General features: G+C 43.9%; 6 long non-coding RNA genes across 9 annotated transcripts; 3 read left to right on the plus strand and 3 right to left on the minus strand.

Moving 5' to 3' along the window:
* Positions 1-4,422: 4,422 nt before the first annotated feature.
* On the minus strand, positions 4,423-8,496 carry LOC308465123. Its single transcript, XR_013980252.1, has 2 exons — positions 8,304-8,496; positions 4,423-5,589 (listed from the first exon to the last, which is right to left on the minus strand). It is a non-coding gene; the product is annotated as an uncharacterized lncRNA (long non-coding RNA).
* Positions 8,497-21,479: 12,983 nt separating this feature from the next.
* On the plus strand, positions 21,480-23,565 carry LOC308465122. Its single transcript, XR_013980251.1, has 2 exons — positions 21,480-21,695; positions 22,785-23,565. It is a non-coding gene; the product is annotated as an uncharacterized lncRNA (long non-coding RNA).
* Positions 23,566-29,139: 5,574 nt separating this feature from the next.
* LOC308465156 lies at positions 29,140-57,312 on the plus strand. Of its 4 annotated transcripts, none has more exons than XR_013980292.1 (3): positions 29,140-29,286; positions 41,980-42,156; positions 56,353-57,312. It is a non-coding gene; the product is annotated as an uncharacterized lncRNA (long non-coding RNA). The 4 variants fall into 4 exon arrangements; XR_013980293.1 differs by having other exon boundaries at positions 29,147-29,168; XR_013980294.1 differs by lacking the exons at positions 29,140-29,286; positions 41,980-42,156 and adding an exon at positions 54,379-54,517.
* On the minus strand, positions 36,573-39,963 carry LOC308465121. Its single transcript, XR_013980250.1, has 2 exons — positions 39,340-39,963; positions 36,573-37,182 (listed from the first exon to the last, which is right to left on the minus strand). It is a non-coding gene; the product is annotated as an uncharacterized lncRNA (long non-coding RNA).
* Positions 45,282-47,414, minus strand: LOC308465154. Its single transcript, XR_013980289.1, has 2 exons — positions 47,352-47,414; positions 45,282-46,389 (listed from the first exon to the last, which is right to left on the minus strand). It is a non-coding gene; the product is annotated as an uncharacterized lncRNA (long non-coding RNA).
* On the plus strand, positions 49,451-51,541 carry LOC308465148. Its single transcript, XR_013980282.1, has 2 exons — positions 49,451-49,495; positions 50,458-51,541. It is a non-coding gene; the product is annotated as an uncharacterized lncRNA (long non-coding RNA).
* Positions 57,313-72,089: the final 14,777 nt, after the last annotated feature.

Genomic DNA, 72,089 nt, shown 5'->3' on the forward strand with positions numbered 1-72,089 from the left:
TTGCAGCACTCAGCTCGCTTTATTGGCCGAGGGAGCCAGCGTACAGCTTCCTGGTCATGTGGCCAGCATGACTAAGCCGCTTCTGGCGAACCAGAACAGCGCACATAAATGCTGTTTACCTTCCCACCGGAGTGGTACCTATTTATCTACTTGCACTTTGACATGCTTTCGAACTGCTAGGTTGGCAGGAGCAGGGACCGAGCAACGGGAGCTCACCACGTCACGGGGATTCGAACCACCGACCTTCCAATCGGCAAGCCCTAAGCTCTGTGGTTTAGACCACAGCTCCACCCGCATCCCTTATATACCCGCATAGGAACCGTTTATAGTTCTCCACCTGTATATCAGATTGGAGAAGACTGATAGGGCAGTAAACAATCACAATTGCTTTAAAAAAAGTTTTTGCCTGGTGCCTAAAGATATACAGTGGTACCTCCAGTTACAGACGCTTCAGGTTACAAACTCCGCTAACCCAGAAATAGTACCTCAGGTTAAGAACTTTGCTTCAGGATGAGAACAGAAATTGTGCGGTGGCAGCGGGAGGCCCCATTAGCTGAAGTGGTACCTCAGCTTAAGAATAGTTTCAGGTTAAGAATGGACCTCCAGAACAAATTAAGTTCTTAACCCGAGGTTCCACTGTATAATGATGGCACCAGGCGAGTCTCCCTGGAGAGAGCATTCTGCAAATGGGGATGTATCTATGTAGTCTCATCTATTTGTTTAATGAATCTATATGCTGCTGTTCACAAGTTTAGTGAATGCAGCCAGCTCACAACACATGAGGCAAAACAGAAAATGGCACCTGCCATTGTTGCTGCCACCACCTCCACCGGAGGTGACTGGAGGTGACCAAGGGAAGTCTTGGAGCACTGAAGGTGGGGGGAGAGAAGGAAGGCAAGTGGGTGTGACTTGGAGAGCCTCCCAGAAGCCAACTAGAGAGCCTTGAAGGGCCGCATTCAGCTCCTGAGCCCGAGGCTCCCCATCCCTGCCCTAGGGATTTTCAAACACAAATGGATCCAGGGAAGCAGGGCTTGAGGTGTTCTTCTTCTGACACAAAGAACGTCGATTCATATCTGGGTCTGGAGAGCACTGCTGTGCTCGGTTTCTGCTTGCAGGCTTTCTAGAAGAGAGATCTCTGGTTGGCCACTCTGAGAACAGAAGGCTGGACTAGACAGGCCTTTGGCCTGATCCTGCAGCTAGGCTCTTTTTACTGGACCTCCAGGTCTAGAGGCAGTCTGTCTAGGTTCCTAGACACTTTGGGGCATTTGGTCATGGAGAACAGGAAGTTGATCTAAGTGGGCCTTTGGCTTGACCCAACAGACAGGCTCTTATGATCTCAACTTATTTCCATACTCTCAACAGCCATGCATTCTGCTGCTGTATCTACAAGCTGCAACCACATGGTGGCACTCTTAAGAAGCAATATTAACCACTTTCAACATGCTCTGGGATGCCGATGATGACCTTTGTCTTAGCTATGAGGAGCTTGGGATCACTTCAACAAATATTAATCTCCACCAGTGACTCAGTTCACGGCCCTCCCTTGCCCCAGCCCTAGAAGCAGGCACACCTCACAAGGACACATAAGGCACTCAAGAGATGCAATATGAAGAAGAAGAAGAAGAGTTTGGATTTGATATCCCGCCTTTCACTCCCTTTAAGGAGTCTCAAAGTGGCTAACATTCTCCTTTCCCTTCCTCCCCCACAACAAACACTCTGTGAGGTGAGTGGGGCTGAGAGACTTCAAGGAAGTGTGACTGGCCCAAGGTCACCCAGCAGCTGCATGTGGAGGAGCGGAGACGCGAACCCGGTTCTCCAGATTAGGAGACTACCGCTCTTAACCACTACACCACACTGGCTACACCACACTGATTAATATATTTTGAAACAAATGGACAAAAATGTTTTGAAACTGAAAGTCGGCTTTTTACAACATTGTTCCATTTATTTTCGGAAATCAAACAGGACAGACCATGCATCTGTTGTGTTGGTGTCATTGACCAATGGCAGGCAAGCAAAAGGATGGGTGTTCGCTGAGGGACGGGACCAACTGATCTAGCAGGCTTCACTTGGGTCCGCTCCTCAAGCATATAGAGGCCCTCCTCCTTCCGTCATGTGCAGTTTCTCATTGGATGTCCCACTGACTCTCCCCTTTTAGCCTAGTGTTATATTTCATGAATGAGCTTGTTACAAAGTTGGTCGTTGTATTCTGAGCCAGGCAGGAATTTTCCCTCAGACTAATTGGCCCTGTCTAGGGGTTTTGCCTACCTCATAGCAATTGTCACAGCTTGGCCAGTTTAGGCATTAGGTTGGCCTTAGTCTTGGTGGAGGGGAGGTTGTAAGCCTCTGCCTGCCCCTCCAAGGACAGGTATATCCTTTTAAAGGGATCTGGGAGGAATCCCTGGTTGTCCAGACAACCAGGTGGGGGCTATGGCCATAGCAAGGCAGCAATCAAGCCTATTTGAAGTAGGTCAAATGTCCTCCATGACTCTGGTCTAAACCCTACTTCCAGCAGGTGGGCTGGTTGTTAATGGTTGTTATACCCAATGCCTATGCCAAACCTCTCACATCTGTAATCAATAAAAGTTGTGGCCTTATTTGACCCAAAATGCAATATGTCTTGCCAGGTTATTATGCTCAAAGTCAGGGTCATCAGACACTGACTTTACCTATTTCAAGAGAAACAGGTAAATGCAGTAATGCTTCTGAATACCAGCTGCTGAAAACCACAGGAGGGGAGAATGCTCTTGTGCTCAGATCCTGGACTAGATGGGCCATTGTCCTGAACCAGCAGCCTCTTCTTATATTCTTATTCCACCTAGCAAATGTGCAGGTGGGTGAAAGTTATGCCACTGGAAGCTGGCAAAAGCCCCCAAATAGGGTATTCTGGGGGCAGGAGGAGGCTCAGACTGATCTTCCCTAGGATCTACTCTTGGGCAAAAGCTTCCTGCATTGCAGAGGGTTGGACTAGATGATCCTTGTGGTTCCTTCCAGCGCTAAGATTCCATGATTCTATAACAGCGGTACCTTGGTTCCCGAATGGCTTAGTTGTCGAACAGTTCAGCTCCCGAACACCACAAACCCAGAAGTTTGGTTTGTAAACGTTTTTCAGAAGCTGAACATCCGACGAGGCTTCCGACTGAAGCTCCTGCAGCCAATCGGAAGCTGCGCCTTGGTTTTTGAACGGTTTTGGGAGTCAAACGGACTCCCAGAATGGATTAAGTTTGAGAACCAAGGCACCACTGTATTCTTAACCACCCTGCACAGTGCCACCTACTGGCCCTTGTGCTCAAACAACTTACATCACACCCACTCTTTCAAAAAACGGAAGGATGACAGCGCAACAGAGGCCAAATTCACACCATACATTTAAACTATTAAAAAAACAACAACCCCAAAACACAACTCACTTTAAACAGCCATGACTTCCCCCAGATAATTCTGGGAGCTGTAGGGTGTGGAATTTGTTAGAAAACCCCCAGTATTCCTCTCAAAGGATTACGATTCCCAGAGTTCTCTGTGAAAATGGATTGATTGGTAAACTAATTTGGGAATGATGTCTGTTACAAATATATGGGGGATATATATATATATATATTTACCTACTTATTTTAAAATCCTGTTCAAAAGGCTAATGCAGTCATGTGCTCCTTGTGAGCTCCCTAAAGGTAGCTGATTGGACACGGTGAAAAACCAGGATGCTGGGCTGGGTGAGTTCTTGGTCTGATAAGGAAAGCAGAGGTGATATTATGCTGCCCTGGACTCCTTTGGAAGGAAGGTTGAGATATAAAATGAATGAACAGAATTATCTTAGGTAGCAGGGTTGGAAAAAGCAGGTCTGCAGTGTGATTCATGAAGCTTTACCAGAGAGAATAGCTGTTTATAGACTAGAGAAGATCAGGTTTCTCTCTCCTATGGTTAAGACAAATTTGTACTCCGGATTTTGGGAGTACAACATCAGCAATATGCTGATGACACACAACTCTACTTCTCCTTTACATCCGCAGGTGTGGCTGTGGACGTGCTGGACCGATGTCTTGCCTTGGTAATGTACTGGATGAAATGAATGGACCTAAGTGAGACACAGCAATTGGTTTCAATGGGTGTGCTCTGAGGATGACTGACATTGGATTACAACCAAATTGGAATGGCTAACTTAAGTCCATTGGTTTCAATTGTTCTACTCGGTGTAGGATGGAGTGGGATACAACTCACTGGATCCCAACTTAGTCATGCTTAGAAGAGACCCATTGCAATCAACCAGACTGAAATTAGTCATGATTTCTTTAATTTTCAGTGGGTCTGCTCTAGGAATGGCTAAGTCCTGATTCAGGCATAAATGTAATAATTGGGAATGCCACCCTTCTTGTTGCTAGATTTTTAGAAAAAGAAAAACCTTACTGATTAAAACACAAATAGACATTGTGTGCTGCAGCATAGCATAGGTTTTAATGTGTGTAACAAGTCAAGAGATAACATTTAGAATATCAGTAGTCAGTTTCAAGTATAGTAGATATGTGGATACTTTGCCTTCCATGAATGACTTTTAGAATTGACCCATTGAACAATTAGGGGAAGGGGGGAATGCTCTCAAGGGCAGAATCAATTCCCCATCCCCAAATAGTGTCCAGTGTCTCAACGTTGACTTTATTTTGGTTTTATAGAGTGACTCTTCCTTGTTGATGAGGTCTTCTCTTCCATCCATGCCATTTCATTCAGTGAAGAACTATGTGATCATGTGACACAGATGAAGTCAGGTGTTCCAGCTTCCATCACATGTCGGGTTGCATTCATGGGATGTATATCAGCATCGCCTCCCACTACTTGACAGCTCTTGGTGAGACATGTTGACCATTCCCATAGAAAGGGATCATGCTTGACCCTGAGCAAAACAAATGCTCCATCGTTCTGAAGGCCGATTCACACATGCAAGTTATCCCCTGTTCCCAGAATTTAAACATGCATGAATAAACGTTCCGTTTTGTGCAAATAATATCCCAGGCTCATTATATAGGAGAAATGCTATTCAGATTGGAAAGCCCTTTAACTATAGATGTATGCAATTAAAACGAAGCTTAGAGCGAGAAGGGGGAAATTTTGATGCAGGCCTCATTCGCAGAGGTGCTGAGTTCTTGTGGTCCATGGTTGGGGCTACGAGTGCTCAGCACTCCTGGGATACAGGAATTTGTAGAAGCTTAGGCAAGGCGATCTCACGCCATTGGTAGGGGTTCCTTGTTTTCCTTCATAGCAATGGTATTCCGTCTGAGTTTAATAATTGCTGCAGTAGCTGTATCTTCTTTCTAGGTATGATGGCCTGGAATAAAAATCCATCAGGCTTGAATTGCTTGCAAAGGCCGGGGCAGGGAACTCTGCAAAGCTGAGGCTTTTGTGTCCTCTACTGCCCTGACCAGAGCGAGCACAGGGGTTGCATTGGGTGATGCAAAAGGGCTGGTCAGGGCAGTAGAGGGCCGGTCCTGGGATGGTTAAGCAGAATGCTGGTGGCTGTATCCTGACAGTTGAGGGAGGGCAGCTAGCATAGCACCGAGGGTTAAATGACCCTTGACCCTTCATGGTTGGATGATGATGAATCTGAAACAACACAACAGGGAGAGAGATCATGAACAAAAGCTTTATAATCAACTGAGTCAGCACTTACTTTTGGGAACTAGATAGGCAGCTTCCAGGAAGAAGATTGTTATGGGGTGGGGGGTTATAGCTCTTAACTATACAGTGGTACCTCAGGTTACATACGCTTCAGGTTACATAGGCTTCAGGTTGCAGACTCCGCTTACCCAGAAATAGTACCTTGGGTTAAAAACTTTGCTTCAGGATGAGAACAGAAATCATGCTCCGGCGGCACGGTGGCAGCAGGAGGCCCCATTAGCTAAAGTGGTGCTTCAGGTTAAGAACAGTTTCAGGTTAAGAACGGACCTCCGGAACGAATTAAGTACTTAACCTGAGGTACCACTGTACAAACATAAAAAGTACCAGTCCAGAGTTTGTGTGTGTTTAATCAAAGGGAAGGATAAGAGCTCAAGACAGAGCAAAGTCACATCACACAGAGAGAATCTCAGGTTCAATTTCAGACCGGGCTGGGAAAGGCTTCCTATATTCTATTTAAATCAGCCTTTATTGATCAGTGGTGGAGTATCTGCTTTGCAAACAGAAGGTCCCTTCTCCAATAAAAATAGGGACATCCTATTCAACAACAACAACAACAATTTATACACTGCCTATATGACCAGGTTGGACTGTTTTCAGAAAGGAACTGTCAATGGTTTTCAATATACCAGTTCCACATCAAAAACAACAAAAGCATAAGGACATAGCTATATCAGGTCACTGGTCCATCTAGCCCAGCATCCTGTTCCTATAGTGGCCAACCGGATGCAAGCAGGACCCCAAAACAAGAGCACTTTCTCCAGAAACTGGTATTCAGAAGCATGACTGCCCCTTACTATGCAGAGGATAGCCATCATGGCTAGCAGCCACATGTTCCCCAACCTTCACCTAGAAAGGTCTCTTTCTCCGTGTGCAACCCATCTCCCCATGTGCTTAATCATAGTGCAGTAAGTATCCAAATATGCCAACATTCTGCACAATCCCATTTGTATGTGAAGGGTAGTAGAGTAACATCTTCTACTGTGACAATCCTATTATTACAGATAAAGTGAGGGTAATAAGCCATGAAGGAGGAATTGTTCTCCACTGAAACTATGTTTAGCTATTTAGGCATAGTTAAAGCAGTAAATGAGCAGAATCATCTTCAGTTCCCTCTCCTGTTTTCTGAAATACATTTAATTAGTATTTAGGGGGAAAGAGAATTTAACCTGCAACTTGGTGACTGCCTGCAGAGCATTTGGCACAGTAACGGGGAATGTAAATCTGCACTTGAATTTGTAAGCTTTAATAACAACTGTTCTCTAACAAAGGTGTCAAAAGCAGTATATAAGTCAACTAAGGGTTTATAGAAATGTGTCCAGCGCTGGATTTAGGGCAGTTTGGGCAGTCTGCCCCCCCTCCAACAGGGTGCTGAGTCAAGGGGGCAAATAATAATAATAATAATAATAATAATAATAATAATAATGCCACCTATATTTATATGGATACCTACTGAGAAGATCCATTAGAAAGCAACTGTGCCAAAAGGAATTATAAGAAATATTTAGGGAGTGGGTTGCCAAATTTTGTGCTCGCTCAAGGTGCCATATTACTAAAGTCTGCTCCTGATGTGCCCTTTCAGCCCTAATGTCTTCATAAAATAAAACAGGTTGGGATAAAAGAATTATAGGTGAGGACTGACCTAAAGCATGGTGGGTTGGTCAAAAACATGGTAGATCTTCTAGTTGTGGGAAACGTTGAGTGTGACTGAACCCAAATTAGGAACGATACCTCTTTTCTGATTTATCTTATGTAAATAAATAGGTTATAATTGTAAAGGTTTTGGTGTGGTGGTGAGAGAAAAGATGGTGGATGAACTGCCTCATTCATTGCCCTTCTAAGGTAAAGGTAAAGGTAAAGGACCCCTGGACAGTTAAGTCCAGTCAAAGGTGACTATGGGGTTGCGGCGCTTATCTCGCTTTCAGGCTGAGGGAGCCAGTGTTTGTCCACAGACAACTTTCCGGGTCATGTGGCCAGCATGACTAAACCACTTCTGGCTCAATTGAACACTGTGACGGAAACTAGAGCGCACGGAAACGCCATTTACCTTCCCGCCGCAGTGGTACCTATTTATCTACTTGCACTTTGACATGCTTTTGAACTGCTAGGTTGGCAGGAGCTGGGACCGAGCAACGGGAGCTCACCCCGTCATGGGGATTTGAACCACCGACGTTCCAATCGACAAGCCCAAGAGGCTCAGTGGTTTAGGCCACAGCGCTCACCCGTGTCCTTCTAGATTGACCTTCTAGATTCACACCAGCCAGGTGGGAATGATTTTCAGACCATTTCACTCTTGTTACCAATCAAAGGGGAATCAAGTATGTCAGCTACAGGGACATAAGAACTTGTCTTATACTAAGTCAGACCCATTGGTTCATCTAGTCTGGTGTTGTCTACAATGACTGGCTGTGCCTCTTCAGAGCTTCAAGCAGGGAACATTCCCAGTCCTACCTGGAGATGCTAGGGATTAAACCTGTGACCTTCCGCAAGCAAAGCAGGTACTCTCCCACAAAGACCTTCCCTAGTTTAGAGCCTTGCATCTTTTGCCCACCACAGTGATATAATTAGCCGACATATCATCCACTCCCAACGTCCACCATTCCCAAACCCCATGCACGCTGAGATTTCCACTCAGAGCTTACCTGATGTCTCGGAGGATCAGAAATCGCAAGAAGTGGTTTGAAGATCCCTCAAGCTCTGCCTTTTTATACGGTTTCTTGGGTGGCCTCGAGAAGTTGAGACATTTTTGTGTGTGCTGTTACTTCACGCTGGAAAAAGAAATAATTACATCCTTGACGGTGATTACCAAAATGTTGTGAATAATAATCTTGCAGATAGTGTTTATGAGTTTATCCTGGATTCAGCAACCCTATGTTTTAATATGTTACACCCTAAATGCCTGGTTTTATTTCAAAACAGCACTGGCCTGTTTCTTGGGGTGTTCTCACCGGATCCGCTGGAAAAGTGGGAGATGGCAACCCCTTGGAAACATAGGAATCAATAGATCTAGGTATTCTCAACCAGAAACCACAGGGAGAATGCCAGCTGTTAAGAGTTGCCAACCATGATGATTTCATGTAGCATTTCAGATGTCCTGATAATAATTGTCCCTCATGCTGTGCTTTTGTTATTTCATTCTCTGTTTGTTCTTTTGTGGAGTGGCCTTAACTTTGTATTATTTTGACAGCCTGATTTCTGTATACTTTTGACAGCATGTGGGAGCACAAGGATTAACCTTAATTTTTGTCATCCTCTCTAGAACTGTTTTAATACTTTAATCCTGGGATATATACCTTGGGCACTCCCAAAACGTCAGGTGTTTGGGATCCATAGTGGCCAAAAAGTATTGAAATGAAAATTCCATGTTTTTGCCTTGGTGGGTTTTCTGAGATTGTAATGTATGAGAGGTTTGGCTCAAGGGTGGTAGTGGGAATATTTCAAATTGTATCCCACTAATTCCAACTCAGAGTAGACCTACTGAAATTAAACCACCTATGTTAGTCATGTCTGCTGACTTCAATGGGTCTGCTCTGTGTAGGACTAGCATGGGACATAAGCCTTCTTCTATGATTGGTGAGACCTCTTTGATATCTTCACGTGTAAGGTTTTCACTGTTTGAACTAGGGGGTATAATTTTATTTACTTGTTGCATTTATACCCCACCTTTTCCTCCAAGGAGTTCAAGGTGGTATACATAGTTCCTCCTTCTTTATTTAATTCCCAAACAACCTGTGAGGCAGGTTAAGGACCCAAAGTCACCTGGTCAGTTTCATAGCCAGGTGGGGATTTGAAACCTAATCTCCCAGGCCCTAGAGCAACACTTTAACCACTACACCACACTGAACTTCACACTAGGTAGCTGTGCCAGAAATCAAGACCTCCTAGTGAACTAGTAGCCTTTCCCTATAATGTGAGAGGCGTTCCCAGGAGAAAGAAGGCCACTAAACTCTAGTGAGCTGGTCTCTCTATCTTTAAATACATTATCTTCTGTATTAATAAAACAATATAGACCAAAAAAAATAAGGTCAAAGGTAAACAAAGATGCTTTGGAGAACATGTTCTTGGTTACGTGTCTAAATGTGGCATGTCATCCAGGAAATCTGAGATCTATCGCAAGTGCCGCCAACCCTACAGACAATCTTGGGTGCTAACCTCACAGAGAGGTGTCTCTTGGGGGTTCTGTCTCCCTCAGAAACACCCAAGGGACTAGGTCTCACCGGCTTAAGTGACATGAGGGTGGATTCCACTGGGACTTAAGGATAAAAACGTTGGTGGCAAGAGCAGTTTGACAATGTGACCAATGGACTAGAGGGGTGCGGGCTCTTCTGTGAAATGGCAGGCTGTGTAGAAGAAGAAGAAGAGTTTGGATTTGATATCCCACTTTATCACTACCCGAAGGAGTCTCAAAGCGGCTAACATTCTCCTTTCCCTTCCTCCCCCACAGCAAACACTCTGTGAGGTGAGTGGGGCTGAGAGAATTCAAAGAAGTGTGACTAGCCCAAGGTCACCCAGCAGCTGCATGTGGAGGAGAGGAAACGCAAACCCGGTTCACCAGATTACAAGTCTACCACTCTTAACCACTACACCACACTGTACTTTGCCGTGCCTCACTGCCTATGCACATTTATATCAAAACCCATTAGAGGGACAATTAATCCAGTGCTCTGTAGCTGGAGATTTAACTCCTGTGATGGGATGGGCCACATTCCCTCTTGGTTACCCTTTTGGGGGCCACAGACCAATGGTGGATGGGGCCAAAGGCAATGAATGTAAAATTTACCTTTGTACAGAAGGCTAGTTTCTGCACATGCTCACCCCACCCCCACCCATCCTCCACCCAGACAAGCCACAGGCATAGTCAGAACTCAATGGCACATTCCAGCCCAGCAAGGGCTCTCAATGATAATAACAATAATAACAATTTATTATTTATAACCTGCCCATCTGACCATGTTTCCCCAGCCACTCTGAGTGGCTCCCAACAGAATATTAAAAACACGATAAAACATCAAACATTAAAAACTTCTCTAAACAGGGCTGCCTTCAGATGTCTTCTAAAAGTCAGATAGTTGCTTATTTCTTTGACATCTGATGGGAGGGCGTTCAAAAGGGTGGGCATCACTACTGAGAAGGCCCTCTGCCTGGTTCCCTGTAACCTCGCTTCTCGCAGGGAGGGAACCGCCAGAAGGCCCTTGGTGCTGGACCTCCGTGTCCTGGCTGAACAATGGGGGTGGAGATGCTCCTTCAGGTATACTGGGGCGAGGCCATTTAGGGCTTTCAAGGTCAGCATCAACACTTGCTTGCACTCAGAATTGCACTCGGAAACGTGCTGGGAGCCAATGTAAGTTTTTCAGGACCGGTGTTATATGAGCTCGGTGGCCACTCAATGAGAGTGTGAGGGCTGTGGCCTAGATAAAGGCACAAGAGCCACACAGGAAGGCTTAGAGGGCCTGGTCACTGGGACTTGAGTTTCCCCATCAGTGTTCTTGAGACTCTAGGGAGTTAAGGGCACAAACATTCTCAAGACAGGGACCAGAAAATAGAGACCATCTCATACCCTCCAAGTGCCCTGATTTTCCAGGGACAGTCCCGGGAGGAGGATAAGCTGGTGATTTTGCCAGCGGTGGCGGCAGCTGTGAGGGAGCATCCCATTGCCTCTCTATGGCTGCTGCCGCTGCCGGCCTACTCCCTTGGGCAACTTGGAGCAGCTGCTGGAGAACAGCCAAGGATGAGGAGAGGCTGCCACCACAAAGTGGAGGTTGTTTGTGTTGTGTCCCATTGGTATAGTGCCTTCTTCTGATGGGGGGGGGGACCAAAGATAGTGGGCTGAGGAGGGTTGGGGGGAGTGAAAAATGTCCCTATTTTCATCTGAGGAATGTTGGAGGGTTTGCCATTCTAGGAAAACAAGGGAAGTTTGAGCACAGAAGATTCTATGAGACATTTCTACATACAACATTTGAAGAACTACATTGTATATGAGCATACCCTCCATCTTTTCTCCGATGAAAATAGGGACGTCCCATTCCATAATAATAATTTTACTATTTATATGCCACACATCTTACTGGGTTACCCCAGGACTCTGGGCAGCTTCCAATATCCATATAAACACAGTGCTTTTATTCTGGGGGGGTGCAGAGGTACGCTTACCCCTAAACATTTGTGAATCTTTGTACTTTTGTCTGGAAAAATAATCTCTCAAAGTACCTGCTGATGGCATTTTACCATTGTACTGTGGAGAGTGTATTAACTTATGGTCTCTGTGTGTGGTTTGGAAGCTGCACAGTCAGGGAAAAAACAATGCTGTCCAGGGTTGTAAAGACTGCGGAGAGAATAATTGGGTGCACTCTTCCCACCTTAGATCAAATCTACGCTTCCAGGTGCCATAAGAAAGCTGCAGAGATAGTGCAGGATAGTGCGCACCCCGGAAATGATCTCTTTCAGCTTCTGCCTTCTGGAAGAAGGTACAGGGTTATAAAGACTAGGACTAGCCGCCTGAGAAACAGTTTCTTTTCAAATGCGATTTTGATTTTAAATGCAGTGTAAGGTAGTCTCTATGGGAGTATATTGTATTTAATTATGGGGTATCAGAGTTTTTAGGATGACAACCAGGCTGGGATAGCAGGGATAGCAGGCATGTTGGTTTCTGAATGTCTGATGTAGATTTTCAATTTCATTGTTCTGTATGGGACAATGACAATAAAGATTATTGTATTGATGTATTGTATCGTATCGATTTACTGTATTTATTTTTCCTGATTTGAACTATAAAATGATGATTTTCTTGCGGCAAAATGAGAGTATCCCTTAAACATTTTTTTTTAGAAAAAAGCACTGTATACACCTAATAAAACATCAAACATTAAAAAACTTCCCTATACAGGATTGCCTTCAGACAGCTCAGGGGCTGGATAACTCCATACCCTCTAACATTTCTCTGATGAAAATAGGGACCTCCTAAGGAAAAGCGGAACATTCCAGGATCAAATCAGAAACCAGGATGGCTTCTCTAAATCAGGGACATTCCTGGAAAATAGGGGCACTTGGAGGGTCTGTGTGAGGCCACCATCCATGGGCCACCTCCAATTTTTTTCTGGCTGTTGGTGGTGACTGCCTACAGAAAATAGTGGATAAAGGCAGGGGTGGGTAACTTTTTACCTTTCAAAGGTTCATCTGTCAGAGGTGACATACTGGTGGTGGATGGGCCAGTGGTGGGGCCAGAAGTGAGCAGAAATCTTCTCTCTCCCCCTCCCTCTCCCCCTCCTCCCTCCCGCTTTCTTCCATCCCATTTCAGCCCCTCGTTCTTCCAACCCTGACTCTCACCCTCTATCTTTCCACTACTCTCTTATTCTCTTTCATTCTACTACCTTTTGCCCTTTCTTTCTCTTTCACCCACTGCTTACTCTCTGTGTCTTTCTGCCCCTCCCTTTCTGCCCCTCTTTCTGCCACCCCCTCTCTCCTTCTCAGCTGCTCCCCTCCCCCTTTCTCAGCCACCCTTTCCCCTTCATTCCCCCCTCTTTGCCAAATACATGAAATTATGCCAGGGGCCTCTGTAGCCCCCTAATTGGGCCTGTGTTGATGCCCTACTTATGGAACAGCCTCCCTGTGGATGCATGTTTATTTGTTTACTGAATTGCGGTTTATCTTCCCTCATAAAGATTCCCCTTTGATAGAGGTTGCAAGTCTGGAGATGCAAATAACATTCAAGTGTCAAGGAAGAACAATAACAACTGTAAACCACAAAGAAAAACAGTAACAGGTTGTTAAATTAAAGCATAGCTAAAGCAGGACTAGCAACAACCCTCCGGCTCATGAATGACAAACCACAAGAAATGATAGTCTGCAAAATAACTGAAGGATGTGTTACTCCAACTGAGGTCCGTTCATTTTCGTGGGTCTAACTCTGACTATGTTGGGTACAACCTAGACTGATAGGAGCCATCTCCTAGGGTCCAAAGTCCCTTCTGCCCCCATTAAAATATTTGAGTAGGGCTGGTCTCCCCAAATTTGATGGACATTGCCATTCAAATGGTGTGCATAGACCACGTCTTGTGATTGATTACGCAGACTGGGGCTTACCTGCCCCCTCCAATATTTTATTCAAGTTGGCACTTCTGCCCAGATTCAAAGTAAAAGCCAGGGCAAAAGAGAAAGCTGTTGGCAACTTGTCTTTGGCCTGTGAAGTTGCCAAGTCATTACCATTTTACATTCTTCACTTTTCATGTGAACATGTTCTGTTTAGTTCTTCTGGCAGTGGCTTCCTTTGGCTAAGACTAATTCTACCAGTTTTGTGTGGGTCTCTTTTTCAAGACATGGATTCATTTTTATTTTTCATGTTAGGTCACAGCTCAGTGATAGAGAATCTACTTCAAATGCAAAAGGTCCCATGTCCATTCCATGGAATCTCCAGATAAGAATGGGCATTTTCAACCTGAGACTCAGATGCTGTGTCGACAATGCACTAGTAGGGCTGTAGCTCAGTAGTGGAGCATCTGTCTTGCATGTAGAATATCCCAGGTTCGATTCTTGGAATCTTTATGTTGGTCTTGGAAATATATATGTCTGAAACACTCAAAGAGTCACTGCTGGTCAGGACAGGCAATGGCGAATGAGATGAACTCACGGTCTGATACCACCTTGAAGACCTTTCAGCAGACAACTGAAAAAGTAGCATTGCCCTCACCCCAATTTCACTTCCCCATTTACATCTGGCAAAGTCAAGGGGTCTCTTTGATCGTTTGATGTCTTGGAGTGTAGGAGCAAAAATTGGCTGAACTTGCTGGAAAGAATGATGGTGCTACCCACAGGCCACATTCTAGGAACGGTAGTTTGTTAAGGGAGCAAAGAGTTGTCAGGTTAAGGCACTTGGCAAATTTTGGCTCGGGGGGGGGGGGGGAGATCTTCCTAACAACTCTCAGCACTCTAAGCAAATTGCAGTTCACCTCATTCTTTTGGGGAAGCCGTAACTGTTTACATATAATATAATAATAATAATTTATTATTTGTACGCCGCCCATCTGGCTGGGTTTCTCCAGCCACTCCGGGTGGCTTCCAACAAAGATTAAAAATACATTAAAATGTCACACATAAAAAACTTCCCTGAACAGGGCTGCCTTCAGATGTTTTCTAAATGTCAGGTAGTTGTTTATCTCTTTGACATCTGATGGGAGGGTGTTCCACAGGGTGGGCGCCACTACCAAAAAGGCCCTCTGCCTGGTTCCCTGTAGCTTTGTTTCTCGCAGTGAGGGAACTGCCAGAAGGCCCTCAGCACTGGACCTCAGTGTCCGGGCAGAATGATGGGGGTGGAGACGCTCCTTCAAGTATACTGGGCCAAGGCTGTGCTGTCCTTGTGCTTTGAATATGTGGTATGACTGTGACCACAGAGGCTGGTGGCTCTTGTAGTAGCATTGCTGAAAGGAATATGCTTTTGTCTTGGGGGGGGGGGGCAAAGGGAGAGGCTGGTTGGAAGTCCCAAGAAGGTGTATCAGTGCAGAACAGGTGGTGGTAAAAGAAAGATGAACCAAGGGGTAGCAGAGGTGGAGACACATTTTGTTCTCCCCACAAAAAAATACATTGATGCCAAAAGTTCCTCACATATATGTTTGCCTTGGCTCCAGCTACAACACAGAAGTACAGAGCTTTCTACCCAAATATAATATTACATAGGCAGGAGATGTTTCCACTCCTTCAAAGTGGGGTGTTTGTGTGCCCCAGTGACCACTGGTTTCCCCTTTCTTGGTTACACTTCCTGCAGCGGAGGCTGCTTTGTTAGGCAACTCAGTCTGCCCTAAATCTGTGCCCCCCACTTGCCTTCAGAACAGAGGAAGAGCCTTTCAGATCTTGCTAAAGGCCCATCTAGTCTAGCTTCCTGTTCTCTCAGCCACTCAGGTGCCTATGGAAAACCATCAAGCAAGACTCAAGGACAAGAGCAACTCCCCTTAATGTGGTTTCCAGCAACTGGCCTGCAGAAGCATAACTGTCTCCAACCATGTAGGGAGAGCATAGACATCATGCCTAGTAGCCATCAATTGCCTTCTTCTCCTTTGATAGCCTTGATACTGACAACCAGTATCAGAGTGTTAGTTTCATCTCCCTTGGTCTCAATATTGCCCTTTATGCAACTCAGCAGTGGGGAAAAGGATGGGGACAAAACCAGAATGAGTTGGGCACTGGCTGTCATTGGCTCTGACTCTACCTATTGCTAGGCTCTTTGACCATCCACTCCCAATGTCTGCCAGCCTTCAATGACTCCCTGTCTGGCATCTAGGGATAGGGGAGACATCTGGGCCATTTAACATCTTAATACAGACATACTTCATTTGCATGTCCCAAAATGATATTCAAATCTACCAAAATGAGCAGGAAGACGCCATCTAAATTGTGAGTTTTACATAGACAAGCCTTTATTTCAATAGTTGGGAAACCATTGAGACATCTAGCAGAGGCAGATGCTTCCCATAATATATTGGCTCAGATTTCTTGGTTGCAATTATTGATTAGGGATGGGTAAATGTATAACACATTGAAGCTTCTGATGAACATGGAAGATATGCTGAAAACAACCTTCTCCAGGCAATTAGCCTCCTGAAAGCATCCCAAGAACACAGGATTTGTGTGGTAATCCACTGATGACAAGGCTCCTTTCACAGCTGTACAATCTAAATGGGATTTCACCATTTTCCCCTGGGAATTTAGGGGTGGTTCCTGATACAAGGAAACTACCAAGACTCACTGAAATGATTTCCACTGCTTCCAGAGCCAACCCAAGACCAGTAGGTTCCTCTGGAAAAGGACAAGATAATATATTCCATTTGATGTACGGAGGCCAAGTGGACTGGCAGTGTATCTACTGTACTTATCCTCAAGCTTTTATATCCTATTTTCCTTATATTATCTCCCTTATCCTGAGTCAAACCCTGCTACTCAGACTTCCCTAGTAGCTCAGGAATAGTTTTATTTTATTTTTTCTGAAGCCCATATGACAGTTCATCAAGATTTTATTATGAATTTCTGCTCATATACATAATTTTGCATGCAATGTTGCCTAAAATACGCATTTTCTGCAAAGCAATTTCTTCTGATATAATGAAAATTTTGTATGTTATCATCATAAATTTTTGCAAATTTATGCACAATTTAGCACAGGGTATGTAATCCCCCCCCCCCATATTCCTTGGTTGGAGGACCTCATTGCAAAATTCAAAGAGATGCAAATTTCTTAGGTTGGCTGTGTTTCAGTTCAAGTAATCTTTCAAAAAATGCAAGACACTTATGTAGTTTTTCCTTTAAATGTCAATGGAATCAAATTTCTCCCCAATTTATAGCCAGCTCAGCTCTACCCATTAACAGCTTCTTACTGTCAACCAGTGCCTGCTGTCTGAGGCAGCTTCTTCCCCATGCCTTACAGTAGGGATGGTCCTGTTTGTTCCCTCGTATCACTCTTTCCTTCGTTCCACCCCTCCTGACTCCCAATTAAACTAAATTCACGCCATACATCTAAAGCACTATGATACTACTTTAAACAGTTATGGCTCCGCCCTCAAAGAATTATGGGAGCTGTAGTTTGTTAAGGGTTGCGGAGAGTAGTTAGGAGACCCCATACTACCCTCGCAGAGCTACAATTTCCAGAGCTCCCTAGGAAGAAGGATTTAATGTTAAACTGTTCTTTTCTGCATTATTCCTGCATGCTTTTGTCTGACTGAATTTAGCTCCAGTACCGTGGTACCTTGGTTTAAGAATAGCTTAGTTTGTGAACAACTTGGATTAAGAACACTGCAAACCCAGAAGTAGGTGTTTTGGTTTGTGAACTTTACCTTGGAAGCAGAACATGTTGAGTGTGTTCCATTTGTAAATTGAGTCCCCCGCTGCTATGGGAAAGCACGCCTTGGTTTAAGAATGCTTTGGTTTAAGAACGGACTTCCGGAATTGATTAAGTTCGTAAACCAAAGTACCACTGTACTTACATAGCTCCACCTGACTCAGAGTACATAGAGAAACAGAGCTACGTGTCGTCAGCATACTGACACCATCAAGCTCCAAAAAGTATAATGGCTTTGCCCTGTGGCTTCATATAAAGAACATAGGGATAAAGAACTGTGCTTTGGATCCCATAATTTCATTTCCGTGGGGTGGAGAAAATGTCCCCCAGTTCCACCTTCCAGAACTAACCTTGGAGTTAGGAGCAGAACTACAATAGCACTGTGCCCCAAACAACCCACACGGCTGTCCGAGTAAGATACCATGGCTGGTGGTACTCAAAACCAACAAGAGATCAAGATAATTTAAGCTAAGGGTTGCCATACATCCTCCTTTTCCAGGACACATCCTCTTTTTCATGGATATGTAAAATGAGAGTCATCACAGAGATCCATAGTTAAAAGTAGAAGTTGGCAAACGTGTCCCCTCTCACTTTCTCTTTCTCTCACACATAAGAACACAAGAAGAGGCCATCTGGATCAGGCCAGTGGTCCATCTAATCCAGAATCCTGTTTTCACAGTGAGCAACCAGATGCCCCAATGGGAAGCCCACAAGAAGGATTCAAGCACAAGAACCCTCTCCCCTCCTGTGGTTTGCAGCAGCTGGATATTCAGAAGCATTGCTTCCTCCAGCTGTGGAGGCAAAGCATAGCTTTGATAGCCACTGATAGCCTTCGCCTCCACACACACGTACCTCTTGCACAGTAGATCATAATTAAAGGCAACCAAAATGGTTTCAGTCGCCTGAAATCCTGGCTAATACCAGACTGAAAGGGATCAAGATAATCTATTTCCTCCAAGAACACCAAATAGCCTGCTGCAATGATCTTTGGTTTTACCCTCAACTGCTTGGCAATTGCTGTTACTTCTGGTAATCATTTTCCAAATTGGACTTCTCTTCCTACAAACATTCCAGTTAACACTGGCAGATGGCAAGCACGCTGCAATTTGGGCCCGAATAATTACACCTTCCCTTCTATATCTTTCCAGGTAATTATTACCTGGTGTCCCAGGGCACCCAGCAATTATGAGATGTATCAATTCGTAGTGTCAACACCATCTGTAATAGCGAGTATTACCTGTGGTTTGAGCAACATATTTCCTGTACTTAACTTACGAATCACACTTTCAGTGTGGTCCAAGTGGGCAGAGCTCAGTCACAAAGGTGTGGACCATTCTGGGACTCAGTTGCCTGTGGAGGCATGTACTTGCCTGGTAGCTTTGAGCAAATCAACGCACTTCCAACCACAGCTCATTATCTTCAGAACTGGGAGTCACAAGATGGTTGTCTGGAATGTTGCATGTAAACAAAGCCGGAATAAGGTTTGCAACTGTCCTCACATTTAGAAGATGAGACTTCTGGCAAGATATCTCAGAGCTTCCTTTACCCTCCACCGTCCCCACCAGGGTTGTGTTTGTGGGATGTGTGTGTGTGTGTGTTTGTATGTGTGTGTGTGTGTGTGTGTGTGAAGCTGGTCAGCTCCTTCAGTTGCTATTCTTTTTCGCAATGCTTATTTTATTAAAATACAAAATAGAGCATAGAACAAAACCATCACAGAAAGCAGGTATGAAAGATCAAAGCAAAGAGAGCCCAGAGACATCAGCAATACATTCCTGACTTTAGATATAATAGAAACTATAGTTAGTCTATAAACAATTTAAGAAACACCATTGACAATGAGAGTTAGTGTGGTGTAGTGGTTAGAGTTCTGGACTAGAATCTGAGAGACCAGGGTTCAAATCCCCACTCGGACATGAAGCTCACTGGGTTGTGACCTTAGGCCAATCACTCAATCTCAACCTAAACTATTTCACAGGGCTATTGTGAGGATAAAATGGGGAGAACTATGTATGCCAACTTGAACTCTTTGGGGAAAATATGGGATATAAATGTGAAAGATGGATAGACAGATATTCCTTGTTTTCTGGGGTGATGGGAGGAGTTGTATTTCCAACAAACTTTAGCTACACATACTCCTTTTTTATTACCCACAGCCATTTATAGATGGAAGGAAAGTGGTTATGTTCTGAATTATTGATGCAAATAATAGTAATTTCAAACAAATAAATTTGTTCTTGGTTTTTTGAGGTTCTCAGTTTATATTTTGATTTTTTCTGGTAGGGCTGATTCCTATACCTTTGGGTACCCTGAAGAAATATCTGCCCTGGCTAGATCCCTTGAAAATTGGGCTATTGTGACTTTGGCCACATTTAGCACATGAATAACGAACTCCTTACAGTGTAATCTTTTACCATTCTCTTCCAAAATGTTTAGGAGAGCCAGCTGTGGGGTGGGTAGTGTGCTACAATTTGTAATTGCATTTATCTCTTAAAACACAGAAAGCCAGGACTTTTGTATTTTTCCACAATCCCAGGGATGTCTATAATCACATACTTACTTGCATCCCCTACAACACTATGGTGAAAGTAAAATTTGTAATTAACATAGTTTTAATAGTTTTAATTCCCTCCTCATCTTGTAGAGGAGACAAGGGGAGTTCCAAACAAGAGTTGAAAACAAACTATAAACATTAATCCATCAATACTACCTGACAGGAAGTATTAAAATTCAAGTCCATGATGTTCAGAGCAGCTATTGAGTTTTGCATGTGGCTTGGACATGTCTTGGTGTTTCAACTTTGCTTGCATAAACAATAAAACAGCACCAATCTGCCCCATATTGTTATATTTTTTTCCTACTTGCCAAACCATCTTAAATCAGTTAACTATTGTAGAACACATTAGCAACAGCTAGCAAATCAGCAACAACTAGCTGAGAAGCTGCAAAATCACATCTTCCCGTCAGTTGTTATTCTGAGAATATAGGAGATTCCTTAAGACTCTCAAGAAAATTTGTTGTAGACCAAGGGTGGAAGCCCTGCTTCGAGAAGTTGTGGAACTCCAACTCCCGTCAACCACAGCCAGCGTGGATAACTGTCAGGTTTGGTGATGACAACTGTAGTCTAATAACATCTGGAGGACCACAGGTTCCCTATTCCTGAATTAGAAGAAGACTGTGCTTTGATGGAGGTGGTATAGGCAGCAAGGTTTAGTTCAAGCACTGGTTTAGTACCAACATAGGGAAGCTGTGGTACTCTGGCTGTGGTTGCACTACAACCCCCACCAGGCCCAGCTTGCATGGCCACTGGTCAGGGGTGGAGTAAGCAATGGGCAGCCATCACGACTTGGAACCATTGATAGCCTCCATGAATTTGTCTATTGCTCTGTTAAAGTCTTCCAAGGTTCGTTGCCATCACTATATATTAATGAGTGAATTCCATAGTTTAACTATGCACTGCATGAAGAAATCATTCTTTTCGTCTGACCTGGATCTTCTAATATTCGGCTTCATTGGATAGCCCCATTGTAGTTGTAGTATTATGAGAGAGGGTCCACTTTGTCCACACCAACATAATCTCACAGACCTCTATCATGTTCTCTCCCCTTACTTGTCTATTCTCTAAAGAGTAGCAAGCTTTTCAAATGTTGCAACCTTTGCCGATATTGCTCCAGCTCCTTGATCATTTGGGTTGCCTTATTCTGCACCTTTTCCAGATCCCCATCTTCTCAGGGGTCTTCTATGAAGGGAGAATTGAGTGGCCAAATTAGTGGCTTCAAGGCATTGACAGTGACTCTATCCTGATGACCACCAACACCGGCTGTGTCTCGTAACCAGTTGTTGATGGTGATGTACAATTTTCCGGGAAGCAGCTTCATGAAGACGAAATGCTGAGTCATGGCACTTTGTCCATGCAAGGCTGAAATATTCGTCATGCAGCCACTGGTATTGTAAAAGACTTTGATACGGAGTTCAAGAGAAATGTATGATGAAAGTGAGGTGATAATTCATGAATATTAGATTATAAAGGAAAGGGTGTCAGCTCTTTGAAGCAATCGGGGATTTTCCCTGTGGCAATTTATCAGCTCACCATCATACCCCCTGAGAAAAAAAGGAAGTCTTAAATATGCTTCCTGCTACCACCAAGCAGTATAAAAAGCCTTTGCTCTAGGCTTCTTCCAAACACTTATCTTAATTTCTGCACTTCTCAGAGAAATAGGTAAGTCCACTTGGATTCTGGAACTGTGGCCATTTCTTCTTCTTCTTCTAAGTGTGCCACAGTTCTGCAGGGGTCTGTCAGTAGCTGCTGATTGTTGAGGATAAGTAGGCTCAGGGATTTGCTGCATTGTGGGAGGTTTTCAAGCAAATCGGCCTGTGTTGCTTCTTCTTCTTTGCATGATGGAATATTGTAGTGGGTTGGGGTAGTGCAACCGGCAAAAGCTCTCTGGGGCTTACAATATAGGTGAGGAACATGCAGTCTTCCAGATGTCATTGGACTCCAACTCTCCAATAAATGGGAGCAGCAGTCCAGCACCTTCTAGAGTGCCGCAGGTTCCTCACCACTGATTTACCAGCATAGATGAGAATGTTTCTTGAATATTGTTATTAGGGTAGAAAGTCCAATGGTAGGTTGCTTCCTTTTCAGTAGAATTCAAAACCTTTGTGGTAGAGGTATGGTTGCCAGTTGTTGCCACAGGTTCCTCACCACTGATTTACATGCTTAGATGAGATACTTGATTGAGGTTTATCATTGGTCCAAATGGAAGGTAGCTTCCTTTTTGCTAGAACTCACAAGCTTTGCAGTAGCAATAGCAGTGGTGGAGGCAGTTGTTGCCTTCTACACAGCTCTACCATGAAGCTGTGAGTCCCACCAAGAGGAAACTACCAGGCCCTTGGAGTATCTATCCTAAAATGTGTCAGGCTGAAGTATTTCTCATTCTTTCTATGAGAGGTCCTTTAAACTGATACCACCACTATTTAGACCTGGGACCTTCTGCACTTTCTCATTTGGTTAAGGGAATTGCTTATATTGAGTCAGAAGACTGGCTCATCTAAATTGTAGAGTTGGAGGAGGCCATATAGATTTACAAGAACAATTTTCTACTCAATGAGGAAAATCCAGAGCTTGATAATCCAGAATATATTACTGCCCAGCTATGAGTCCCACAAAGAGGAAGTTACCAAGCAACCAGATTATCTTTTCCATGGTGTGCAAGTAGATGGCCTTTTGGTTTGATCCAACAGAGCCCTTAACCTGTGTCTGTCTCAGACTTCTGGGAATTCTGCATAACACTGACTCTTCTTTTAGATCTACCTCTAAACCTCAAAGATGTCTTATGGCCGTCGTTCTGGTATGTGGCAGGATCCTTGCTATGCCCAGTGCCCTCCTTCAACAGTGACCATCCGACCACCACCTTTTGTCCTGACCATCCCAGGGCCAGCTCTCTGTTGCCCTGACCAGCCTTTCTGCATTGAGCAGTACAACCCATGTGCTAGATACACTCACGGAAGACCTTCTCTGTATGGCAGTGGTGGCTCCAACGTGTCCGACTTCTACTCTCAGCCCCAGCTACCATGCAACTATGGTAGCTGCCAATTCTAAATCAAGACCAAAGAAGGATGTGCATGGAAGAACAATGGGGCAAACAAAAATAAGGAAGAGCTGGACCGGTTCTTACCACTGCCTTCTGAGAGATTGAACACCCAGCATCAGAACTGGCACAAGCAACAACCTGTGGCATCTGAATTGGGAATTATGGAATTGGGAGAAAGAGCCAGAGAGAGATTGCAATATGAACGCCACACTGGGGCCCTTCCCTAAATTCCCCAGTGTAATGTCCTAAGATCTCTCTCCTCCCAAAAAGAAAAAGGAAATGCAACCCTGATTGTGAATGCTCCCATTTCTGAACATGCATTGTATACCCTTTTGGTTTGTGATCTTCTTCCATCCTGTTCTACGACCCTTCTTTTTCTTGCGGGAAGAAAGTATTATGGAACATGGTGTCTTTCAGTCTGTATTCTGTTTGCCCTTTTCACTGAACTATTTGCATCTCTTTGCTCTCATATTAAAATTTCAATTGCATCGCAAAGCATTTGCCTCCCCTTTTTCTTCTGTGGTTGAACTGAAATGTGGTAATGCGTACGGTTCCCTTGTTGCCTCCTGTCCAAGAATTGAGCTGACCTAGACCATCTTAGCTTCAGCACAGTTGCAGCAGCATCCAGCTCCAAATAATACCTTGGGGCCCTCATTCTACATCAGAAGTGTCTTCCAGAGAACCATTAGAAACCCTTAAATAAGTGGAGTTGAACAGTGGCAAGAGAGAGAAAGATAAAAACTTTATTCGCATTAGCCATAGCAACAATAAAACATTACAGTATACGCAGTGCAGTGGAACAGTGGAGTTGAACGGATAACATTAATGGAGACTGCTTTGTTTCACAGAATTGATGCTGTCCTTCAACAACCATTTCCAGCACAGTTTTATTTTGCTAATTGAAGTACTTAAATAGATACAAATTGCACGTTTGTATGAGAGATCACAAGGTGGTATACAACCTAAAAACACAGTATTACTTCCAAATTACAGTACAGTGGTACCTCGGGTTACAGATGCTTCAGGTTACAGACGCTTCAGGTTACAGACTCTGCTAACCCAGAAATAGTACCTCGGGTTAAGAACTTTGCTTCAGGATGAGAACAGAAATCGTGCAGCGGGAGGCGCCACTAGCTAAAGTGGTACCTCGGGTTAAGAACAGTTTCAGGTTTAGAACGGACCTCCGGAACGAATTACCGTATTTTTTGCTCTATAAGACGTACCAGACCACAAAACACACCTAGTTTTTGGAGGAGGAAAACAAGGGAAAAAATATTCTGACTCTCAGAAGCCAGAACAGCAAGAGGGATCGCTGCACAGTGAAAGCAGCAATCCCTCTTGCTGTTCTGGCTTCTGTGATAGCTGTGCAGCCTGCATTCGCTCCATAAGACGCGCACACATTTCCCCTTACTTTTTAGAAGGGAAAAAGTGAGTCTTATAGAGCAAAAAATACGGTAAATTCTTAACCCGAGGTGCCACTGTAAAAAGGTTAAGTAATAATATCCGCATCAGTAGAAGTTAGTTGGGAAGTAATCCCAGAGACTTTGAAAGCCCTGTCAGAATGATTCCTGCTGAGTCTCCACTGGCAAGGAGTTCCATGGGGGAAACACGGTACACTGAAAGCTTGCCCCCTAGCAGAAGCTGGCTGAACACCAAGGTCATGTGAGACCACCCAAAATCCCCCATCAGAAGACCTCAGCAACTGAGGCAGAGCACAAGGAACCATGTGATCTTTAAGGCTTTCTAAATTAACACAATAACCTGGAGCAAGGCCCAGGTAATCTGAGCAGGTCTCTTGAACTGGAGTAGCATACTCTTTTGCCAGTAGCCTCCTCCTGCGACCAGTTTGTCTTCTGCATTCTGCACTAGTTGCAGCTTCTGCATCAGAAACAAGTGTTAAGGTATATATATAAAGTGTTACAGTAATCAAGTCTTGAGCTTATGAATCCGTGAACTGCTGTGCTCAGGCTGTCTTGGTCCGGCAATCAGATTCTAATAGCAAATTCATTAAATAAATGCCACCCCACCTATGCACATGAAAGGGCTATGAGCAGGCTCAGGGAAGAAAACACAACGTGTCTAGAAGAACAAAACAAATTCAGCTGGGTAGATCAAAACAGCCCATTGAGGGTTGAGCATGTGCAGGGGGCACAAAACACAGTATTTGGGGTGTGGGAATGGAAAACTGGGAGGGGTGTTTAGGAGAATGGAATGGAGTAGCTTATAAGAGGGCATGGTTGGCTGGAACTCTGAGCAACATCTACTCAATCACAACCAAGGAGGCATTAGTGAACATACATTTTTGGAGTCAGCCTACCTTTGATGAAAGTGAACAAAGAAGCAAATGAGAAATTTTATTTATTAAAACATTCCTTCTGAGCATCCAATTTCAGGGTATCCATGAGGCCCGCATCATATCATCATGTGGCTTAAGGCCCTCGTATTTACGGGACCGCCTCTCCTGGTATGCCCTGCAGAAGACCTTAAGGTCCATGAATAATCATAGTTTAGAGGTCCCGGGCCCTAAGGAAGTCAGATGATCCTCCACCGGGGCCAGGGCCTTCTCAGTGATGGCTTCAACATGGTGGAATACTCTGTCTCATGAGACCAGGGCCCTGCAGGATTTAACTTCCTTCCACAGGGCCTGTAAGACAGAGCTATTCTGCCTGGCTTTCAATTTGAACTTAGCCTGATATAATAATAATAATAATAATAATAATAATAATAATAATAATAATAATTTATTATTTATACCCTGCCCATCTGGCTGGGTTTCCCCACCCCAGTGACTCTGGGTGGCTTCCAATAAAACACTAAAATACAATAACCTATTAAACATTAAAAGCTTCCCTAAACAGGGCTGCCTTCAGATGTCTTCTAAAAGTTTGGTAGTTATTTTTCTCTTTGACCTCTGGTGGGAGTGCGTTCCACAGGGCGGGTACCACTACCAAGAAGGCCCTCTGTCTGGTTCCCTGTAACTTGGCTTCTCGCAGCGAGGGAACCACCAGAAGGCCCTTGGTGCTGGACCTCAGTGTCCAGGCAGAACGATGGAGGTGGAGACGCTCCTTCAGGTTTACTGGATCTTTTATTCCCCTTCCTTCCCTCCCTCTCCACTTTTTATGAAGATTGCCCACTCTGGGACCCACAGCTAATTCTCCCCTGGTCTCCTCGCTGGCCCAAATAGGGCTAATTTAGCCAGCTAGCCCTGGTGATCATCTAATGTTTATTGGATGGATTTCCCCCCTAAATTGATTTTTGAATTATGAATTTATTGTTATTCATGTTTTATACTGTATTTTATACTGTTTTTTGTTGCATCAATTGAGTGTTTTAAATTTGTTGTTAGCCGCCCTGAGCCCGGTTTTCTGAACCTGGAAGGGCGGGGTATAAATAAAAAATTATTATTATTTATTATATCACCCTTGAGACTGTGTGGCCCTCAGAAGAAAAATAGGGTTGCCCACCCCTGCTGTATCATCTTCTGTTCTGATGGCTTACTGTACCCCACCAGAACATTGTTTGGATCAGTGGAAACAACCTTGTGTGGCAAGACTGTATCCATCAGTCCTTGTTCTTGCACAGCTTAAACACAAGAAACCAGAGACACATTGATCGTTTTGATGATTCCTTTGATTTCAATTGACGAAACCTCAGGAATTGAGAGATTGCATCTCATACAAGAATGTGGCTTTAGCTTGTTATGAGGAAAAGGACCTGTAGGGTGTAGCTTGCATATGCTATTGTTCTGAGGTTTGTGAGCAACTCATGCTCATAAACAGAGCGCTCAATTACTTACTGTAATTAGAAGTTCTTTCCACATGGAAAACATTCAGCTGGGAGGCAGAGCCCTGTCTGAAGATGTATCATGCAAAGTCAGATGCCAGCATCTGAAGTCATTCTACATAGCTCTTCTTGTTTTAACAAAACTTTAACATTGCTGGTATGTAGTGCTCATGACTGGGAAATGAAATCTGAAAACGTGACTTTTAGGATCATAGTATTTTAGGGTTGAGAAGGACCATCAAGGCCATGCAACTCACTACCACCCTCTGCTCAATGCAAGTATAACACTCCTGAAAGATGGCTGCCCAGAGGCTGGTTGCTCCACCAGCAAACAATTCTTAACAGTTAGGAAGGTTCTCTGGACATTGACCATGGAAGCATAGGCAATTCATCTTGCTTCTGCTGAAATATATGGAATTACAATCCCTAACAGATCCACGGCAGATCACCCAGAGAATGACCTGCAGAGTGACCTACCTTCTCATCACTGTTGCCCTTAAGCAGTCTGGTAGAAGCTTTCAGTTCTCATTGAGAACAATCTCTTTCTTGGGGCTAGAGGAGTACCTGTTCCAAGATTTGTTCATTTTCTGTTGGAAAACATGGACCATAAGCTCTCCAGGGGGTACCTCCCAGAGCATCTCCACCACCTCATTATCTAATACAGTTGTGGATAAATTTTGTCTCCCAATTGTTGCTGAACTACAGCTCCCATCACCCCTGGCTGTTGGCCATGCTTGCTGGGGCTGATGGAAACTGTATTTCATCTATTATCCAGAGGGCAAAATGTTCTTCAGCCTTCATGTACAGCAAAATTTGAAAGCAGATTTCAAACCTTTCTACTTGGATGAAATACCTCTGAAATGTCCTGGGAAATTAGATGACTGTCAAGAAGAACCATATTGGTTTTGGTTATGGAGTTTTGCTTCAGAGTATTTGTTTCATACACCTTTACCTGAGATCCACATCAAGCGGTCATGCAGATTGAACCTAGAGGTATTGCTGGCTTTGCCAAAAGTTATTTTGCTGCCCTCAAAACCCATCAACTGCTTCTCCCAATTCAAATAAGGCTGGGCCAAAACCAACCTCTTATACGCTAATGATCTGCAACAGAAACACCTACCCTACAAATTTTAGGTAAAGGGGCCCCTGACCATTAGGTCCAGCCGTGGCCGACTCTGGGGTTGCGGCGCTCATCTTGCTTTACTGGCCGAGGGAGCTCACCCTGTCGCGGGGATTCGAACCGCCGACTTTCTGATTGGCAAGTCCTAGGCTCTGTGGTTTAACCCACAGCGCCACCTGTGTCCCACCCTACAAATTTTGCAGTTCACCAAATTTTGCAACGCAATTTTGCAACAAAAGAATATGTTCAAAAGCAGTGAAAGGGAGGGGCATGAAAATGCTTTTATGCCTGCAAAAATGAAAAGCAATTGTGCATGCTAGTAAGGGAAATTGTTTCCAAAAACATGTGAAGGAGGAAAAATGCAGACAAATTGCGTGCTTTTGTGAAAATGTGTACTAAAATGCTCATGAATTTCTATGAGGATTTAAAAGCACATCTGAACTGATGCAGAAATATGGAGAACTGAATTGAAGACTGGAGAAATGAGAAAATGAGAGAAACTGACGGGACGGAAATCAACCCATGTGTTGCCAAATGTCATTCCTGCAAGATTCCAATGCAAACAGTCTGTTTCATTATCTACCTTTTATTTCCTACATTTCTGCCCTCTTTCCCCACTTCTCTCCTCCTACTGAAACTCACTGGGGAAAAACTTATGGGAAAGGGGAAGACCAGCAAGAAGCTTTAAAGAGACTTTAGTTATAGGATCCAATGAATGTCAGGAACCAGCAAAATGGAGCAAGCAAGTCCAATTGTTTTGTTTTGTTTGACAAAGTTCCCTTGAAAGTCCTTGGATTCTTACCCCAAACATGAATCTCCAAGTCCATCATGTAGTTTTGCTGCAGTCAAAACAAAACACACTGGAATATTACACAGGGAAAGAGAAAGGAAGGCTAATGGGGAATGCATCCCTGGGGATGAAGGAAGAAAGCCCACTTCTTCCGAAGCCTGGTGTGTTCAAGGTTTACTCTCAGCAATCTTTAGATCTGGGACAGGATGTGCCAGAGCAAGGGAGCAGGGAACAGCCTTTGCTAAGGCTGCTGCTAAGGCGGAAGGCAAGTGGGGGCAGCCCAGCCCAGCCTATGATGCTGATTGTTGATTGCAGTATAATAGTTACTTATTAAATTATATTGCGTGCGTGTGGTTGCACCAGCCTAGCTGGCACCACTGTGGATAGGAGGCTGCTGTTTGGAAGGTATGAATACAGCTCTCTGCTTTCCTGCCTCCATACTTCTCCAACTGCACACAAAAAATGTTTATCAGTTTCTGCATTATAGAATGCTTTGACGGATCTCCAGTGAGTGCCAGTGGTGGTGAGTTGGTTAGATTGCTGGATTGTGACCTTGGGAGAGTAGAGTTTGAATCCCCACTTAACCATGAAGGTTAATGGGTGACCTTGGGCCAGTCCCTGTCTTTCAGCCTAACTTAGCTCATGGGGTTGTTGTGGGGATTACATGAGGACAGGGAGAACTTGCAGGCCACCTTGAGCTCTGTGAAGAAGAAAAAGGGATCTCAATGCAATAAAAAAAACATAGAATCAATTTATATCTCACGCAACAGGGGTAACTGTTGGAAGAACATCAAAGGTATTGCCCTCCCACTTTTAAAATTGGACTAGCACAGCACTTTATCATTATCATTAACATTTATGTAAAGGTAAAGGACTCCTGGACAGTTAAGTCCAGCCAAAGGCAACTATGGGGTTGTGGTACTCATCTCAGTTTCAGGCCAAGGGAGCCAGAGTTTGTCCACAGACAGCTTTCTGGGTCATGTGGCCAGCATGACTAAACCACTTCTGGAGCAACGGAAACCATGACGGAAACCAGAGCACACAGAAACACTGTTTAACTTCCCGCCGCAGCAGTACCTATTTATCTACTTGCACTGGTGTGCTTTCGAACTGCTAGGTTGGCAGGAGCTGGGACAGAGCAACGGGAGCTCACCCTGTCACAGGGATTCAAACCGCTGACCTTCTGACTGGCAAGCCCAGGAGGCTCAGTGGTTTAGACCACAGCGCCACCCGCTTCCCACATTTATGTACTGCCCTTCATCACAAGATCTCATGGTGGTTCAGAGAATATAATACAGGATAAAGACACAGGTAGATAATTAAAACAAAAACAACAACACAATAATCCTCCCTTCCAACAGACACATTTAAAAGGCTGTAGAATATCAGGCAGCCAAAGGTCTGGTTGAAGAGGAACATTTGTGCCTGGCTCCTAAACATATATAATAAAGGCACCAGGTGAACATTCCTGGGGAGAGCATTCCACAAATTGGGAGCCACTAGAGAGAAGGCCTGTTCTTGTGTTGCCACCCTTTGGACCTTATGTGGAGGAGGCGCACGAAGAAGGGCCTGAGATGATGAACGCAAAGTCCAGGATGGTTTATATGGGAAGACACAGTCCTTCAGATATTGCTAAGAGCAACTACCTTAAAATTCTGTGCCTGTGAAAGTATGTGGAATGCCCAGGTAATTTCAAAGGAAGATCCTTGAAGAATTTTGATGAGAAAGCGTGGAGATTTGCAAGAGGGTCTCTCCACATGAATAGGGCCACATTCACACTACACATCATAAAGCGGTGTGATACCATTTTAAACTATGATTCTCATCATCCCTGACCACTGGTCTTGCTAGCTAGGGAGGATGGGAGTTGTAGATTGTTTAACACTCACTGCGGCATCGGGGGGAAGTTGCACTCCTGCCATCCGGATGGCTGGCGGGTGCGCCGCTTCTCCCCCCCCCCATGCCACTATCTTTGTATTGGACGACCTCAGTTTTTTGACATGATTTTTGAGTCAAAAAACCTCGTCTAATACATGGAAAAATACGTCTAATACATGGAAAAATACGGTAAATGATAAATTCCCCCAATCTTTATTAAAGTTTTGGTCTTCTTGGTTCTTGAGCTTGCCGGTTAGTTCTGCCATTTCAGCATACAGTGGTACCTCAGGTTAAGACTAATTCGTTCCGGAGGTCCGTTCTTAACCTGAAACTGTTCTTAACCTGAAGCACCACTTTAGCTAATGGGGCCTCCCACTGCTGCCACACGATTTCTGTTCTCATCCTGAAGCAAAGTTCTTAACCTGAGGTACTATTTCTGGGTTAGCGGAGTCTGTAACCTGAAGCATCTGTAACCTGAAGCGCCTATAATCCGAGGTACCACTGTACTCCAACAGCTTAGTTTGCCATTCCTCTCTGGTAGGGACTTTGTCTTCTTTCCCTCTCTTGGGCTAGTAACATCCGTACATCTCTAATGCAAACTTGTGTCCTTTGCCCTTGGTTTTGCCCTCTCTATTGTTGGGAATTCAAAAGTGTTTACCCTAACCAGCAGCAGTGGTGAGTGGCACCCACTGGGACTGGTGAGGTGGAATGCATGAAACCCAAACAGTAGGTGGCGCCAGAGCCAATGGCAGCCAGGTCCCAACTGCTTGTAACATCCTCTCCGTCTTCTTCCCTGCTGAGTTCTACAAGGGACAAGATGGAGGGCTTATCCACACTAGTTGACCCTAGGTGGCCCTCAGAGTCCCCTGCAACTCCACAATTCTGTGATTCCGTTCTATGATTCTTTCCAGGCATGGTTCGTGATTTATTTATTTTTATTTTTTTAATAATTTTTTTATTAAGGTTTTAAACAAAGAAAAAGAAAAAACAACACACACACAAAAAAATACAAAATTTAACAATAAAAACACAAAACATAACAATTAAAAACAAACTTTCTTTTCCATTCCCAATTTTGAGTTACTTATTTTCTGGACTTCCTCATACCTCCCTCTTTTGTATTCCAATCTGCATTATTTGTCCAGCAGTTTCTTTTCCACTTTTTTAAACCCAATCTTTAATTTAATAAAATATTAAAATATATAGCTTCAACTTTTTAAAACATAATCCTTGTTCTTAATGTCATATACCTTTAAATTTTTCCCTTTTATTATCAAATTTCCATTTCTTTAAACATCTTTAATCTTGATCTTTAATCTTAATCTATCCTTAACTTTAACCTGTACAGCTGGAAACCACTTATTTTCAATCCAACATCACTCTAACATTCCTTAATTTTGCAGTGTTTCTGAAGATAGTCTTTGAATTTCTTCCAGTCTTCCTCCATCGACTCTTCTCCCTGGTCACGGATTCTGCCAGTCATTTCCGCCAATTCCATATAGTCCATAAGTTTCATCTGCCATTCCTCCAGCGTGGGAAGTTCTTGTGTCTTCCAATACTTTGCGATGAGTATTCTTGCTGCTGTTATTGCATACATAAAGAAAGTTCTATCCTTTTTTAACACCATTTGGCCCACTATGCCCAGGAGAAAGGCCTCTGGTTTCTTGGGGAAGGTATACTTAAATACCTTTTTTAATTCATTGTATATCATTTCCCAGAAAGCCTTAATCTTTGGGCACGTCCACCAAAGGTGAAAAAATGTACCTTCAGTTTCTTTACATTTCCAACATTTGTTATCGGGCAAATGATAGATTTTCGCAAGCTTGACTGGGGTTATGTACCACCTGTATATCATTTTCATAATGTTCTCTCTTAAGGCATTACATGCCGTAAATTTCATACCAGTGGTCCATAACTGTTCCCAGTCAGCAAACATAATGTTATGTCCTACATCCTGTGCCCATTTAATCATAGCCGATTTTACCGTTTCATCTTGAGTATTCCATTTCAGCAGCAAGTTATACATTCTTGACAGATTCTTAGTATTGGGTTCTAACAATTCTGTTTCTAATTTTGATTTTTCCACCTGGAAGCCAATTTTCCTGTCTAATTTAAATGCCTCCATTATTTGATAATAATGAAGCCAGTCTCGCACTTTGTTTTTTAGTTTTTCAAAACTCTGCAATTTCAGTCTATCGCCGTCTTGTTCCAAAATTTCCCAATATTTCGGCCATTTGACCTCCATATTGACCCTTTTCAAGGCTTTCGCTTCCATTGGTGACAGCCACCTTGGAGTTTTATTTTCTAGCAAATCCTTATATCTTATCCAAACATTAAATAGTGCTTTCCTGACAATGTGGTTTTTAAATGCTTTGTGTGCTTTGACCTTATCATACCATAAATATGCATGCCGTCCAAATACATTATTGAAACCTTCCAAATCCAAAATGTCAGTGTTTTCAAGATTTAAAGCTCAGTGTCTGAGTGCCTTTCCCTGCTTTCTCCATGAAAACCAGCTCTTTAAAGCTCAACCTGAGCAAATGGCAAACTGTGGAAAAACTGAATTGATGTTGAGCTCTAAAGAATGGGTTTTTGTAGGGAAAGCCTGGGGATGGGGCAGGGATGGATTTATGTATGATGAGGCCCTAGGCTACTAAAGGTAATGGGGCCCTTTATATGTCCACCTGTCCTTTGTCAACAACAAATTGTCGTTGCTGTAGGTGTTGAATATATTATATATGGTAATTTATGGACCTAAGAGGTATCTAAAGTAATTGTTGAACTGAAATACAGTTAAGAAGTGTATTAATAGTGAAATACAATTAAGAAGAAGTATATTATTAGTGAAATAATTATTAAGCTCAAACATGAGTCTGACCAAACTGCGGGAGGCAGTGGAAGACAGGAGTGCCTGGCGTGCTCTGGTCCATGGGGTCGCGAAGAGTCGGACACGACTAAACGACTAAACAACAACAAACTTTAAATGATTTTTTTATTCATAACAAACTTAATAATGCAAACACATTGGCATTTGGCAATAACAAAGGTTCCTTTAGAAACACTTTTTTTCCTTTAATTTTTTGGGGGGCCCCAAAGAGAGTGGGGCCCTAAGCCAAGCTTCCTCAACCTCGGCCCTCCAGATGTTTTTGGCCTACAGCTCCCATGATCCCTAGCTAGCAGGACTGGTGGTCAGGGATGATGGGAACTGTAGTCTCAAAACATCTGGAGGGCCAAGGTTGAGGAAGCCTGCCTAAGCTATAGCTTGTTTAGCTTATACATAAATCCAACACTGAAATGGGGGGGGGAAAGCTCAGACACAAAGAGTTGAGGTGTGGCCCTCTGCCTGTAAATAATCACAGAACTGAATCATAGAATTGTGGAATTGGAAGGGACACTCAGAGTCATCTAGTCCCACCCCCCTGCAAAAGGAGTGCTGGGTGGGGCAAGAAAGGTTAGTGTTGCTAAACCCTAAGACTAAGGAGGAGGAAGCTGGCAGACATTGCCACTCTGTGGACTGGTTTTAAGAAGGCAGACAGAGGTTTGTGGAATTCTGCCTCATTCATCCTGATAAGCCAGTCTCCACTGCAAAGTAGTAGTACCATCTTGAGTCTCCAGATCCAGCCCCCTTTCTGATTTCCAGTTAATCATAGAATTGTGGAGTTGGAAGGGACCCCAAGGGACATCTAGTCAGCTAAAGCATCTGTGGCGTTTGCCCTCCTATGTGTGTGACATCATACTGGGTTCATAGGGAAAGGGTTAACTAATTGTAATATGACTAACCAATGGGAACACAGGGGGCAGAGTTAACTGTGTATAAGTTTAAGCACAGAGGTTTTTAGTGAGTTAGAGTTGTTGAGAAGACAGTCTCAGTTAGGAGAGACAGAGAAGATAAGTCTGCGGGTTGGGCTAGTCTGGTGTGAAAGAGGGAGATAATTTGTTAAGAGGAGTCAGTCAAACAGTTGAGATAATCAGTCAGAAGGTATTAGGAAGGTATAGGCCGGTAAAGAAACTAAAGTTAAGATACTGACAGGAATATTATCTGAGAAACCATAAACTCGTTAATGTTTGTAAAATAAACTTGGGGTTTTTTTGTTTACTTTTAACAGCTGACTGGACTCAGTGTTTTACCAGAGAGTAACTGGTTGGTGGCAGTGGGGAAGTGAGCACAGTGGTGGCACAGGGATCAATAGACCGTTAAACATCCGGAGACCCTGTGTGATCACCACAGCATCCATGACAGATGGCCAGCCAACCTCTACTTTGAAACCTCCAAGGAAGAAGAGTCCATAACCTCCTGAGGGGAACCATTCCACTGTCAAATGGCTTTTACTGTCGGAGACTTCTTCCTGATGTTTACATGGACTCTCCTTTCTTGTAACATGGAGCCATTGGTTTGAGTCCTACCCTTCAGAGCAGGAGAAAACAAGCTACATGTTCCATCTTGAGATATTTGAAGGTGGCTATCATATCTCCTCTCAGCCTTGTCTTTTTCAGGCTAAACATACCCAGCTTCTTCAGCCATTCCTCACAAGGCCTGGCTTCCAAGCCCTTGATCATCTAGGTTGCCCTCCTCTGCACACAGTTGCAATGATAGAGAAGCCAGTGAATTAATTGCCCAGAAAATCCCTGCATTTCAGGACTAGATTCAGGGCTGTGTATCTTTGATAAGAGCCTGTTGATGTAATAAGGAGTTGGCTGGGTGAAATTTCTGTGAATCCTGGAAGGATTTTTATTTTTATGCAGATAGGTCGGGCTACTCTAGTAAGCTGGGCATGTGTTTGTGTCTCTGCACCTTTGCTTGTGTAATATGATTTGCTCCCTTTTCTTGACAATAGTTATCACCTGATTTGGGTTGAATGGCAGCTGATGTACTGGCAGAGTTTCTCCTCAAGGGAGATGGAGTGTTGATGTTACAGCCCTGTTCTTTTATGAGCTGAAAATGAAAGGATGGCTAGATGGGAGGAGGATTCTTAGAGTACCTCCCTCCTGATACGTTCCTCACCAACAATTTTTAAGCTCAAGTGGCAGGAACTTAGAAACATCAGAAGAGCCCCGCTGGATCAGGTTAGTGGACAGTCTCTGGACCAACATCATGTTCCCACAGTGGCCAACCAGGTGCCCCATAAGCAGGAGCTGAGCACAACACAATGCTCTCCACCCATGGTTACCAACAGCTGGTATACAGATGTTAACAGCCTCTGACAATAGAGTTACAACAAACAAATCAGAGCTAGTAATATTGTGTTTTCAGGTTGTAAACCACTTTGTGATATGTTATAGAAAACTGTGGTTTGTAAATATTTAAATCTATAAAATAAAATATATAGAACCGTACGGGAAACACTTGTTGAAGGACAACATAAAATCTATTTTTAAAAGTGGATTATGTATTCTGTTGTTCAACTTGATTATATATATATACACACACACACACACACACACACACACACACACACCACAGAGCCTAGTGCTTGCCGATTGGAAGGTCGGCGGTTCAAATCCCCACAACAGGGTGAGCTTCCGTTGTTTGGTCCCTGTTCCTGCCAACCTAGCAGTTCGAAAGCACATCAGCACATCAAAGTGCAAGTAGATAAATAGGTACCACTCCGGCGAGAAGGTAAACGGTGTTTCCGTGCGCTGCTCTGGTTCGCCAGAAGCGGCTTAGCCATGCTGGCCACATGACCCAGAAGCTGTATGCTGGCTCCCTCAGCCAATAAAGCGAGATGAGCGCTTTTGCTTCTTTAAGAATGAGCTGATTGGCTTGATGACTCTATGAAATCCACTTATCGTAGAGAATGAGGGCCCCAAGGTATCATGAAGCCAGATGTGGCTGTAGCTGTGTTGAAACTAAGTTGGTACAGTGCCTGGACAGGAGCAACAAAGGAAGCCCACACTTCAGTTCAACCATAGAAGGAAGGAGGAGATAAGTGATTTTGGATGCAATTCAAATTTTAATATGAAAGCAAATAGGAATAACCCAGTCAGAAGTGCAAATACGATGTGAAACGAAGTATTTGGATGCACACAATTCTCAACCTGTTGCTAAGATCAAGTTGTCAGCAGACAGTAAGAGCAGTATACAAGGATTTTAAATATAACTGCAATAGGCAAAACAGATATAGACATAAGGAAAACATCCATGCGTTGTGGATGTTCAACATTTCAGGTGGGAATTGTGGAAGCTGATCTAGCTCTTCTTGTTTTCTCCATCGTTCTTCCTTGGATCTTTCACTTTGGTCTTGATTTAAAGCCAGCAGTTACCACTGTTACATGTGTTGCTTGGCAGGGCCTGGGTATAGAACGAGGACATGTTGGAACCACCACTGGCATACAGAGAAGATCTGCCACCGCCATATCCGTAAGCACATGGGTTGTACTGCTCGATGCGAAAAGCCTGGTCAGGGCAACAGAGAGCTGGCCCTGGGATGGTCAGGACAAAAGGTGGTGGCCGGATGGTCACTGTTGATGGGGGGCACTGGGCATAGCATTGGTTATTCCATCCACCACGGCCAGCAGACATCTTTGAGGTTCAGAGGTGGACCTGAAAGTACATGGAGTCAGCATCATGCAGAGTTCCCAATGGAGAGCACAAGTTTGATATTAACAATAGTAAAGAGCTCAATAAGACGCCAAAAGGCCATCTAGTTCCATACCATGGGATATATATATCCATGGAGTCAATAGAGGGATTTTTTTTATTCTCCCCCTTCCATAGTGAAAAAATAAATAAATAAAAAATTGCTGCCATTCAATGAAGCTGAATTGCAGAAGATTCAGCACAGAGAAAAAGGAAGTTCTCTGTCACACAGCATATTGTTAGGGATTGATCACCAACTTTACAGGCTTTACAGGCGGTTTATATCCAGGCACATACAAAACTGTCCTATACCAAATCAGACCAATGTTCCATTCAGCTTGGCTTTGTGCTCATTGACTGCCAGTGGCTCTCCAGGAGTTCAGACAGGGGTCTCTCCTACCCAGAGATGCCAGGGACTGAAACAGAGACCTTCTGCTAGAATGGCGGATGTTCTCCCACTGAGCTATAGCCTTTCCCCCAAATCAACTGTGGATAAAGCTATCAAAGCCTACAATGGTTGTATACTACCTCATTTTCTGTAAGCTAAAGTCTCAAATACTGTGGTATTTCCCCGTAGGGTAGTGATTCATGGAGCTGAAGAGTTTAGGGAGTCTTGGTTTTGCTGGGTGAGACCATCAGAATAAGAACATGAGAACAAAAGAACAAAAGAACATAAGAAGAGTCTGCTGTATCATGATAATGTCCCATCTGGTCCATCATCCTGTTCTCACAAAGGCCACCCAGATGCCCCCATGGGAAGCCCTCAATCAGCAACTGAGCACAAACCACTCTTGCCTTCTGTGGTTCCCAGCAACGGATATTCAGAAGCATTACTGCCCCTGACATTTGAAACAGAACATGGCCATTGTGGCTTGAAGTCACTGACAGCCTTATCTGCCATGAATTTTAAAGCCATCCAGATGGGTGGCCATCATTGCCTCCTGTGGGTTAGAATACCATAACCACCTCTAGTTAAAATGGATATCAGCTGATTTTGAAAAGTCATCAACCTGAGACATTGGAGAACACTGGGATAAAGGAAGAGCTTTCCCAAGAGATAGCTGTCCACCTTATGGGAGAGGGGGGAATACAATGCTAGGCTTACTCAGAGTAGGTCCATTGAAGGTAACAAACATGGCCAAGTTAGATTCATTAATTTTGATGGGTATATAATGAGCTGGACTTCATTGAATAAAACCCTCTAACTTTAATGAGGGAGAAACTCTAGGTTCCATTACTGGTACAAGCAGAAGGGTAGTGGAAGGGTTCTTCCACTCTAGAGGTCTTCAAGCATATACTGGGCAGTAATATATTCTGGATTATCAAGATCTGGATTTTCCTCATTGAGCAGAAAGTTGGTCTTGAAAATCTACATGGCTTCCTCCAACTCTACAATTTAAATGAGCCAGTCTTCTGGCTCGATATAAGCAATTCCTGTAACCAAATGAGAAAGCACAGAAGGTCCCAGGTCTAAATAGTGGTGGTATCAGTTTAAAGGACCTATCATAGAAAGAATAGGAAATACTTCAGGCTGACACCAGGAAACCTGACACATTTTTGGATAGATAGTCCAAGGGCCTGGTAGTTTCCTCTTGGTGGGACTCACAGCTTCATGGTAGAGCTATGTAGAAGGCAACAACTGCTACCACTACTGCTCCTGTTACTGCAAAGCTTGTGAGTTCCAGCAAAAAGGAAGTTATCATTCATTTGGAGCATCTATCCCAATGATAAACGTCAATCAAGTATCTCATCTAAGAATATAAATCAGTGGTTAGGAGTCTTTAGTCCTCCAGAAGTTTCTGGATTGCTGCTCCCATCATCCTTGACTATTGTACCTGTTGGTGATGTTGGAGTGCTGGAGTCCATAGGTTCCTCACCTTTACTGTAAACCCCAGAGAAGTTTCCCCCACCAAAGTGCTCCAGCCCAGCATAATGCAGACACACACACACAATTCAAGTGCACTTGCTTGAAAACCTCACATAGCAGTGCAATCTACCCTTGAAAATTAGCAACAACTGACATTCACCTGCATAACCTTTGTAAACCTAGAAAATGTGCATCCTAGAAAATTTGTACATTCAGAAAATGTGCCCGCTTTCTCAGAACCCAAGTGGACTTACCTAGTTCTCTAAGAAGCAGGAATGCAGAGAAGTGTTTGGAAGCAGCCTAGAGGATGGGGTTTTTATACTGTATCTCTGGTAGCCTGGAGCATACTTAAGACTCCCCCTTTTTAAGGGGTGTATGATGACAAGTTGATAATTTGTCATAGGGAACTCCCCAGATTCCTGTAAAGAGTTGACACCCTTTCCTTGATAATCAGAATACTCACCTCACTGAATACTCACCTCACTGTTGTCATAGGGTTCTCCCAAACTCAGTATCAAAACATTACAAATCTTTCAACATACCGATTGCTGCACGGACAGCGTGCCAAATCAGCATTTCCTCTTCACAAATTTGCTCTCCTAACTGGTACATCACAATCAACAAGTTGTTATGGGACATAGCTAATGTTACTTGCAATCAGGATGGAGTCACTGCTGGTGCCCTCAAACTACGTTAACCCACCATAAAAGACCCCTAAGAATTTGGGAATCTGGAAAAAGTGTCAAATAAGGCTACAATAATACAGCTTCCTATATTCCATTGTTCCTAATTAAATATTGTCTCACCCCCTTATAGACGTAAGTGGTCACTGTACTTTGCCAGGGATGGTATCTTGTAGATACCAACTCATCAGGAGGTCTGTTTCATGCAATGTTGGGATCAGGCCCTTGGACACATCACATATCAAGACAAGTGATGTCTCTTGTTGTCTTATTGGTGCCTGTTAATGCAAAATCTGTCTTCCAACTTCTCTACACTTCAAACGTCTGGTACAACGGCTTATTTCCTAAGTTAGATGGGTTCCAGGGAAAGTTTTTCCCCGGTCCTTACTACAGGTCCCAAATTGTGTCCCAAATCCAATCTTATTTCTGGAAACAGGTGAATGCCCACTTTCCACCAAAGCTTGTTGGGCTGCCTTGAAATACTGGCTTAAGATCTCAGTATTTGGCTTGGGGAAGGGATTACTTGTACATCTAACCAATGAGGAGTTTATCAGTCCATGGCTGTCACCATCCCTTTTGTATCAACTGGGCTACAATACCACTCTTGTATCCCTGAGGCAAAGGCTTTGGGACATCTCACACAGCAACCTGCAATCCAGATCCAATGTAATCTGTCACCCGATTGCAGCTGGAATCCAATATGGGCACAACTTTCAGTTAGCCTCATATCTTAGGAATTTGTCCGTACCCACCTATTGGCGTTTATTTACCAAAGCTAGATTAAATGTATTTCCTTCGGAAGTTCTAAATGGTAGACTGAGAGGCATCCCCTATCAGAATAGGCTTTGTTTATGTTCTCAGGACGTCGATTGCATGAACCATATCCTACTGCACTGTGGGCAGTATGAGCAAGCAAGGGATAAAATGATCAGTGCCTTACTAGCAAATCTGAAGCCTTCCATATTAAATACCTTCTGGAGGATAGATCAAATGGTATTACACTGACTGTGGCAATGTTTCTTACAGAGGTCACAAGAAACAAAGACCATCACGCTCTAGACATAACAAAATGACTACCTCGGTCTCTTTCGCCTGTTGTTTGGTTGTCTTAACTGTATCTTGTTTTGAAACTGTTTTGTGGGTCTATGGACGGCAATACACACACACACACACACACACACACACACACACACACACATTGGTGCCTGCTGAAGGCTTTCCTTTCCCAACAACCTTTTTATGGATTAAAAAAAAGCTCTGATCTGATTCTATAATAAATTTGAAAATGTTTTTAGTAAAATGTTTTTATTATCAATTCCTTTGGTATGTTTCTAGCTAGTGATTCATAAAGGATTTTTTCTTTGTATTGATTTCTCTTTCTCAGCTCATGTTAAACGATGCTTTATTGAGCTTATTGTCATTTTGTATGGTGTATTTTTATGGAAACTGTGATCTATAAGGGTTGTATCCCATGCTGCTCTTCCTCAGAGTAGACCCAGTGAAATGGATGGACATAACTAGCTTAAGTCAATGGAACTTAGCTTCTGAGAACCCTAAAATTTAGGGCCTAGATATTAGATCAAGTTGGGCAACCTCTGCTCTCCAGGTGTAATAGCTTCCATCAGCACCAGAAAGCATCGCCAAATGGCCAGGAATACAGGACTTGCAGTTCAGCTATATTTGAAGGCCCAAGGGTTCCTCACACCTGTATTAGATAATAGAACATGCAGAGGTGATGCTCTGGGAGGTGCTCCTGGAGGGTTTATGGTCCATGTTTTCCTCCAGAAGACAAGCAAACACAACCCAGAACTGATTCTGCCCTAGCACCAGGGGAGATATGTACCTTCAGGGGAACTGGAAGTTTGTACCAGGCCATTTAAGGGAAACAGCGATGAAAAGGTAGGCCAGGAACTGCAGGCTATACTTTGGGTGATTGTTAATAGATCAATGAATGACTGTGATTCCAAACAGTTTAATAAAAGCCAGATAAATTTGCAAGTGTATGTGTTTGTGGTAAATGCTAGGAGAAACTGCCTAATTGTTGAGATATGTTTGATGGTGGAGCAATCAGCCTCTGGGCAGCCTTTGGTTAGGGATACTGTACTTGCGAGATCCCTGCATTGAACGAGGTGGTGGACGACTGGATACTCTTGAGAGTCTCTCTAAAGCACTATAATTGTAGAAGTTAGTTTTCTAGTTTTCCTTTTCTAGACATCAGTACTACGAACCTAGGAACACTGAAGTTTAGTTAAAAGAAGAAGAAGGGCTGTGAGAAAAGACTTCAGATACTGGCATTGATGTTGCATGATGCATCTTCAGGATGAGTCACTTCACAGGGCTCTGCCTCCCAGCTGAGTGTTTTCCATGTGGCAAGAACTTCAAATTACAGTAAGTAATTGCCTGTTCTGTTTATGAGTTTCTTGCAAACCTCAGAGCAATAGAGCATCCAAGTTACACCCTACAGGTTCTTTTCCTCATAGCACGCCAAAGCCACATTCTTATATGAGATGTAATCTCACATTTCCTGGAATTTGCTCCATTGGGATCAGGAGAATCATTATCAAAATGATCACTGCATTGCTGTCTTTAAACCACCCAAAAACCAGGACTGATGGCTACAAGCTTGCCACATCTGGGTGTTTCCACTGAAACATGCTACTTCTGGTGAGCCATGGTAAACAAGAAAGGCAGAAGGTGCTACTTCAGAGGTAGCCAACAATGTCTTTCTTCTGAGGATGACATTTCCTTAAGGATGATCTCATAGTTTTCTCGTGGCTACCCTGAAATTCTAATTGAATACAGAGCAATAATGTTTTAATACTTGAAGAAATGAAAACCTCAAAGACCATCTATGGCCAATAAATCATGGCATATGCCCCCTATGCTCAACAGACGGTAAAGGTAAAGGGACCCCTGACCATTAGGTCCAGTTGTGACCGACTCTGGGGTTGCGGCACTCATCTCGCTTTGTTGGCTGAGAGAGCCAGCGTACAGCTTCCGGGTCATGTGGCCAGCATAACTAAACCGCTTCTGGCGAACCAGAGCAGCACACGGAAACGCTGTTTACCTTCCCGCTGGAGCGGTGCCTATTAATCTACTTGCACTTTGACGTGCTTTTGAACTGCTAGGTTGGCAGGAGCAGGGACCAAGCAATGGGAGCTCACCCCATTGTGGGGATTCGAACCGCTGACCTTCTGATCGGCAAGTCCTAGGCTCTGTGGTTTAACCCACAGCACAACCCGTGTCCCACAACAGACAGTACCACACTTCTAAAAGATAAAGAAGCTATTGCGCTGCGCTGGAAAGAACATTAACAGCATCTCCTTAACTGCAACTCCCCCCTGGCTGCTGAGGTTCTCTCACAAATTCTGCAAAACCAAGTTAGAGATGAGCTTGCAGTATCTCCAAGTCTGGGAGAGTTGTGTATAGCTATTAACCAAATGAAAAACAACAAAGCCAGCGGACCTGATGGGATACCTGCTGAAGTCTTAAAAGTGGGCAGAATTGAAATTACACAACAACTTCACAAGTTCATTGAAAAAATCTGGGAGAGAGAGGAGATCCCAGGAGGCTTTAGGGATGCCAAAATTATCAATTTATTTTTAAAGGTGATAAAACAGATTACAGAAACTATTGAGGCATCTCTTTATTAGCTACTACCTGCAAAATTATTGCAAGGATCTTAGCAAACCATCTCCTAACAATATCTGAGGCTAATCTTCCTGAATCCCAAAATTGTTTGAGACCTTCTAGGACAGTGGACATGATTTTCACCTCCCAAAAGCTTCAAGAAAAATGCAGGGAGCAAAACCAACCCCTGTATATCTCATTTATTGACCTGACTAAGGCCTTTGACACTGTAAATGGTAATGCCCTGTGGACTGTCCTTCCAAAAATTGACTGCCCAGATAAATTTGTGAACATCCTGCAGCTCCTCCATGATAATATGACAGCAACAATCACAGATAACAATGGCTCTCAAAGTGAACCATTCACAGTGGGATCAGGTGTCAAAGAGGGTTGTGTTATCGCCCCAACTCTATTATTTTCATTGTCATGATTCTACACATTATTGAAGACAAACTCCCCGTTGGAGTAGAAATCATATATTTATTTCCTTGACATCTGATGGGAGGGCGTTCCACAAGGAGGGCACCACTACCGAGAAGGCCCTCTGCCTGGTTTCCTGTAACTTTGCTTCTCACAGTGAGGGAACCAACAGAAGACCCATGGAGCTGGACTTCAGTGTCTGGGCTGAACAATGGAGGTGAAGACGTTCCTTCAGATATACTGGGTTGAGGCCATATAGGGCTTTAAAGGTCAGCACCAACACTTTGAATTGTTCTCAGAAATGTACTGGGAGCCAATGTAGGTCTTTCAAGACTGCTGTTGTATGGTCTCGGCGGCCACTCCCAATCACCAGTCTAGCTGCCGCATTCTGGATGATTTTTAACATTAAGAAAGGGTTAAGGAATGTTTTTCATAACTTGGTTGGACACATGACATCCTACTTTTAATAACACATTATGAATGTTAATGCGCTGCAGAGCAACCAGCAACCAGCAGTAGGGAAACAACATTTTGATGGAGGAAACAAAGGGAAGAAACACTTTTAATTTACAAGTATGCCCTGTGACATTTTAGAACAATATATCTAATATCATTCTAAGAATGTTAAACTGGTCAGTGTAGACTGAGCCATGGCCTTAATGGTTTGACATTCACTGTGGTGCACATGCCCAACCTTCAGGTTAAGTTGACAAGGGAATGCTCATACTCAAAATGCTTTGGGAATTTTACCCCAAAGCCTTTGCTTTCCTCCCCAGATTAGAGGCCAAATTAAATCCATGAACAAAAAGCCACTTCAAGCAATGACTCCCTACATTTTGAAGTAGCTGAAAAAGAGGAGTCCCATGCCAGTTCTGGGTTTTCTTCCAAATTCCACTTTCGGGGTGTTGAGTTGTGGCAAACCTACTCCGACCCTAAAGTGGGAGCAAAATTATTCAGACAGTGCTTTCAAACTTTATATTCTTTGTGAACTAACTTCCACCAATGTATTTGATAGTTTTGAAACTTTACTCTGTAATACTGTGTTTTTAAGTGTTATACCACCTTGTGATATCTTATATGAAGGTGCAATTTGTAAACATTTAAATCAAGAAAGTGAGATATATGGAATTATGCTGGGAATGGTTGTTGAAGGACAGCATAAAATCTGCAAAATGAAGTGATCTGCATTGATGTTATATGTTCTGGTGTTTGAGTCAATATAGTTTAGGTTCTTTTTCTGTTTTTCTTTTAAAAAAGTGAACCGATTGAGTCAAAGGTACTTTGAAAGCCATTTCTCGTTTCGGATGAGGACCCCAAGGTATCATGATGGTAGATGCTCCTGCAACTGTGCTGAAGCTGAGTTGGTCAAGATCAGCTCAGTGCCTCGACAGGAGGCAATGAGAGAAGCCTACCTAATTCCAGACTTCAATTCAATCATAGAAAAAAGAGAGAGGAGATCAATGTTTTTGGATGCAAATAGAAGTTTAATATGAACCCAGAGAGGTATGCATAGCCCAAAGAGAAGTGCAAACAGAATGATGCAGAAAGAAATACATTATGCTTCATAATATTTTGTTTCCATAAATTACAAGGCTGATAGAACATGGTGGAATAAGACCGCAAACCAGATGGCACACAATGCATGTTCAGAAATGGAATAATTGACGATCAGGATTCCATTTTGCTTTTCTATTTTGCTTTTTTGAAAGGGAGGGATCTTCTTCATACAATTGACCAGGGAATTGAGAAAAGGATCCCGGGGAAGGTGTCATATATATAACCCACTCTGGCTATCATTCCCAATTCAGAATGGATAATACTCCCTCAGTCCCCATCCCATAATATTGCTTCCTCAGAATGACTTGAATGTGCAATTCCTGGTAGAAATGGCTTGGTGCACCCACAGTTCTAATTCTGGTGCTCAGATCAAGTGACCTGCAGATGGTGAAGCATTATTCAAGGATTTTAAATTCAACCACCTGAGGCAAAGCAGATATAATGCGGGGAATTACAATGTAGGCATAATCAGTATGCGATAAGCATAAGGAAAGCTTGTGTACATCTTATTTCAAGAAGGGCTCAGATGCCACAGGTCACGCCTTGTGCCAATTGTGATGTTCAATATTTCAGGAGGGAGTGGTGGGAACTGGTCCACCTCTCCTGTTTTTCTCTTGCTTTATTTTGGTTGCCGTCCTTCTTCCATGCATATCCTTCTTTGGCCTTGATTTAGAACTTGCAGGTACTGTAGCTGCTATTGTGGCATGAGCTGCTTGTATTGTGGCTGCAGCTAGTGTGGCTGCTATTGTGGCATGAGCTGCTTGGCAGGGCATGACAGCCACCACTGGCATGCCGAGAAGATCTGCCCAGAGGTTGTGCCAGAGGTTTAACACATGGGTTGTGCTGATCAATGACAAGAGGCTGCTCAGGGCAGTAGAGCTCTGGCCCTGGGATGGTCAGGACAAAAGCTGGCGGCTGGATGGTCACTGTTGAAGGAGGACATTGAGCATGGCAAGAATCACGCCAGATACCAGAACGACGAGCAGCAGACATCTTTGAGGTTTAGAGGTGGATCTGAAATAAGAAAAGAGTTAGCATTATGTAGAGCTTGAGATGCTGGTTAAGAACCTAATGAGAACCCTGCTGGATCAGACCAAAAGGCCATCTAGGGTAGAGGTTTAACAAGTGAAGGTTTTATTCCTTCACAATTCTAGAACATGGGTCCATCCAGTGAAGCTTTCTAGTTGCCTGGCTCAATCTATTTAAGTCCCATAGCCCCATGATAAAGCACACATGTTATGAACACTAGGCCTCAGGTCCAAATAGGAGCAATTTCTGCTTTAAGGACCTAAGGCAGAAAGGCTGGGAAGGACGTCCGCTGGACACCAGGAAATCTGATGCAGTAGCATCCATAGTCCAATGGCCTGACAACTTCTTATACATGGTAGCCTCAGCTTCCTGGTGTAGCTACGTATGTAGAAGGCAACAGTTGCCATCCATACCTCCACTCCAAAGGTTTTGAGTTCCACTGAAAAGGAAGTTAACTACCTTTGGGCTTTCGACCCCAATGTCAATCTCCATCAGAGTCTCATCTATGCCTGCACTCTAGAACTACCTATCCCAATATCAAACTTCAGCAAAGTATCTCATTGATTCCCAGGGCTTCTTTTCACCTGGAACTCAGTTCCAGCACCTCTCAGGTGGGCACCATTATCGTTACAGGACAACAAGCGAGTTGTTCATGGTGAGTTCTGGCACCTCTTTTCTTAGAAAAATAGCACTGGCCGTGCCCATAAATCAGTGGTGAGGAATCTGTGGAGCTCCAGAGGTTGCTGAATGGCGGCTCCTAACCAAGTATAATGCATCCACATCCAAAGAAAGAGAAGCAATGCAAGTAAGTTAGCTTGAAAACCTCACACAAAGGAGCAAATCCCTGAACCAACTTATCTATCCTGCAGATGGACTCCTGTGTAACTTCTGCACATCTAGAAGATCCAGAAGCTGTGCCCATTGTCCCAGAACCCCAATAGACTTACCTAGTTCTCTGAGAATCAGAAACGAAGTGTTTGGAAGAAGCCTAGTGCATGGGCTTTTTATACTCCTTGGTGGCAGGAAGTTTATTTAAGACTTCCCTGTTTTTCTTTTGGGGGTGTAATGGATATAATGAAGAGCTGACATATTGCTATAGGGAACACCACAGATTTTTTAATAGAGGTGACACCCTTTCCTTGATAATCTAATATTCATTTATGGTCACCGCATTGGCATGTTATGTTTCTCCCAAACTCGGTATTAAAGCACCACACATATTTTAACATAGGCAAATGTGCCAAAAACAGCACTTGATCTTCACAAAGTTGTTATTGAAACTGGCACATCATGCTCAGCACGTGGTTCCAGGACATAGCCAGTGTTTGTGGCAATCAGGATAGAAACATGCTCATACCCTGATACCACTAAGTGTCTACTAAGGTCTCTCTTTGTGGAAGACCTCTGAGAAGATGGGGATCTGAAAGAATCAGGATAGACAAGGGGAAGGACATAATATGGGGAAGTTATGCTATTAGCACATCTTGAATTTTTCAACTTTCAAATTCCAAAGATAAGGGGTGCTAAAAACGTTGAGAATTCAAAAGATTCAGAAGGTAAAATTCCCCGTCCCTTTCTCCCTGGTTTCTGCCCCCAAATGGCAAAAAAACAAACAAACAAGTTAGGAGGTGTGCAAACTCTGACAGAATCAACCAAGAATGTAATGAGGTTTGAGCATCAGTTTTATGTTTGGAGATCTGAATTTGTGGATAACAAGCATTCCAGTAGCAGGACCTGCATGTATATGCCATGGGGGTGAATTCTATATGGCATGTCATTTTAGGGGGTGAAACAATTTTTTTGCAATTTTTTTAAGTAAGGGGTTCTGAAAAATATGTTGTCTGGGGGATGTCAGGAATTCAAATCTGCTATTATGTTTGTGAATGGACAACATTCAGCTTGGTAAGTCTATGTCTGATGAAGAAGTACATGAACTCCTTTTCGAAAACCGAATAATTTGAAGTTTACCTTCTGAAAATGTCAAGTAATGCTAAACAAGTAAATAATAATAATAACATATAACTGCAAGTACTTGGCAATCATTTTTTAATGATCTCTATGAAATCTTTCGGGACGCAGGTGGTGCTGTGGTGTAAACTACTGAGCCTCTTGGGCTTGCCTATCAGAAGGTTGGTGGTTCAAATCCCCACGACAGGGTGAGTTCCCGTTGCTTGGTCCCAGCTCCTGCCACCCTAGAAGTTTGAAAGCATGGCAAGTGCAAGTAGACCGCTCTGCTGAGAAGGTAAATGGCAATTCCGTGTGCTGCTCTGGTTTCACAAGCAGTGGCTTAGTAATGCTGGCCACATGACCCGGAAGCTGTCTGTGGACAAAGGCCAGCTCCCTCGGCTAGTAAAGTGAGATGAGAGCTGCAACACCAAAGTCATTCGCGACTGGACTTAACTGTCAAGGGTCCCTTTACCATTTTTTATGAAATCTTACACACTTTTAAATTACAAAACAGAATTAAATCATATTGATTCGACCAAAATATATTTGAATTCTCAATTTTTTTAAGTACTCCTTATCTTTGGAATTTGAAAGTTGAAAAATTCAAGATGTGCTAATAGTATAAATTTCCCATAGTTGTCCTTCCCCTTATCTATCCTGATTCTTCCAGATCCCCATCTTCTCAGAGGTCTTCCACAAAGAGAGACCTTAGTAGACACTTAGTGGTATCAGGGTACCAGCAATGTCTCTATCCTGATTGCCACAAACACTGGCTATGTCCTGGAACCACGTGCTGATCATGATGTGTCAGTTTCAATAACAACTTTGTGAAGATCAAGTGCTGATTTTGGCACATTTGCCTATGTTAAAATATGTGTGGTGCTTTAATAGTGAGTTTGGGTGAAACATAACATGCCAACGCGGTGACCATAAATGAATATTAGATTATCAAGGAAAGGGTGTCACCTCTATTAAAAAATCTGTGGTGTTCCCTATAGCAATATGTCAGCTCTTCATTATACCCATTCCACCCCCAAAAGAAAAACAGGGAAGTCTTAAATAAACTTCCTGCCACCAAGCAGTATAAAAAGCCCATGCACTAGGCTTCTTCCAAACACTTCGTTTCTGATTCTCAGAGAACTAGGTAAGTCTATTGGGGTTCTGGGACAACGGGCACAGCTTCTGGATCTTCTAGATATGCAGAAGTTACACAGGAGTCCATCTGCAGGATAGATAAGTTGGTTCAGGGATTTGTTCCTTTGTGTGAGGTTTTCAAGCTAACTTACTTACATTGCTTCTCTTTCTTTGGATGTGGATGCATTATACTTGGTTAGCAGCCGCCATTCAGAAACCTCTGGAGCTCCACAGATTCCTCACCACTGATTTATGGGCACAGCCAGTGCTATTTTTCTAAGAAAAGAGGTGCCAGAACTCACCATGAACGCCTCCCTTGTTCTCTTATAATGACAATGGTGCCCACCTGAGAGGTGCTGGAACTGAGTTCCTGGTGAAAAGAAGCCCTGGGAATCAATGAGATACTTTGCTGAAGTTTGATATTGGGATAGGTAGTTCTAGAGTGCAGGCATAGATGAGACTCTGTTGGAGATTGACATTGGGGTCGAAAGCCCAAAGGTAGTTAGCTCTCTTTTCAGTGGAACTCAAAACCTTTGGAGCAGAGGTGTGGATGGCAACTGTTGCCTTCTACATATGTAGCTCCATCAGGAAGCTGAGGCTACCATGTATAAGAAGTTGTCAGGCCATTGGATTATGGATGCTAATGCATCAGATTTCCTGGTGTTAGGTGGACGTCTTCCCCAGTCTTTCTGCCTTAGGTCCTTAAAGTAGAACTTGCTCCTATTTGGAGAAGAGGCCTCGTGTTCATAACATGTGTGCTTTATCACGGGGTTATGGGACTTAAATAGATTGAGTCAGGCAACTAGAAAGCTTCACTGCATGGACCCATGTTTTGGAATTATGAAGGAATAAAACCTTCAATTGATAAACCTCTACCCTAGATGGCCCTTTGGTCTAATCCAGCAGGGCTCCCCTTAGGTTCTTAACCAGCACCTCAAGCTTGATGTAATGCTGACTCTTATCTTCTTTCAGATCCACCTCTAAACCTCAAAGATGTCTGCCGGTCGTCGTTCTGGTATCTGGCGCGATTCTTGCCATGCTCAATGTCCTCCTTCAACAGTGACCATCCAGCCGCCAGCTTTTGTCCTGACCATCCCAGGGCCAGAGCTCTACTGCCCCGAGGAGCCTCTTGTCATTGATCAGCACAACCCATGTGTTAAATACCCTCTGGGCAAATCTTCTCGGCATGCCAGTGGTGGCTGTCATGCCCTGCCAAGCTGTCATGCCCTGCCAAGCAGCTCAGGCACCCACAGTAGCAGCCACACTACCTGCAAGTTCTAAATCAAGGCCAAAGAAGGATATGCATGGAAGAAGGACTGCAACCAAAATAAAGCAAGAGAAAAACAGGAGAGGTGGACCAGTTCCACTACTCCCTCCTGAAGTATTGAACATCACAATTGGCACAAAGCCTGACCTGTGGCATCTGAGCCGTTCTTGAAATAAGATGCATGCAAGCTTTCCTTATGCTTATCGCATACTGATTATGCCTACATTCTAATTCTCCGCATTATATCTGTTTTGCCTGAGGTGGTTGAATCGAAAATCCTTGCATAATGCTTCACCATCTGCAGGCCAGTTGATCTGAGCACCAGAATTAGAACTGTGGGTGCACCAAGCCATTTCTACAAGGAATTGCACATTCAAGTCATTCTGAGGAAGCAGTATTATGGGATGGGGACTGTGGAAGTATTATCCATTCTGAATTTTTACTCTGAATTGGGATTGATAGCCAGAGTGGGTTATATATATGACACCTTCCCCGGGATCCTTTTCTCGATTCCGTGGTGAATTGTATGAAGAAGATCCCTCCCTTTCAAAAAAGCAAAGAAGAAAAGCAAAAAGGAACCCTGCTTGTCAATTATCCCATTTCTGAACATGCATTTGGTACCATCTGGTTTGCAGTCTTATTCCACCATGTTCTATCAGCCTTGTAATTTATGGAAACAAAATATTATGAAGCATAATGTATTTCTTTCTGCATCATTCTGTTTGCACTTCTCTTTGGGCTATGCATACCTCTCTGGGTTCATATTAAACTTCTATTTGCATCCAAAAACATTGATCTCCTCTCTCTTTTTTCTATGATTGAATTGAAGTCTGGAATTAGGGAGGGTTCTCTCATTGCCTCCTGTCGAGGCACTGAGCTGATCTTGACCAACTCAGCTTCAGCACAGTTGCAGGAGCATCTACCATCATGATACCTTGGGGTCCTCATCCGAAACGAGAAATGGCTTTCAAAGTACCTTTGACTCAATCGGTTCACTTTTTTAAAAGAACAAAAACAAAGAACCTAAACTATATTGACTCAAACACCAGAACATATAACATCAATGCAGATCACTTCATTTTACAGATCTTACGCTGTCCTTCAACAACCATTCCTAGCATAATTCCATTTAAATTGTGTGTGTTTTTTGCCCCTATTATGCTTTTACGGTAATTTTTACTGGTGTTGGCTGCCCAGAGCCCGGCTCTGGTCGGGGAGAGCGGGGTATAAATAAAATTTATTATTATTATTATTATATATTTCACTTTCTTGATTTAAATGTTTACAAATTGCACCTTCATATAAGACATCACAACACTTAAAAAGACAGTATTAAAGAGAAAAGTTTCAAAACTATCAAATACATTGGTGGAAGTTAGTTCACAAAGAATATAAAGTTTGAAAGCACTGTCTGAATAATTTTGCTCCCACTTTAGGGTCAGAGTAGATTTGCCACAACTCAACACCCCAAAAGTGGAATTTGGAAGAAAGCCCAGAACTGGCATGGGACTCCTCTTTTTCACCTACTTCAAACTGTAGGGAGTCATTGCTTGAAGTGGCTTTTTGTTCATGGGTTTAATCTGGCCTCTAATCTGGGGAGGAAAGCAACATTAGAGGTCCTTGGGGTAAAATTCCCAAAGCATTTTGGGTATGAGCATTCCCTTGTCAACTTAACCTGAAGGTCGGGCATGTGCACCATGGTGAATGTCAAACCATAAAGGCCATGGCTCGATCTAGACCGACCAGTTTAACATTCTTAGAACGATATTAGATATATTGTTCTAAAATGTCACAGGGCATACTTGTAAATTAAAAGTGTTTCTTCCCTTTGTTTCCTCCATCAAAATGTTGTTTCCCTACTGCTGGTTGCTGGTTGCTCTGCAGCACATTAACATTTATAATGTGTTATTAAAAGTAGGGTGTCATGTGTCCATCTAAGTTATGAAAACCATCCCTTAACCCTTTCTTAATGTTAAAAGTCATCCAGAATGCTGCAGTGAGACTGGGGATTGGGAGCGGCCACCAAGACCACATAATTCCTGTCTTGAAAGACCTACATTGGGTCCCAGTACGTTTCTGAGAACAATTCAAAGTGTTGGTGCTGACCTTTTCAGCCCTAAATGGCCTCGGCTCAGTGCTGGGAGCCAGTGTAGGTCTTTCAGGACCGATGTTATGTGGTCTCGGCAACCGCTCCCAGTCACCATTCTAGCTGCCACATTCTGGATTAGTTGTAGTTTCAAGGTCACCGTCACCTTCTCCCCACGGAGAGCGCATTGCAGTAGTCCAAGCACGAGATAACCAGAGCATGCACCAGTTTGGTGTGATGGTCCGTGGGCAAGTAGGGTCTCAGCCTGCGTACCAGGTGGAGCTGGTAGACAGCTGCCCTGGACACAGAATTGACCTGCGCCTCCATGGACAGCTGTGAGTCCATAATTATTCCCAGGCTGTGCACCTGGTCCTTCAGGGGCACAGTTACCGCATTCAGGACCCGGGAATCCTCCACACCCATCCGCCCCCTGTCTCCCCCAAACAGTACTTCTGTTGTGTCAGGATTCAACCTCAATCCGTCAGCTGCCATCCATCCTCCAACCGCCTCCAGTCTTTCACACAGGGCTTTCACCACCTTCACTGGTTCCAATTTGAAAGAGAGGTAGAGCTGGGTATTATCCGCATACTGATGAACACCTAGCCCAAACCCCCTGATGATCTCTCCCAGAGGCTTCATATAGATGTTAAAAAGCATGGGGGAGGGACGGAACCCTGAGACACCCCACCAGTGAGATTCCAGGGGTCTGAACACTCATTCCCCAACACCACTTTCTGGACATGGCCCAGGAGGAAGGAGTGGAACCACTGTATAACAGTGCCACCAGCTCCCAGCCCCTCTAGCTGGTCCAGAAGAATGTTGTGGTCAATGGTATCAAAGGCTGCTGAGAGATCCAGCAGAACTAGGAAACAGCTGAGGTTGGAAGCATTTCCCATCCTGCTTTAAGGCATAACATCAGGCATTACTCTTCCTGCTTACTAACACAGGACTGAAGGAGTCTGCCCATCTAGCTGGGTTTCTCCAGCCACTCTGGGTGGCTTCTAACAGAATATTAAAAATACAATAAAACATCAGACATTAAAAACTTCCCTAAACAGGGCTGCCTTCAGATGTCTTCTAAATGTCGGATAATTGTTTATTTCCTTAACTTCTGATGGGAGGGCATTCCACAGGGCGGGCACCACTACCCAGTAGCCTTGGCCCAGTATACCTGAAGGAGCATCTCCACCCCCATAGGTCCAGCACTAAGGGCCTTCTGGCAGTTCCCTCACAGCGAGATGTGAAGTTACAGGGAACCAGGTAGAGGACTTTCTCAGTAGTGGTGCCCACCCTGTGGAACATGATAAAACATCAAATGTAAACAAGTTCCCGAAACTTCCTAATGTTGCTCCAGATCCTTGCAGCAGCTAGTATGGTGAAAGATGTGGAACACTTGCATACTGAGCTTGAGGGAAACATATGACAACAGTTTATGTGAATATCTATCAATATTTGTTTAACAAGGAAAGTGTGTCTGCTGCTTACAGTAAACCAGGGTGTTCCCTATGGCAATTTAACTGGCTCATCATCATACCCTCTGACAAAATAAATAAATAAGAGGAAGTCTTGAATATGCTTCCTGCAACGAAATCTACTTCCTGCTACAAAACAGTATAAAAAGGCCATCATCTAGGGTTCTTCCAAACACCTCTTCTCATTTCTGCTTCTTAGAGAACTAGGTAAGTCCATTTTGGATTCTGGAACAGTGGGGACATCTTCTGGATCTCATTGGTGTGCCAAGGTTATGTGGGGGTTCAGCTAGTAGCTACTGATTTTAAAGGATAAGTGGGTACGGGGATTTGCACCATTATGTGAGGCTTTCAAGCAGATAATTTTGGAATGCATATCGTTGCTTTGTGAGCTGCTGCATTAGGATGGGTTGGGCCACACTGATGGGCAACAACTCTCTGGGGTTACAACACAGGTGAGGAACCTGCAAGCCTTCCAGATCCGGTTGGACTCCAAGTCTCCAACATCAGCCACAGCAAATACAGACAATGGTAAAGGATGGTGGAGGGCCATAGGTCCTTAGGTTGATTGACAGCTGATGCCCTTTTAAATGCGTTATGGGAGGGGGGATTGTTGGTTTGTTCTTGTTCTTATTTTTATTATGTATTTTGCGGGGGTTTTGTATTGCAATTTTATGTTTGAACCGCCCTGAAATAATAATAATAATAATAATAATAATAATAATAATAATAATAATAATAATAATATAATAATAATAATATCTTTATTGTCATTGCCCCCTTCGGGGACAACGAAATTACTTGACTGCTCCATAAAAACTCTAATTAATCAATACAGTATAATACAGCAAGGGAGATTAGATGACTTTCAAAGTCCGGGCTTCCCATTCAGGGCCGAGATCGCTCTGGAGAAGAAGCTGTTCTTAAGACGGCTCGTTCTTGTCTTCATCGTCCTGTATCTCCATCCCGATGGCAAGAGCTCGAAGAGACAGTGACCAGGATGCGATGGATCTTTTACTATGTCCAGTGCCTTCCTATGGCACCTTGTGGCATAAATCTGCTCTAAGGTGGAGAGTGGGCAGCCAACAATGCTGTCTGCTGCCTTAACAACCCTGCACAACCCCATCCTGTCCTGGGTAGTACAGCTTCCGTACCACACACATAAGCCATAAGTGAGCATGCTCTCAATGGCACAGTGATAGAAGGCAAGCAGCAGTTTCTGCGGAAGATGGTTTACAGGTAAACGGTGGTATACAAAATCATCATGATAAATCATAAAATAAATAAATTAGGTACAGGCATACCTTATGTTACGTCTGCTTCAGGTTGCGTGTTTTCGTCTTGTGTCCCATGGCAACCCGGAAGTACTGGAATGGGTTACTTCCAGGTTTCGCCCCTCACTCATGTGCAGAAGCGGCACTTTGAGTTGCGGGCTTTTCACATTACAGACGGGCCTCCGGAACGGATCCCGTCCATAACATAAGGTACCACTGTACTTGATTGAAGCTTGACATTGGCTTAGAGAATCCAATGTTATGTAGCTTCCTTTCCAGCAGACCTCAAACCTTTGTGGTAGAGTGAGGGTGGCAGTTGTCTCCTTCTGCATAGCTCTACTAGGAAACTGACGCTTGTACAAAGAGGAAATTTGCAAGTTGTTGAACTATGTACCTTAACATGTCAGGTTTGCTAGCGTCAGGCAAAGGTATTTCCCATACTTTCCAGCTTGGGCCCTTTACAGAGACCTTGCCAGTGTTTGGAGCAGGGGCTTCCTGCTCACAACACCGGTTCTTTATTATTTGGCTATGGGTCTTACATTGATTGAGCCAGACAACTGGCTCAACTAGAATTGTAGAGTTCATCTACGCTGAATCTTCTGCTAATCAGATTCATTGTGTGGTCTCAGATTGTAGTATTATAGCAAAGGGGGGAAGGAAGGAAGGAAGGAAAAAGAAAGAAAGAAACTATTGAGTTCATAACCAGTGTATGTCTTGAACAACATATCTGTATTGGAAACTCTGCATAATGCTGATTCCATCTTCCTTCAGATCCACCTCTAAATCTCAAAGATGTCTGCTGGCCGTCATTCTGGTATGTGGCAGGATCCTTGCTACGCCCAGTGTCCTCCTTCAACAGTGACCATCCAGCCACCACCTTTTGTCCTGACCATCCCAGGGCCAGCTCTCTGTTGCCCTGACCAGCCTTTCGGCATTGAACAGCACAACCCATGTGCTTATGGATATGGCAGTGGCAGATCTTCTAGGTATGGCAGTGGTAGCTCCAACATGTCCGAATTCTACTCTCATGCCATGCCAAGCAGCTCATGCAGCTATGACAGTTGCAAGTTCTAAATCAAGTCCAAAGAAGGATATGTATGGAAGAAGGGTGGTACAAACAAAAAGAAAGTAAGAGAAGGAAAGAAGGCCTGGACTGGTTCTCACCACTCCCTCCTGAACTATTGAACACCCAGTATCAGAACTGGCACAAGCCATGACCTGTGGCACCTGAAATAAGATGCATGCAAGCTTTCCTTATGCTTATCACTTACTGATTATGCCTACATTCTAATTCTCAGCATCATATCTGTTTTGCCTGTTGTGGTTGAATTTAAAATCCTTGTAGAATGCTTCACCATCTGATCTGAGCACCAGATTTAGAACTGTGGGTGCATCCTGCCATTTCTACAAGGAATTGCACATTCAAGTCATTCTGAGGAAGCAATATTATAGGATGGGGACTGATTGAAAATTATCCATGCATTCCCTCAATGCATGGTAGTAAGAAGATCTTTCTCCACTAAAAAAGATAAAGAATGCTCCCATTTCTGAATATGCATTGTATAGCATTTGATTTGTGGTTTTCTTCCACCATGTTCTACCACCCTTGCGCTTCATGGAAGCAAGCTATTTTGGAACATGGTGTCTTTCATTCTGCATTCTAGTTGCACTTTTGATTTCACTATTTGTACCTCTTTGCTTTCATATTAAAATTTCAATTGCATCCCAAAACACTTATCTCCTCTCTTTCTTTTATGGCTGAATTGAAGTGTGGCACTGGGTGGGGTTATCTCATTGCTCCCTTTCCAGGCACTGAGGTGATCTTGAGTAGCTTGGCAAAAGGCCAAGAATTAAACACAAGATACTTACAGATATAAAAGAAAGAGGCAGGTTTGCCCTCCCAGACCTCAAACTGTATTATGAGGCTGTATGTTTGATGTGGATTAGGGACTGGATAAAACTGGAAAAGGAAAAAGCATTCGATTTGGAAGGTCATGATAACAGATTTGGATGGCATGCATACTTATGGTATGGGAAAGGGAAAGTGCACAAAGGATTTTACAATCATATAATCAGGAGATCACTAATGAGGGTGTGGGAGAGACATAAAGATCTAATAGAAGAAAAAACACCCTGGTGGTTATCACCAATTGAAGCTTCGTTACTCAAACCGCTTGGCAAAAAGGGGAAGTGGCCTACATATAGAGATTTGCTGAAGGATCAGGAAGGGAAATGGAAATCAAAAGATTATGAGGAAATTAAAGATCATTTTCAGAGTTGGTTGCACTATAGACAACTACATAAGATGTACAAGGAAGATAATAAAAAAAAGATTTAGCTATACAACTTCCAAATTTCAAAAGAAAGTTATAGAAGAATAACAGAAGTTGTTGAAGAAAGCATATAGTATTCTGCAAGAATGGGAAACAAAAGATGAGGAGGTCAAATCGGTCATGATCAAATGGGCACAAGATAAAGGACACAATATACAACTCGAGGACTGGGTAAAATTGTGGAAAGTAAATTTGAAATTTATAGCCTGGTCTCTTTTGAAAGAAAATTATATGAAAATGATGTATAGATGGTATATCACACCAGTACAGATAGCAAAAATGTATAAAGCTGGGTCAAACATATGTTGGAAATGTAAAGAAAAAGAAGGGACTTTTTATCATATGTGATGGGAATGCAGAGAAGTTAAAAAAAATGGGAAATGATATACAATGAATTGAAAAAAAATGTTTAAAATGACATTTGTAAAAAAAAACAGAAGCATTTTTATTAGGGATTGTAGGACAAGATCTGCCAAGTAAAACAAAGAATATATTTATGTATTGTGATGGGACGATGAGCTGCTTGTGTGTAAAATCCTAGTCCCTCAGAGTTTGGTCAAGTTTGCAAACCTCTGTCTGTAACGGAGCCCCTTAAACATGGCTCCGTCAGTCGCTGGCAGATTCCGACAGTGGTTGCTTTCGGAATCGCTTCCAACATAAAAGCTCCTTAACGGAAACACGTCTTCTGGACTCTCTGCGTGACAGTTTCCGGCGAGGAGTGGGTGTCCCTACAGGAGGTCCTGAAACCTCCCCACTGTTTTCGCTGGAAGTGTCTCTGAGCCATCCCTCCAGCTCCCTTTCCCTCAGCTCAGCTCCTCTCCCCCTACTGGTTCCCTCTTCAGCTGCTGAGTCTCTCCCAACCTGTGTGAGCCCTTTCACTTCCCTTCCTTCCGATGGCAGTTCCCTGACATCCACCTCCCCTCCAGGGCCCCCTTCATCCCCTCTCGCCCCCTCCTCTACGGGCGGTGAGGAGGCAAAACCCCGGAATGAACTTCCTTCATCTTCCGATGTCCCGAACACTTCTCTCCACCTGTTGCGGTTCCTGGTCTCGAAGTACTCCTCCTCCTCAGAGTCCATCTCCCCTTCCCCTTCCGATTCCGAGAATCCTTCCAACTCCTCCTCCTCATCGGTGGTCCCAAAGTATTCCCTCCGGAACCTCTCCACAGGCTGAGGTTTCCTTGGGAACCTTTGATGGAACGTTTCTATCAATACCTCGTCATTGATATCTTCTGCCATTACCCAAGTGTTTTCTGACTCCGGTTCTCCTTCCCACGCTACCAAATACTCCACCTGATCCCCCTTCCATCTGGCGTCGAGGATTTCTGCCACATGGCTGCTGCATTCCCTTTCTTCTATGACCGGTCCCCGAGTGGCCATCCCTTCTCGTCCCCCCTCATACGGTGACAGTAACGACCTGTGAAATACTGGGTGCAGTTTCATGTGGTTGGGTAACCGGAGCCTGAAAGCCACTGGGTTGACCTGTTGAATGACCTCAAAGGGACCCAATCTCCTGGGTCTTAATTTCTTACAACCTCCTTTGAACGGCAACCCTTGGGTTGACAGCCACACCCTATCTCCCACCCTTATGGTTTCACCTTCCCTTCGGTTCTTGTCTGCCTGCCTCTTGTATTCTTCCTTCGCCCTTTCTAAGTTGAGTTGGAGCTGACGATGGATTGCTTCCATTTCTTCTACAAAATGCTCGGCTGCCGGGACACCCCATCTCTCCCCTTCTCCCCCTGGGAAAGCCCTGGGATGACACCCATAATTAGCCAAGAAGGGGCTCATCCCTGTGGACACATTCTCGGCATTGTTGTAGGCAAATTCCGCCAGCGCCAACTTTTCTACCCAGTCATTCTCTCTGTCATTGACATAACACCTCAGGTATTGCTGGAGGACCCCGTTTGCTCTTTCCGCCTGCCCGTTGGTTTCAGGGTGCCGGGCAGTCGAAAAGTTGACCTCCACCTGCAGTAAGCTCATGAGCTTCCTCCAGAACCTGGAAGTAAATTGTTTTCCTCGGTCTGAGACCACCCTCAATGGCACCCCGTGCAACCTAAAAATGTGTTCTACAAATAACTTCGCTGTCTCTTCCGCCGTGACTGCATGCGAGCAGGCTACAAAGTGGCACATCTTTGTTAGTAGGTCTACCACCACCATGATGGCTGTTTTCCCCTTGGACTTCGGCAGATCAGTCATAAAATCTATCGACACTGCCTCCCAAGGTCGTTCTGGGGTTGGTAAGGGTTCTAATAGCCCCGCCGGTGCCCGCCTCTCCCCTTTGGCTCGCTGGCATTGCTCACACCCTCTTACATACTCCCGTACATCTTCCCTCACCTTAGGCCACCAAAATTCCCTGGTGACCAACCACATGGTTTTGTGTTGTCCAAAATGCCCCGCCGTGGGGCTGTCGTGCAACTGCTTGAGTACCCTCCCCCTTAAGTCTCCTTCAGGGATATACAGTGCCCCTTTGTAATACAAAGCTCCATTTCTTTCCTCGAAACCCCCTGGTTCCTCTCCCTCACCCCTAAGACCTCTGAGCTTATTCTGGGCGTATTCATCATTCTCTGTTTCCTCTACCAGTTCTCTTTGTCCCACCAATGCCGCCCCACACACCCAGCGGTCCTCTGGAATGACATGTCTCTCTTCGGGTGCTCCCTCCCCCTCCAAATATTCAGGTTTGCGTGAGAGAGCGTCCGCCCTAATGTTCTCTGGGCCTGGCACGTAACAAATCTCAAAGTTAAATTTGGAGAACTCCTGGGCCCATCTCACTTGCCGTTGGTTGAGCACTCGTGCCGTCCTCCAATACTCTAGGTTCTTGTGGTCAGTGCACACTTGCACCTTATGTTGTGCGCCAATTAGCAGGTGCCTCCATCTCCGGAACGCCTCATGAATGGCTAGTAGTTCTCGGTCATACACCGTGTAGTTCCTCTCGGATTTGTTCAGCTTTCGCGAAAAAAAGGCACACGGTCTCCACTCTGACTCCTCCTTCCCTGGCTGCAGAAGCACCGCCCCAATAGCTCTGTCTGATGCGTCAGTTTCCACTCTCATCGGTTTTTGTAAATCCACATGCAGGAGTTGTTGTTCCGAGGCGAAGGCCCTTTTTAGTTCCTCAAATGCTCGCTCCGCCTCCTCAGTCCAAACGAACTTCTTCTTACTGCTGAGACAGTCCGTAATGGGCGCCGTCAGGTGGGCAAAGTTTCGGATGAACTTACGATAGAAGTTCCCAAATCCTAGGAACCTCTGCACATCCTTCCTTGTTTTGGGTGTTTTCCATTCCAGCACCGCCTGGACCTTGCCGGGATCCATGGCCAATCCCTTGTCTGACAGGCGATACCCCAGGAATTCCACCTCCTTGGTATGAAACTGACACTTCTCCAGTTTCACCCACAGCTGGTTGGCTTGCAGCCTGCTCAACACTTCTCTGACGTCTCTCACATGCTGCTCCTCATTCTCAGAATACACCAACACGTCGTCTAAGAAGGCCACACAATTCTTGTAAAGCAAAGGCCCCAGGACGTGGTTCATAAACGATTGAAAGCACGCGGAGCCTCCTTGTAGGCCGAAGGGCATAACTAAATATTCAAATGCCCCCAAAGGGGTGAACATGGTGGTTTTCCATTCATCCCCCTTCCTTATTCGTATCAGGTTGTACGCCCCCCTTAGGTCCAGTTTAGTAAAAATCTTTCCCTTCCTGACCCTTGTCAAAATGTCGTCAATCCTGGGCATAGGGAAAGCCACTGGTTCTGACACTGCATTTAAGGCCCTGAAGTCACACACAAGCCTCGGCTTGTTCGTGTTTTTTTTATCCACAAAAAACACTGGGCTGCCCCCCACCGCCCTGGACTCTCTGATGAACCCTCTCTTCAGGTTCTTGTCAATGAACTCTCTTAGCTCCTGCATCTCTCTGTCTGACATGGCGTACAGCTTGCCTACAGGGAGCTGTGCCCCAGGGAGTAAATTGATTTGACAGTCAAAGGGTCTATGCGGGGGTAGTTGGTCAGCTTCCCTTTCGCTGAAGACGTCGCGGAGATCTGCGTATTGTCGTGGTACCTTCACGTTCTCCGTTACTTCAGTCCCTGCTAGGGTGGCTTGGGCCCCTGCCAAACCCTTTCCCTCTTTGCAGTGTTCTAAGCAATGTGCTGAACCAAAAGAAACCACTCTCTGATGCCAGCCCACCAGCGGATCATGTAACGCTAGCCAGCTCATCCCCAATATAATGGGAGCTCCTCCCAAGGTGGCCACATTAAACGCTATCAGTTCGGTGTGCCTTGCCACCTTCATTATCATTGGGACGGTCTGCAAGCTGACTTCTCCTCCCAACAGCTCCCTGCCATCGATCGTGGTCACCTGCAGGGGGTTGCTTAAAGGGATCGTCTGTATCTGGTGTTCAGCTGCAAACTCTTTGCTCATGAAATTGCAGGAGCTGCCTGAGTCCAACAGCGCCTTTATCTTTAGAGGGTGTCCGTTTGGCAGCTCTAGCGCCACTTCTATCACTAGGGCGGGTTTAGGAGGTTCTGGCGTGGGCACTTTCACTGCTCTTTGGCCTGGCTGCTGTGCCCCGACGGTGGCAGCCAGGCGTTGGCTTTTACTTGCTTCGGTATTCCTTCCTCTGGGGGCAGACTCTGGCAAAGTGACCTGGCTGTTGGCAGAGATAGCATTTCCGGGCGCCTTTTCCCTCCTTCTTTCCCCCCTCACTGGGCTTTGAAACTGCGCGCGCGCGCGCTGTTCCGATTTCCATCGGCTCTGCCGGCGGGAAAGTTGGCTCTGGAATGTCTGGAATGCGGAACTCCTTCCAACGTTCCCCCTTCCCTTCCCGCCTCTCCAATGCTCTCGCCTCCTGGCGCGCTCCTATGGTCAGCGCTGATTTGGTCAGCTGGTCCATAGACTCCGCCCTGGGCGCCCGGGAAAGTTCGTCTTTCACAGCCGAAGAAAGCCCTTCTTCAAAGAGCATTTGAATGGGTTCCGCCGATAGATCCCACCCCAATTTATGGATCAACATGGTGAACTCAGTCCAGTACTCACGGACAGATCGGCTCCCCTGTTTGCAAGCCATTAACTGTCTGCGGACCACTCCCTGTTCAATATCGCTGGAAAACATCAGATCCATGGCGCGAAAGAACTTCATCGTGTCCTTTAGGACGTCACTATTCGCTGCCATCAGGGGTCTAACCCAGTCTCTCGCCCCCTTTTCAAGATGCCCAATCACGAAAGCCACTCGTGATTCCTCGTCAGGGAATTCATCAAACTGCAGATTGAGGGCATATTGCATCTCTGTCCGAAAGCCATGATAGTCTTTGGGCTCCCCCCCAAACTTCTGCACCAATCCTGGTACCTTTCTGATGAGCTGGGTGTCTTTCCCCTTTTTGTCTGCATCCTGAGCCCTCCTCTCCTCAAGCCTCGCCGTCTGCAGCGCTAGCTGGACCTCCAACACCCGGTACCTTTCTTCCAGGCTTGGACCCGCTCCAGCTCCTGCTTCTCCGGTTCCGGCTGGGTTGCTCATGATGCCTTCTCCTGCACAAGCTGCTCACGAAGACTGTCGGAATGCTGTGATGGGACGATGAGCTGCTTGTGTGTAAAATCCTAGTCCCTCAGAGTTTGGTCAAGTTTGCAAACCTCTGTCTGTAACGGAGCCCCTTAAACATGGCTCCGTCAGTCGCTGGCAGATTCCGACAGTGGTTGCTTTCGGAATCGCTTCCAACATAAAAGCTCCTTAACGGAAACACGTCTTCTGGACTCTCTGCGTGACAGTTTCCGGCGAGGAGTGGGTGTCCCTACAGGAGGTCCTGAAACCTCCCCACTGTTTTCGCTGGAAGTGTCTCTGAGCCATCCCTCCAGCTCCCTTTCCCTCAGCTCAGCTCCTCTCCCCCTACTGGTTCCCTCTTCAGCTGCTGAGTCTCTCCCAACCTGTGTGAGCCCTTTCACTTCCCTTCCTTCCGATGGCAGTTCCCTGACATGTATGCTACAACAGGGGCAAGAGTCTTGATAGCACAAGGACAGAAGAATGAGGAAATCCCAACAAAAGAACAGTGGCAAGAGAAATTGATGAACTAAGCAGAGTTAGCTAAATTGACATACAAACTGCGGGACAAGGACAACTGTGACTTTAAGGAAGAATAGGAGCTTTTTACAAGTTATCTAAAAAGACAGCAAAATGAACTGGACTCCTTGGCAGGTTTTAATAAACATTCACAAATTTATTGGTTGATAACATGGTAGACAGATAACGTAAGGATACGTATATAGCATGCAGAGAATAATATGTGTAGAGAAATCAGAGAGAGGAGCTGAGGGAAGTCCCTCAGGGGGGAGGGATGGATGGAAGGGGGGTAGGAAAAAAGGGAGGGGGAATAATGTATGTGATTATATGGTTTGATAATTTGTTGAAATTGCTTAATAAAAATGTTTAATAAAAAAAAAGAGCTGGAACATGCAGCCTCTTGGCAGCCATCTTTCAAGAATGTTGTAGTTACAGAATTCCTGCACTAAGCAGGTGGGTGGTGGATTGGATTACCTTGATGGCCCATCTTTACTCTGGACTAGAGTGGCACAAGGCAGTTTTTCCATTCTCCTTGTCCAGTCATCAGGACTAAGCAACAGGCCATACTGAAGTTTTGCTAAAACAGGAAGAGCTATGTAGAATGACTTCAGACCCTGGAATCAGGCATCACATGATGCAACCTTATAAGGAGTGACTTCACAGGGACCTGCCTCCCAGCCGAGTGTTTTCCATGTGGGAAACACCTCAAATTACAGCAATTAATTGCCCATTCTTGTAACACGCACAAGTTTCTCACAAACCTCAGGGAAGTAAGTCACACAAGTTACACCCTACAGCTTCCTTTCCTGATGAAACAATAAACCACATTCGCATATATGACATATAATCTTGTATTTCCTTGGCTCAATTGGCACCAGAAAGATCATTATCAAAATGATCGCTACATCCTTCATTTCCCTCAAAGATCATCTGACAGGGTCCTCATGCTTTTGGTGGGTGCATCAGAGACATGAAAAAGTGTCTTCAACGAAAGAAAGAAAGAAAGAAAGAAAGAAAGAAAGAAAGAAAGAGTAATTTATGGGCTATCAGCCTCATAAAACCCCTCCCTCTCCTCCCACCCTCCATATTTGCTATGGAGTCATCCCCCCCCCCAACTTTCAGAATCAAATTTTAATGTCTTGAAAGGGTGGGAAGCCATGATATAGAAAGGAGAAGGATGTATAAAACTAAGTCCTACTTAGTATTGTTATTTGTTCATGGAAACAAATTTAGGTAAAGGTAAAGGGACCCCTGACCATTAGGTACAGTCGTGACTGACACTGGGGTTGCGGCGCTCATCTCGCTTTATTGGCCGAGGTTTGGCCGCAGACAGCTTCCGGGTCATGTGGCCAGCATGACTAAGCCGCTTCTGGCAAACCAGAGCAGTGCACGGAAACGCCGTTTACCTTCTCGCCGGAGCAGTACCTATTTATCTACTTGCACTTTGACATGCTTTCGAACTGCTAGGTTGGCAGGAGCAGGGACCGAGCAACGGAAGCTCACCCCGTCACGGGGATTCAAACCGCCAACCTTCTGATTGGCAAGCCCTAGGCTCTGTGGTTTAACCCACAGCACCACCCGTGTCCTGGAAACAAATCTATATACCATTAAATTATATTAGTCTCTAAATGGTTTACAAAGATACAATACAACAAAATCAGTTCAAGCTATAAAATCAAGCATTAATTAAAACTGCTGCTGGATTTATTTATTTATTTTAAAAGTCTCAGTTCAGATGTTCAGTAGAAAGAGGGCATGTCTGAAAGAAAGTCCCAATTAGTCACGGCTATGGATTCAAATGGGTCTACTCTGAGTAGGACTTAGTTGTACACCCTCCCCCCCAATATATTTCCTGGTTTATTTATTTTTACACAACTTTCTTTTAAACAGTACTGAAAACTTTTCATGATATCTCATATAAATCTGACTTGGCACTCCCCTTACATTCTCCAATGGGCTTTTAACAAACATGCTACTGTGAATGGAAGGCGCATTTCAAAACAGGTGTCAAACATGACTTGCAATCACTCACTGTGGAATGTATTTCTTTTTATCTGTTCCGCTGCCAGTGGGGGATGCCAAAGTCAGTCATCCATAATTGCTGTCAAGTTTTGGCTTGACTTCTGTTAAAGTAATTTCATTGGAGACTTCCCACCCAGTCACAGCAAAAACAGCTTCAGCTGGATGAGAAATGCCAACAAGTCATTATGAGGGTGGTTTTTGCTGAGGCTTCCTTCCTGAAGTGTTTTCCCCATGCCTGTCTGCCTCATTGTATTTGTCCCATGTGGCTTACCTATTTCCATATTCTCCTCACAGAGCTACAATTCTAAGAGTTGACTGGGAAGAAGGGTTGATTGTTAAACCTCTCTGGAAATTGCAGCTGTGTTAGGGAAACAGTTGGTCTCCTAACTGGTCTCAGAACCCTTAACAAACTACTTTCCTCAGGATTATTTGGGGGAAGCCACGACTGTTTAAAGTGGTATCACAACTGCATGCAAAAGATGTGTCTTTTAGGAGGAACCTGCACTTATCTGCTCTAAAATATCTGGGAAAATGTGGAGAACTGAATTGAAGATAGGGGAAAACGAGAAACCGGGAGAATGTGAACCTGACAGATTTGTCCACCCAACTGAAGTAGCCATATTGAAATTAATAGGCCTCGTTTAGGTATGTCCATTCATTTCTATTGGCCTGCTCTGAGTAGAACGTACAGTCATACCTCGGGTTACAGATGCTTCAGGTTGCGTTTTTTCGAGTTACAGACGCGCCGAAACCTGGAAGTACCGGAACAGGTTACTTCCAGGTTTTGGGGGTCGCACATGCACAGAAGCACTAAATCATGCTTTGCACATGCACATAAGCACTGAATCGCAACCCGTGCGTGCGCACACAAGGCGCTGAGGGGTTGCGAACGCTGCGGGTTATGAATGTGCTTCCCGCACGGATCACGTTCGCAACCCGATCATCCACTGTATTTTGGATACAACGCAATGCATTATGTGGGCTGAGATCTTACTGACTTTCATTGCCCCAGGCTCCCAGAATCAATCCCCATATCTGTAGAATGGGATGCAGAAGGTCTTGGGTTCAATCCTTGGCATCTCCAGATAGGTCTGAGAACATATGTCTGAATGAAATGCTGAAGAGTTGTTGCCCGTCAGTGTAAACAACACTGAACTAGATGGACCAATGGTCTCATGTAGCAGAAGGCCACTTCCTATGAATTCAATTTAAACCAAACCTTCATTCAGAACCATGCAGATTGGAATCCTTTTTAAATAATAATAATAATAATTATTATTATTATTATTATTATTATTATTATTATTAATTTTCTTTTCTCAAAACAAGTATCCAATATCATTGCTAAACATACATTTTCCAATTCCCCCCTCCCTGTTGACTTCCTCCTGGTTTATTACATCAGATGGTACATTCTGCTGTTTATATACAATATTGTGTTATCACATTGTTGTACTTCTTGTTCTCTGTAAATAAAATTGTATATGTTTATTTAAATCCTGCCAGCGAGACCATTTCTTTCAGTTGTTTCTGCAAATGTATTGTAAAGGGTTCCCATTCTTTTTCAAAGTCACTATTGTCCTTTTCATGCAGTTTGTCCATTAACTTGGCTAACTCTGCATAGTTCGTCAACTTTTCTTGCCATTGTGTTTTTGATGATACTTCTCAGGTCTTCCAATTTTGAGTTATTAATCGCTCATAATAGCTCAGATTGGAATCCTACAGCCATATTTCACTGCATCCATTCTGGCTTTAAAATTAGCCTTGAGCACCCTTTCACTTTGTGCTGCTCTTGGTTGAGTCGCTGGCTTGATTTTTTAATTGAATGATTTAATTATCTCAATTACTGATGGCTTTAAAGCAGTGTCTCACAACCTGAGGGTTGTGATCCACAAATGGGTCACAGGCCTGTGCAAAGGGATCACTGGCTTTATAAGTAAACCTAAAATTGTTATTGCTTTTAATCATGCTGGCATGATGAAATCACCTAACAGGTTTTTGTTTCATTGGCGTGCTATAATGCTGTGCTGGCACTTCTAACTGAATGCCGGAAAAGCTCAAGTCTTATATGTCAACACTTGGGAGCAGTTCTCTGGGTGCTGGTGGCAGAGAAGACCTAAGGTTCAAAATTCACGTGACAATAATTTGATGGGTCAACATACCAAGTAACTATGGACCTAGGGTTCGCCATACCAAAAAGGTTGGGAGCCACTGGTTTAAATTCTTCTATTCCACACAAACACTTCAATTGTATTTACAGTGGTACCTCAGGTTAAGTACTTAATTCTTTCCGGAGGTCCGTACTTAACCTGAAGCACCACTTTAGCTAATGGGGCCTCCTGCTGCTGCCGCGCCGCCGGAGCCCGATTTCTGTTCTCATCCTGAAGCAAAGTTCTTAACCTGAAGCACTATTTCTGGGTTAGCGGAGTCTTTAACCTGAAGCGTAGGTAACCTGAAGTGTATGTAACCTGAGGTACCACTGTATTGTCTTTTATTGGAATGTGGTAGCCTGGGACTTTTAGGGTTGTGTCCAAAGGTAGTCCTACTCAGAGTAGCCTCTGTAAAATTTATGGACAACAGTGATTTAGGCCATATCCACATCATACATTTAAAGCAGTGTGATTCCACTTTAAGCAGTCATGGTTTCCTCCAAAGGATTCTGGGAGCTGTAGTTTGTTAATGGTGCTAAGAGGGGTTGGGAGACTCCCTATTCCACTCAGAGTTGCATAGTATTGTGTTTTGTTTTGTAAGTTGCCTTGGGAGAACCTGTGCCCTGGAAAGGTGACATAGAGATATTCAAAATAAAGAAATAAAGGAAATCCCTGAATGCTGCCTGGAGAAATTGCTGCCTCATCTACATCCCTCCCAGAAAACCTAGCCCCAAACATTCTCTATGGTCATGTCCTAACAAGCTGACAACATGGCGTTACCACATTGACAACACCCCAAATTACCGTAATTAATTAGCTGCTTCTCCATAAGTATTAAATAGGCCTTCACCTGTCTCCAGAGCATATTATTATGCGCACATCGTTATAGCTGCAGATTTTTATCACCAGAGAGGCTGAATGGCTGAATCACAGAAATCTGGGCTTCTGTTATGCCACTCCTTCCAAAGGCTGAGGAGAGAAGCTTGCCTTTTGGGAAAGCGGCTGCAAATAAAAGAATATCTTTCTAGATCTCATGGTGGCTGGAAGTCACCTTGTCTAGGAACATATATATGGGGCAGGCAAATGGGACATGATCTTTGGAAGGGAATATGAAACAGGAAGACATTCTTTTTTAATGTTTAATGGAGAGAGGGCACAAAATGTTTAATTTTTTTTTTAATGTTCAGTAGTAGGAGCAAAGAAGCTAGTGTAGTGTAGCATTTAGAGTGTCAGACCTTGACCTGGGAAAGACCAGGGTTCAAATCTCTACTTGACCATGAAGCTCACTGGTTGACCTTGGGTCAGCTAGTGCCTGCCTACCTCACAGGCTTGTTGTGGGGATCGGATGGGGAGGGGTAGAATCAAATACACCACGTTGACCTCCTTGGAGAAAAACTTGAAATAGAGATGCAATAAATAACACAAGAGATTTTACTTTCTTGGGCTCCATGATCACTGCAGATGGTGACAGCAGCCATGACATTAAAAGACGCCTGCTTCTTGGGAGAAAAGCAATGACAAACCTAGAAAGCATCTTAAAAAGCAGAGACATCACCTTGCCAACAAAGGTCCGTATAGTTAAAGCTATGGTTTTCCCAGTAGTGATGTATGGAAGTGAGAGCTGGACCATAAAGAAGGCTGATCGCCGAAGAATGGATGCTTTTGAATGATGGTGCTGGAGGAGACTCTTGAGAGTCCCATGGACTGCAAGAAGATCAAACCTCTCCATTCTTAAGGAAATCAGCCCTGAGTGCTCACTGGAAGGACAGATCCTGAAGCTGAGGCTCCAATATTTTGGCCACCTCATGAGAAGAGAAGACTCCCTGGAAAAGACCCTGATGTTGGGGAAGATGGAGGGCACAAGGAGAAGGGGACGACAGAGGACGAGGTGGTTGGACAGTGTTCTTGAAGCTACCAGCATGAGTTTGACCGAACTGCAGGAGGCAGTGGAAGACAGGAGTGCTTGGCATGCTCTGGTCCATGGGGTCACGAAGAGTCGGACACGTCTAAATGACTAAACAACAACAATGTAGTTCATGAAAATGAAACGTGATCCTAGATGTTTAAATCTTGCATTGCATTGTTCATAAACAACCTGAATGCACAGGAAGGGCATCTGGAGCAGTGATGGCACTGTAGGGGTTGGATCAGTGCTAGTTGCACTCAGAGTAGACCCATTGTCATTAATAGCTATGACTAACTTAGGTCCATTCATTTCAGTGGGCCTATTGTGAGTATAATGTAGTTGGATACAGCCCATTATTTGAGTATACATAATGTTCCAGATCATTGCCAATCATTGTAATTATCTCACGGTATGTCCTTAAAATTCTTGTTTTTCAAATATCCACAAAAGCACATAATGTTCAGTGATTCTCAGGAAGTTTGGCTTCTTTTGCAGCCTGGTGCTTTCCAGATGTTTTGAACGACAAACTCCAGTCATCAATGAAAGTGCCACGTTGGCAGAGGCTGCCCTAGAAGAACATCTTTGCATGCCAGAGCTGTTTCACAATTATAGCAAGGAAGCACCAGGAAGTAAGGAAGCTAATTAGGGATGGGCTGAGCAGCTAATTCCATCCCATCCCATTCTTGCTGGTCTTCAGTCATTCATCTGTTCCTCTCTGACCTTCTTGCATCCCACTCTGTCCTGTTAAAAGCATTTTAAACACATTTTGTGCCTCCTCTCCATTTTTTTACTACAAAAGGATGGGGTGGTTTTGATTTATTTTATTTTATTGGAACTCCTCATAAAAAAGGTGTACAACATGTGCCTGAAATGGACATATTGCATAAATTTATTGTGTAAAAACTTGTTAGGGTTTTATTGTTGTTTAAAAAATAGTTTGTCTATATGACAGTGTTTACATGACAGTGATCAAAATAATTAATTAAGGGAAAAGACAATAGAAATTACAAATATGTGTGAACAAAAGGATTGCATTAGACAGCAAGAGCAAAATGGAAAGGAGAAACCAAAATAATTTTGCATTTTTATGTTGTGAACCACCCTGTGATCTTCACATGAAGGGTGGTATACAAAATTATTATTATTATTTAATCATCATCATCATTAATAGTTTGTTTGACTATTTTTTGTGTTGTATTCTATGTATTTCTGAAACTTGGATCTCTGATGCGGACTTCAGATCTACGTGCAGACTTCATCTCTTATCTCAGAGAGGGAAGGGGAAGCTTTTCATTTTCATTTATTACCTTTATATAGTTTTGAAATGCATTGATGAAATAAAAATAAAAGAAAGGTATATAAAATAAACATGTGTATTTATATACACACTCATGTGATTTTTTGCACACATTACTTGGATGGAAACCTCACTGCAAAATTGTTGGGTTTGGGTCTGTGCAAATTAGGTAAGTTTCCCTTTAAATGCAAACTGGATTGAATTTCTCCCCCATCCTTTTTGCTTAGGTTGAAGCATTCTGGCGTAAAGTGCTACAACTGCTGAAGAATGTGGCAAGAAATCACCACAAAGCACCACATGAGGAGAGACAATTACAGGGTTCCATCCCAGACCAATATCTTGACCAAGATTTGCATGGCGCGGAAGCGTGTCATTCACTCTGTTGCGATGTTTCCTCCTACCAGGATTTCACTGCAACGCTGTGGAATTGGACTGTATGGAATTTGCTGCCATGCTGCCCCAGTTAAGTAAAATGTGTTGAATTGCAGATGGCTAGAATGATCTGCATTGGGTCTGGCCCCCCATCTGTTCCTTGCAAGCTGTGCAGGGATATTCTGAAAGAGTTTAAGAGGTGCATGAGGTGAGGTGATACAGTACCATCAATGGAGGTTGGTAACCATCGCGAGCAGTAGGATGAAAGGCAGGAAGGTTGACAGTAGGTGGAGCCAGAGCTGAGGGTGGCTGGAGCAAAAGAATTATAGTTTTGTCCACATTCTCCTCCTCTTCGTTGAGTTCGACAAGGGGCAACACAAAGACTAAGGAGAAG

Source organism: Podarcis pityusensis (genome assembly GCF_964106645.2).
Source record: "Podarcis pityusensis genome assembly, chromosome: 16".
In the NCBI taxonomy this organism is placed as follows: Eukaryota; Metazoa; Chordata; class Lepidosauria; order Squamata; family Lacertidae; genus Podarcis; species Podarcis pityusensis.